We start from the raw sequence: 72089 nt of genomic DNA, 5'->3' as shown, positions 1-72089 counted from the left end.
TGACACATAAGTGTGATATTCTGGTTCAGTTGCTAGGAAAGAGGATAGTATGGGAACCAGAAGTCAGATGACCAGATGTATGGGATGTCATTCTGTAATCCAGGGCAAAAATGATATTTTAATACTAGATGAGACTGAAGTTTCAGAACACTCTGTTTTGGAACCTAGCAAAGAAGGACCCCTCACCTACTCCACCTTGCTTTGCTTTAGTAAGTGACCAGGGAATAGTAGTTCCTTTGAACAGTCAGCAAAATAAAGTGAGATTAGTTAAGTACTATTTTTCTACATCTGTGTGAATCTATTCATCTGTTTTTTTTTTTTTTTAATATTTCCTGTGAGTGTAACTCTAGCAATTATTAAATAGATATTTAGTATTTTCATTCTTTTATTATTTGTTATTAAATATATTTAAACTTTTCATTGTGGCTTTATCTATTTGGTGACTCTATGGCTACTCCTGAAAGCCTTACTGTGTTTGTCAAGCACTACCATTGGTACTGATATTAATTTCACTCAGTATAATTGGATACCCTTGTAAGATCCTTAGAGTAGCTGGCTTTGGAGTGTCTGGTGGCAGTAACTAACTCATAGTCTGGATAGAAGGGAGAATAACTAGTAAATCTGTGCCAGCCTTTTCCAGGTGTTTGTGTGTGTGTGTGTGTGTGTGTGTGTGTGTGTGTGTGTGTGTGTGTGTGTGTGTGTGCGTGCGTGTGTGTGTGTGTGTGTGTGTGTGCGTGCGTGTGTGTGTGTGTGTGTGTGTGTGCGTGTGTGTGTATCTGTGTCTGTGTGTGTGTCTCTGTCTGAAAATCAAATTTCAAGGTGTGTGTGTGTGTGTGTGTGTGTGTGTGTGTGTGTGTGTGTGAGATGCTTGGAGCAGAGACACACAGCACTGGTTTCACAGAGAGGGTGCTGGAGGACTTGACCTGGACACTCGGCTGAGGACTGAACTCTACACCTGTGCCAGTAGGAAGTCTTACTGGGAACCTGGAGAGAGAGAGATGGAGAGAGACAGAAACCCAGACCCTGGACTGAGTGTGTTCCCTGTATGTTCTTAAGGGAAATTATGCTTGATGTAGAGAGCTACATCTGGAAATACTGTGTGCATCTATTTTTATTTCAAGTGCATGTCCTTTTCCAGTGTCAGTGGCAAGGATTCAGAATCCTTGATTACTGGCCCAGAGAGGGGACATCACACTAACCACCATGCCAACTCAAGCCCCTACCCATCAACATTGGGGGCCCTCTATTGCAATACCATCTGGCAGTGGATGCATTTGAGGCTCTGTGGATTCCAGCTGGCACTTCCTCAGTCCTTCTTCCCTTACCCTTTCTCCTTCACCCTCTTCCCTATTTTCCACCCACACTACCCTCTTATAAAAAAGTGCAAAATGGAGCCGGGGGCGGGGGGGGGGGGTCTGTCCCACAACAAAAACATAGTGCCCATACTCTCCCACCTCCTCCAGCACAAATCTTTTTGATATTACCCTTGTGGGTTCCATTGTTTGTTTTGCCTCCCTTTTTCCAATTATTTCTATCACTCCCTTTCTATTTATTAATTAAACCATCAGGGCATCCACAAAAAGGATACCCCTATATGAAAATTATAAATCCCCTTTTCTTTTAAAAGAAAATCAATCTTCACTGCTGTGCTGTCCCCAGGTTTGCTAAACCCTTTGAACATGACTGCACTGAGCCATGCTTGCCCGCAATATGCAAAAAACAAAAAAAAAAAACAAACAATAAAAAAAAAATATTAACAAGACGTTATGATTTTGCAAAATCATTCACAAGTTCATAAAGCCAAACTTTATATAACTTACTCTTTTACAAAAAATGGGAGTGTTTTTATAAAATGCTTTGCTTTTCTCTATTCACCACAAATGCCATTAGCTGATCTTATTTGTGTATCTGTGTAGTGCCTATATTTGCATATAACTGTAATGCATTTGCAAAGCCCTGAACTATGAATACTGGCCATTGTGTTATGTCACTGGGACCAAGCAAAACTTTACAACTCAACTCAAACCCATATTTGCAATCAACAAGCCAACTCAAAAACAATTTTTTTTTCAAATCAGAAAATAGAGTGAGGCAACTGGTTTAATGAATATCGACAAACACCAACAAAACTGCATTTTTCTCATCTGATACAATTTCCCCAACATTCTCATTCTGGTTTTAAAAATCCTTGCTAAACATAACACCAAATATAAAAATTGTATCACAACTAAACTCTTAGATATTACAATTGACCATTTGGTCAGTTTTAGTCTCCACATAAAAACATCATCCTTAAGCAAACTCAGAATGCTATAGCAGGTGAAAACTTTCCTCACTGATAAGTCACACAGCATTAACTCTAGAACTCATTTACACCACAGCCTGTTTTACAGAGTAAGGATATTGGCTAACTTGTCATCCTATTTTCTCACCAAACTCAAAAAGACATACAATTCCAAGTTCAGAACTAACTTCCACAGTTCCACCAAGCACTGTGTATCCCTTTAGAACTTGTCTTAGCTTAAATTCCATTATCAGCTGACTTATTTTCAGTGTATAGCTGCCTATAATGTTCACTACAAAGTTGAGAGATTTCCTGCCTTACTATCAAGAATCAAATTATATCTATCGCTCTTACACTCTGTAGTGAAACACACAACATTTAGAGGATTCTGTGAGCTCAGCAAATGGATGAAACAAGTCTGCATTAAAAAGGAATGAAGACTGATACCATGTATCGAATCTCAGAATATACATTGGACTCAGCTTTAGAATTACTATGAAAAAATGAATGTGTACTGTTATGCATACTGTTTATTTTTTCAAAGATACTTAGAATGTTTCTATGCACTGTGAAATATTGAAAGTGCATGTGTCATGCAGTTGCTATATTAAAATGTAGAAGCTTTTCTCCAAGGAAAATGGGTTCTGCCCAGCCAGATTTTTTTCCAGTTATCGAAATGCAAGCAAACATACATATACAAACAAATACTTACACGTCTGACCTTCTGACCAATGCTACTAGTGCCACCACTTTTAAACCTTTGATTTATTACACTTCAGTACAGTAAAATTTCCTCATTTATGAACTTTGTCTCTGGACATTCAAAATTACATTTTAATCTAGCAAATTAATTAATAGGTCTAAGCTAAAAATATGGTATAAAGAACTTCACCTTTCACTCTGTAAAAAGTAAATCCACACACTGCTATATAAAGTGACTACCCATGTATGTAGATCATTTTGTGGTCAGTCTGTCTGAAAGGGAAATAAATGGATTTGAAGGTATACTTTTTATGTTAATTTCTACAAAATATATAACAAAATGCATTTATAAATAGGTTACCTGCTGTTTGACTACAGTTTGAAAAGAGCCTTTGACATTAATGTAAAATAGAGTTCACCTAATATCCCACTGGATTTCAGCTGACTGGGTATTTAATGTCCTTATCCTTATAAGAAATGGAGTTGTCTCCTTTCTTAATGAGTTGATATTTCATTCATAAAATTTAATGTATTCATTCAATGGTGGTTTTATTCAAGCTGTGAAGTCATGTTTTATTTATTACAATTTGTTTTAAGCTAATTCAACTGTAAAAGTCAAAAAAGGAACCGCAGAATAAATTAATCCTAGGCTATTAAATTTGAAGTGCTCAGTGTGTATAAGATGGATTTCTTTGCAAAATATTGACAATGGGCAATGTTGTTTGAGACATCTTTGAATTTTATCTAGGTTAATGAGATTATGTAGCCTATTTACTTTAAATTAAATAATCACAAATACCATAGAGTAGAGGCAGAAGAATTTTGTTCTCAGTTAATCAAGCAGAGGTTTTCTAATGAATCATTGGCTTAGCAGTGTAGTTTTTCCCAAAGACAGAGTATAATTAAGATCTGAGAATGTAACACCACATTAAGAGGCTGTTGAAAGATCCCTCATGAGAGACAAACTCATAAAAGTATAACTGATGCAACTTGATACAAAATGTTGATACTTACACAGCAGCAATCAATATTAAGTAGTGTGTTAACAAATACAAATTACCCAAATAAGTGTCTAGTAGCTGCAGGTGAATGCACTTCAATTGCTTCTAAGACAAGGACAGCAGAGATCCTAAATAACACAGCTCTTGATGGGGGGTGAACTAGGTAGTTTCCATGGATGAATCTGTCATTATATGGTTCCAGAAGCCAAGACAAAGCTAAAAGCATGGGAGTGTAGGAAATCGTCATCTTTGGCATTTTTTGAACTGTCAGTAGCTGTAAGCACACCTGTAGTTAATTCAGCATTTCGCCAGCCCTTCTTAGATATAATGCTAAAAATATATATAAAACTGAGGGACAAAAGGTGAATTCCAATTTCATACTCAGTGTCCTTTACTTAAAACAGCAGAAACTAACCCTCAAATCAGTCTGTGTAGAGAAGGAAAAAAGGTGAAGGGTAATGTATTGGAAATAACCACATTCACAGGTCTATGTATTTAGTCATCTAAGACAGAAAAAGAAAACACTTCATGGAAGCTAATGGTAATAAAAATCTGACAGATGTCCCATACAATATTTTAACACAGCAGCAACCTGAGACAAGTAATGTCTCTTTGGTACAGCAAAGAAACAGCTATTACAAACACGTGTATCATGCAAGAAAATAAGTGCTGTTAAGAAGACAAAGCAAGGTCAACAAGGGTAGGGTTATGTCATGTCTTAAGGAACTAAATGCATACTTTAGAAATAGCAGCTCAAAGTAATGACTTAAATTCCAGTCAGTATCATCCATTGTCTTCATTACTACAGTCCGAACTTAGCCAATATACTCCGGGCCAATGCATCCACACACATTAAGAAACAATTTACCAAAAAGCCATCACAGGACACTTTTGGCTCATTGTTTATTGGAAATTAAATATTGAAAACAGTGTTTTATATGACTTTCCTTTATTACCTTTTTGTTCTATTGCCATGGTAGTTTTTTTTTCTAGATGGTTATAAACTTTGTCTGCATCAATTCCAGTACATAATATATATTATCGGTAGGGTATTAGGGCTATAGGGATTAAAACCTGCTTGATTAATAAATAATTACCCATCTTATTCAGCTCTCACTTTTGGTAAAGGGAGGAGGGTAGGTGAATGGGATGGTTGGACAAGAAAGGACCAATATTCAGATTAAAAGATGAAAAAAAACTTAAGATAAACTGCTATATGTCAAAAATGCTAAAGCCATGGTGTTAGAAGAAAAAATATTTATCGGACATGCCACTTAAGGATTATTCTTGCTTTATACTAAGTTTTGTTGCTACCTCTTCAGCAAATAATCAGTTTACTAAGTGTTAGGAAAATGTATAGCTACAATGCAATATGTAGGCTTAGTGTATTAAAATATATAACTGCAATATGCAGGTTTAGTGTATTAAGGGTTAAAATGAGTTAATACATTTATTCTGCTTATTCTGTGTGAAAATATGCAGCTGCTAGAAGCTCTGAAAAGAGAACAATGGATGTCTGTAAATCCACCATGGTCAGCAGAAAGTGTATTGAGGCCAGGACTGTACCTTGAGTGTATCATATCAGAACTAGAGAAAGAATTGTGAGAAACTAAGGGAAGCTGAAACAAACTCAAGACCAGGTTGTTTTTCTCAAAAAACATGTTTTTGCAAGACAGCAATTATTTGACCATGTCAGCAGCAAATCTAATAGCATCTTTCTGTGAACTTGTAGAAAACTGTATAAAAACTGTAGGCTGAACTATGGAAAATCAGACAAACCTTGTACCTTCATGCTTTGTCTCCTTGCTGCAAGTAATAAAGGGTGCCTTGCTTGAACCTAACATGCATTGATCTTTGTGTTTTCCTTTACAGATTGGTCCTTCAGACCAGAAACCCTCTCTTCACCTTGGATCAGATGGCCAGGTGGCTGAAACCATATGGGGAAGAAACCAAATTGGTTCTTCTTATATGTAAAGTCCTCCGACTGAATTGTCGTCAAAAGAGGCCAGCCACTTTCTGATTTGTGACTGAAGGACGGGTTTTCCACGAATCGGTGATCAATCACGTGGGCTCAGGTAAGGTGAATCTACTTTTTTTCTGTTTTAGGATCAGGGACTAGATGTGTATTGCTTTTTGTCAGATTGTATGATGATGTTTTATGTACCCTTGAAGGTTGAATTTATGAACCATTATATATTTTTGAGTGTTATTAATTAAACATTTTTATGAGATATATTTATGGTTATTTATTTACTTGTAATTGTATATAATTTTAAAGAATTACATTAAAGAAAATTCCATTATTTAGTTTCGCACTATTTTAGTGTTCTATATATTTTTTAGATAGACCACTAGAGGGAGGTGTTGTATTAGTTTTGTAAATAGGTGCACAGTTACTTAATAGATTTATTTGAACTTTTTAACTTTTTAACGGTTTTAACACATTTGATATATATAAATTAAATTAATATATTTACTAATATATTTATTGGTTTCACATTGGCATATGCATTTCAAATACAAACATGGTTTTATATGTATTTTTGCTCCATTCTATATGTCATTGATAAATAATTCATGAACTGTTGATTTTTATTGGACCTTTTGAATGGGATTGTGTATAAATATTGTTATTGGTTAATTGTTTAATTGTTACAACCGATGTCTGAAGAAGTCTGAAGTTCAGACGAAAAACGCTGTATTTCAGTTGGCGTTTAACGCTTTTATCATTCATTTATTCTACAAATAAACGCTTGTGATTATTACTGGGCTGACCGGTGTTTCGTACTCCTCTACACAGTGCTTTTGATTGTTTATTGGCTTATATTTGCACTGGTTCTTCCTTATCTGGATTATTGGTATTGAACATGGAAGGCGAGGAGAGCTTTTCCCCGGTACACCAGGATATTCGTGAGTCGAAGGGGAATGAACTCAGTACACTTATTGGTCAGCTTAGTCAGCTGATAACAGTCTTGACTCCATTGTGCATGTCATTGACGCAAAGTAGTGGTAACACCACTATTCCTGGGAATCAGGAAGCGTTTGCTTCTCGGCAAGGTAGTGGAAATAGCAATGGCAACTTGCTTCAGCAGGCACATTCGAGCCCTAAAGAAATTTTAAATGCTGGGACTAATAGAAAGACGAATCCAGCTCGTGTTTCTACCCATGACGAGGGAACCAGGCTGGGAACGCAAAATGACCTACAGGCGATGGGTGAGACTGGATGCTCATCAGAGCAAGGTGACTGTATTTTTCAAAGGCAACCCCTTAATGACTGGCTTATTCAAAAAGTTGAACTGCGCAATCATGTAAAGAAAAATGAAGGACATGTGTATAGCTACGCAAATAATTTAAATAGACTGAATGATTTATTGTTTAAATATAAAGTTCTGAATATAGAGAATATTTATCTCAAGGAATGTTTGCATGTTAAAATTGTTCCTAAAGGTTTAAGGATACATAAGTTCCCTAATAATGTTAAAGAAGGGACATGGTTTTATGAATCTTTAATCAAAATGTTTGACAATTGGGGCTTTGATCTTTTAAGGGCTATGGTTCAAAATAATGAGGAAGAAATGGAGCAACTATTGAAACATATTGACACTGTTAATGACAAAATTATCAATGATTTGTTATTTACAGTGGATGAAGAAAAGAAGAAATATTTTGAAATGAGGAGAAATATTGACATGAAATGTGAAAAAATTTTAGAAAAAAAGAATAGGAAAATAGACAGAGATATCTTTGAATATGAAAATAATTTTCAATATCCAAAACCTAGATCTACCTTGAATTATTATAGAGAATCTACTCATTTTGGGAAACAAGTGGATAATAGAGGCAATTATGATGAAAATAGAAGCAATTCAGTTAACTTGGACCCTTTAAAATACCCCCCCCCCTCCGGAGGTCCGAGAGAATCAGGAACCAGAGGGAGGGAAACTTCCAGCAGAATGTATGGAGGGGGAGAGGCAGGAGATTTTAATGGACAACTTACATGTATCTGTTTGTCCTACCGCCTCTGCTAATCTAGGAATCTCAAGTTTTGGTGATGTAAACACTGTGGCTTATACTAATGATGATTCTAAAAATTTTTATATTTTTAATTATACCGATTTAATTATTAATAACACATATTTTAGCCTTTTTTCTAAAGGATTAAATTTTGTACCTAGGATTAGATGTGATATCAGTAAACTAATAATAGATTTGAAAATGTTTTTAAGAAAAATCAATTTGAACCTAATTTGTGGTGATACATTTGATTGTGGCAATCATGAATTATTGAAAAGGACGAGTGTATGCAACCCCCCCATTCATGCTCAACTCAAGAATTTAGAGAATATTATAGAGTGTGAGTTTAGAAAAACAGTTAAGAATAATAGAATTGTTCCTAATCTTGCAGTTACTGAACACAAACTTCTTCAAGATTTAAGAGGGAATGTAAACCTAAGAGTCATGAAACCCGATAAGGGTGGAGGTATCGTTCTAATGAATAACATTGATTATGAGGCTAAGATGTTACAAATGTTATTGGATGAGACTAAATATGCCAACCTTTCCAGGAATGAGATAAATATAGGTTACAGGAGAATATATAGTATGTTATATGATTTATTTTTGGAAGTATTTATAGATAAAGAACTTTTCGAATTTTTACATGTTAATAGACCTAAAATTCCGGGCATATTTGGCATTCCCAAAGTCCGCAAAGATTTAAATGATCCACCACTATGTCCAATTGTGGCCGCTGAAGGTTCAGTTATTTCTCCTTTGGCCAGATATATTGATGTAAAATTAAAACCACTAATGATGAGAGGTACATCTTTTTTAAAGGATTCTTGGGATTTTCTTTATAACGTCAAAAATTACATGTTTAATGATTTAATTTTTCTAACTATAGATGTGGTGGATCTTTTTGGTTCTATTCCACACACGATAGGACTTGAATGGTTTGAAGAGGCTATTACACATTTGGCAGAAAAAAATGACAATGAGATATATTTATGTAATGTATTAATGGAAATTGTATTGAAATACAATTACATCTACTTTCAAGGTGAATATTTCCAACAAACTAGCGGGGTGGAGATGGGTGCAAGATGCGCACCCATCTTTGCAAATTTAGTTTTAAACACCTGGGAAGTAAAATTCATTCACAACAGTATATACAAAGACTCTTGGTGCTTTTACAAAAGGTTCCTAGATGATATAGTTATTTTTTGGAAGGACAGTTATGAAAGATTGAATGAATTTATAAATTATATTAATAATACCACAGATTTTTTAAGATTCACACATGAGGTTAGTTCTGAAGAAATAAACTATTTAGATGTTAAATTAACAAAAGGAAAAGATTGTTTTAAGTCCAGGGTATTTTGAAAAAAAACTTTTTCCAGTAGTTATTTACATTTTAGTAGTGCCCACCCCTTTCATCAGAAAAAGAGTATTGTGAAGGGACAATTTGTCAGGATCTCTAGGATGACATCAGATGATTCTGATTTCATTGAAGAATGCAAATTTTTGACTCCGATGTTTGTCGAAAGGGGATACCCTTTAGATTTTTGTTCTAATATATATGAAGACGTGGTCAAACGAAGGGCGGATAGGTTTCAACCTATTTTAGGAAAAGACCCCAAAAGTTTTAACATAGTGGAAACCAATGATACAATAAGGCTGGAATATAAGAATGACAACACAAAATTTAATAACACTTTTATATTAGATTATAGTGGTGATGCAAAAATAATTCAGGATATCTTTTATAAAGAGTGGGACAAATTTGCCCAAATTACGGATTTAAGCTGTAAAGGGAATGAACCACCTAAGATCATTTTTAGGAGAGAAATAAATTTGAAAGATTGTTTATCAACAAATTATAGGCCAAAGAAAAAAGGAAATAAGATGCTTGGAACTTTTTCTTGCCATATGTGTTCCCAATGCCCTGCAATGGCAAATGTTTCACAGATTTATCTTGAATCTAGGTGTAGAAAATTAGCCAGTAAGACTTTTAACACCTGTGATTCTTTTGGGGTGATATATATCGCTATATGCAAGATCTGCCCTAGTTTTTATATAGGGAAAACAGAGAGAAAAATGAGGAGAAGGGTATACGAACATTTAAATGATATCAAAAATAAAAAAAATGACTAATGCTTTGTACAGACACACTACTCTTTGCCCTTTAGCCAAATATAAGTTCTTTGTGATAGAAGAAGTGGAAGTAGATGAGAGGGGTGGACCATGGGAAACTAGGATTGAATATAGGGAATTATATTGGCAAGTGGTTCTAGAAGCCAATAGATACCCAGGACTTAATGATTATATTTCCCTTGCACCTGTCCTTAAAATGAGAGCTGCTAGATTATAAATGATGTTTTATGTACCCTTGGAGGTTGAATTTATGAACCATTATATATTTTTGAGTGTTATTAATTAAACATTTTTATGAGATATATTTATGGTTATTTATTTACTTGTAATTGTATATAATTTTAAAGAATTACATTAAAGAAAATTCCATTATTTAGTTTCGCACTATTTTAGTGTTCTACATATTTTTTTAGATAGACCACTAGAGGGGGGTGTTGTATTAGTTTTGTAAATAGGTGCACAGTTATTTAACAGATTTATTTGAACTTTTTAACTTTTTAACAGTTTTAACACATTTGATATATATAAATTAAATTAATATATTTACTAATATATTTATTGGTTTCACATTGGTATATGCATTTCAAATACAAACATGGTTTTATATGTATTTTTGCTCCATTCTATATGTCATTGATAAATAATTCATGAACTGTTGGTTTTTATTGGACGTTTTGAATGGGATTGTGTATATATATTGTTATTGGTTAATTGTTTAATTGTTACAACCGATGTCTGAAGAAGTCTGAAGTTCAGACGAAAAACGCTGTTTCAGTTGGCGTTTAACGCTTTTATCATTCGTTTATTCTACAAATAAACGCTTGTGATTATTACTGGGCTGACCGGTGTTTTGTACTCCTCTACACAGTGCTTTTGATTGTTTATTGGCTTATATTTGCACTGGTTCTTCCTTATCTAGATTGTATTTTTCTTACAGTCAGGGATAAGAAAGGTACCGTCTTGTCTTAGATCAGGAGAAACAGAATAAGTAGATTTTAGGTAGTCATTCTGAAGAGACTATAACAAAAATCCGTGGTACACGTTAAAACTAGAAAATCAAGGTGAAGTTATGTAACAATCAAAGGTAAGGGAAAATGGGTAATAATTGTGCAAAAATACCCCGAGACCCACCGTTAACGGAAGATGCAAAATATATGCAGTCACAGAGCGCAGACAATGTTAGATACTTTTCAAAATGGGTTATTAAATACAAATTTGATGGAAAATTGGAAATATCCTCACTCATCAAACTTATTAAATAACTTAAAACTGATTCTAAAGGTCAGGTAAAAAAGCAATGACAGTTAGGAATTCCCCAGGTACACAGGTGGCTGGAGGAAGTAAACCGTAGGGACCAAAAGAACAAGGATTCAAAAACAATGTTTTTAGATAGGGAGGATAACAACCTAGCAATAGCAACAGCACCTCCACCTCCCCCTCCCTTACCAGAATATGGAGCGAGTAGACAGGTAGATCCACCTCTGCTATATCCTGTGGTCACTGAGGATAGGGATGCTATAAAACTAGCTAAAATAAGGGATCCCATTGAAACTAGATCCCGAACAAAAGCAGGTAATCGAGAGTCATGACAGAAATTTAAACACACACAACCTGCGGGAGAAGAAAAAAGGAAATATGTCCACTCATAGAAGTACCGAACCCTCAGGCTGGGCAGGATAATCAGGATCCAACCATCTTAGTATACAGATCCTGGACTCCGGAAGATATCCGGAAAGCTGCAGAAGGGATTCCCCATCCGAACATTAATTTTAGAAAATTCTCAGACGATTTACAAGGAATGAGGCTAAGTTATCATTTAAATGGGGAAGAAATAGGGTAGTTTGACAAATTGTAGGGTCAGACTGGTACATGATTGCTGGCAATTGGAATCCTCGTGATGCTGAACAAAAACCCCTTCCTCATAGCAGTGCAGATTTAGACGCTAGAGTAAAAGGACTTACAGACCGCATCTCTGAAAAATGGAAACCTAGGTCAGACTGGACGTGCATTAATCAATGCATCCAACAGGAGGGTGAGACAGTTGAACAATATTTCGCTAGGCTGCTGGAATGTTTTAATGACCACTGTGGGATGCAGAGCCCTGAAGACCAAAAACAAGATTCCCCATATGAATAGCAGTTGAAAAATGCATTTTTGAAAGGCAGTAGTGCACCTATAAGCAGTTTCATTACAAAACATATGGTTGATCATCGAACTAGCAGGCTACGATCACTACTTGAATATGCTAGGCATGTTGAAAGGCATTTCAATAGCAAAAAGAAAAAGAAGGCTCAAGTATTCTCTGTAGAGGACGGAGTGGAAGTTTATGTAGTACACCCCAGAATGAAGGGCAGGAAAAATGCACAGGGAGGTAGGCAGTCTGATCAATGATCAGAAGACTTTGAAGGATGCAAGAAAAGGGGTGAATGTTTCAAATGTGGTAAAAAGGGACATTTGGCAAGGGATTGCAAGAAAAATAGGAAAGCAACTACGGAAGACAAGGAGGGTGAACACTGACTATATGATAGTCAGGAATCTTTAGAAGGGGCTAGTGCAGAAAGGACAAATGAGAATGTGAAAAGGGAAATAGAGGAAGTGCAGGGAATTGATGATAGTGAAGGAGAAAATGAAGTACTAGACTTGGCGTTATTGAGCTTGGAGCTCTACTTAGCAGATACTAAACCAGAAGGCAGGGAAGTCAAATCTTTGTGCGACTCAGGTGCATCACAAACCCTGATACACCCCTCCAAATTGCCAGGAAACTCAGAATCATCTGACTATATATTAGTCAAAGCAGCTAATGGGCAGCTATATCGGGAGCCCCTCTCCCGCAATATTACAATAACTGATCCTGTTTCGGGATTAACACAGAAAAGTAAGATTGTAGTTTCTGCAAAGTGCCCAGTGAATCTCTTGGGCAGGGATCTCATGCAGTTATTTGGTATAGCAGTAGTCCCAACCATGCAGGGAATGGAAGCACAGTGACAAACTGACACCTTTGCGGTGCAATTGGGGGGGGGGTAAAATATTTTATTGGTATAGTCAGGACTTGGTCACAACTGGTCCGGGGACTGTGAGCAAGGAGCTGATGAACATAGCCATCAGTAAGTTTCCCTCCCTCGACATTGATAAACAACACCTGTTACATTGTACTCTATATTTTTGTAATACACTAGGACCCAATAAGGAATATGAAGAAAAATTATTTAAGAATCATACAAATAGATTGGTACTGCGTAACCTGTACTGGGACACAGAAGGGAATAGTGTAGTCAGCTGTTCGCTGCCTCAGGAATTTTTATCACTTTATAAATGTAATCAATTGCCACATGTTAGCCTGACCAAGAATAAAAATATACAGTGGGCAGACCTAGGGGAGAAAGCCACAAAATGGGAGAAACAAACAGAACTGGAACTGTCAGGACAGGGAATACAAGTACAAAAATTGAATTGGGTGACACAGACCAACCCAGCTGTGCACCTGCATTCTCTTGAAGACAGCTGATGAACACTCCTACTGAAAGAGGAAGAAAACGCCTTGCGAGATGTACCAGAGACTCTCTGGTCAACAGGGAAGTGTGACGTAGGACTTATCCGTACGGCAAGGCCAGTTAATATCACACCGAAATCAGCATTTAGACCACATAAAAGACAATACCCCTTAAGGAAAGATGCAAAGGCAGGGATAAAACCTATCATAGCAGCATTACTTAAGGGAGGGGTACTAGTGGAATCTCCCGATTCTCCATGTAATACACCTTTATTTCCAGTTAAAAAAAACAATGGAGAATGGCGTATGGTCCAGGATTTGCAAGCTGTGAATGATGCAGTAATACCAAGGGCACCCATAGTGCCAGATCCACACACTCTGTTAAATTACTTAAAACCTCAACAAAAGTATTTCTCTGTGGTGGATATTCGTAACGCATTCTTTTCAATACCGATACACCCAGATAGCCAGTATTGGTTTGCATTCACATTACAGGGAAAAAGATACACATATACGCGACTACCACAGGGATATTGTGAGAGCCCTATGATATTCTTACTGGAAATGTCAAGTAACTTGGCAAGGTTTAATCCGCCGAAGGGTAGTCAGATCTTACTTTATGTTGATGACATTTTGTTAGCGGCCCCCACCCTGCAGGATTGTAAGGAAGATACAGTAGCACTTCTACAATTTTTAGCCGCTGAGGGACATAAAGTAAACAAAGACAGACTGCAGCTCTGGAAAAAACAGGTGAAGTACCTAAGATATGTGATATCCAAGGAAGGTAGAACATTAGATGAGGACAGAAAAGTGGCAATCTTGCAGGCACCAAAGCCTACCACCAAGAAGGAAATGATGTCCTTCTTGGGAACAACTAATTTATGTTGAATCTGGATTCCAAGCTATGCCTTGGAATCTGCACCCTTAACTGACCTTATATATAACACACCCATGGCAGCGCAAGATTTGTTACAGTGGACATCAGAAGCAGAATCGGCTTTCTGTAAACTAAAACAGTTAATAGCATCCTCTCTAGTTCTGGGATTACCAAATTATCATAAACATTTTTTCCAGACTGTAGATTGCAAGCAGGGTTATATGACATCAGTACTAACACAACAACATGGGGATAAGCAACATCCCATTGTTTACTATTCATCACAGCTGGACCCAGTGGCACGGTCACTACCCCACTGTGTCCAGGCAGTTGTTGCAGCTGCAATGGTGGTACAGGCATTAGCTTCAGTAGTTTTGTTCCACCCCCTCACTTTGAGGGTACCCCATGCAGTTGCAATTATCTTGTTGCAAGAAAAGGTGGCATTTCTTTCCCCTGCTAGGCATCTCTCCTGCATGACTATATTATTGAGCCAACCTCATATGAGAATTGAATGATGCACGACTTTGAACCCTTCACCCAGAGACTCCCTACACTATGGAACAGAATCCCAGTCCATGTGAGGCAGAGCCCCTCACTGACTCTGTTCAAGAGAAATCTTGACGAGTGGATGGGAGATTGTAGGTTTAGAATCATCTCTGTATCACTGCTGGACAGAGGCACAGCAAACTAATGGGTATAGTATTCTCATCCTAAGGGGTGGTGAAAGCCACACACACTCTGGCTAGGCTTATAAATGCCCTAGGGCAGATAGCCTAGTATGAACCTATGAACCTATAAACCTATGAACCTACTCTGCTACCAACCCCTGCAGATGGCACACCGCACCGCTGCCTGCAGGTAATTGAGCAAAAGACACAACCTAGAAAAGATCTCACAGATGTCTCCTTGGATAATGCTGAGGTGACATACTACGTGGATGGCTCATTTAAAAGGGGCCCTGCAGGACAGAACCTAGTAGGATATGCAGTAGTCTCTGATACTAAAGTTATAGAAGCGAAATCTTTACCGCACCATTTATCTGCACAGGCAGCAGAATCGATTGCCCTGACATGGGCATGTACTTTAGCAAAGGGTAAATGTGTAAACATTTTTACTGATAGCCAGTATGCTTTCTCCACTGTGCATGTGTTTGCACAACAGTGGAAAAACTGGGGAATGATAACATCTACTGGCAAACCTATAAATCATGCGCAGTTTATTTTAGATCTTTTAGAATCTATTCAGTTACCTCAGAAGGTGGCCATTTGCAAATGTGCAGCTCACACCAAGCAACAAGATAGGATTTCAAAAGGTAATGCAAGAGCTGATACAGCTGCAAAACAAGCAGCTACAGAGGTATTTCTTTTAAATGAGGAATTACAACCCTCTGAAATTTTGAATCTGGATATGTTAAAAACAATGCAGACACTTACTACGCAAGCTGAAAAACAGCGATGGATAAAACGAGGAGCAGTCCTCGAAAATGGGCTATACATCTCTAAGGAAGGGAAACCAATACTACCCTCTAATTTGTTCCGTTATGCGGCATTGTTGAGCCATGGGCAGTGCCATGTCTCAACAGGGGGGATGATACAGCTGGTGAACCAAGTGTTCACAACGTACGGATTTACAAACTATTCTAAAAAATTTTGTTTAATGTATCAGATTTGTAACAAACACCATACACAGGGGGCGATAAAGCCCAAGCAAGGGAGTTTTCCCACACCACCATATCCGTTTCACACTATCTGTACGGATTTCATAGAATTGAACAAATGTGAGAATAAGAAGTATTGCCTTGTCATTATAGATATGTTTTCCAGATGGGTGGAAGCCTTTCCAACCAAAACCCCCAGATGCAGCTACAGTGGCAAAAGTACTTGTTAAGGAAATTATTCCTAGGTTGGGCATTCCGGAAAGAATCTATAGTGACAATGGTACGCACTTTGTAAATCAAACCATACAACAGCTGAGTAAGTTTTTTGGTATTTCTTTAAAAAATCATTGTGCATATCATCCGCAGTCTGTGGGGCTGATTGAAAGACATAATGGTATACTGAAAAGCAAACTGAGGAAATTGATAACTGAGACAGGGAAAACCTGGCTGTACTGTTTACCCATGGCACTGTTGAACATGAGAACTGTCCCTACAGCAAAAGGACTGACTCCTTTCGAGAAGCTGTATGGGAGGGCTTATTACACACCCCAGTGGAAACCTCTCATGTCATCAGACCAGGAAGCTGATTTTATGTTAGCTGAATATATGAAAAAGTTGTTGAGTTCTAAACATCTGTTGCAGTTTAATTCTGTTTCAGGTCAAAAACAAACCGAAACATCGGAAGTGGCAGTGACGCCAGGAGACTGGGTGTGGATTAAAATCGTGAAGAGAAAGAACTGGGTATCACCAAAGTGGGAAGGTCCTTACCAGGTACTTCTTTCAATGCCTACTGCAGTCAAAATAGCAGATCAAGCTTCGTGGATACATCTGACGCACTGCAAGTTGGTGAAGAACTTCAAGCTGGACAAAGACCTTACCTCTTCATCGGGACCCTAAGCACAAAAGTCTGCCTGAAAAGGGAGGTCAGATCAATAGGAACTGATCCATCTCAAACCCAGTGAAGCAATCATCGGTGCTAAGGTCCTATAGGGCAGAGAGTAAGATCACATGTCCTGGGCGAAGATGACGGAAGCAAGAAAGATCCAAATGCATCTGTTTGGAAGAGCAGGAGAAAACAGGAATGTAGAACAACCATTTCTGCAGAAATATCGCATCCTGTTGACTGTATTGGTAACAATAATCTTTTTATTGTGGCCATTTCTCTTCTCTGCCACACATGTAGAATGAAGTAAACGTGCAAAGTGGCACCCAAATTTCAATACTTATCAGGCTATTAAGCACGCTTATGCAGACACCCTCAATATCTCCAATTGCTGGGTCTGTGCAGCTATTCCTACTGCACATGGAGGAATACCCTTAATACAGATTCCCTTAAATATGAATCAAACCTGGCAAGCACTACTGAAGGATGCAGTGAATGTGATATCGACTAAAAGAGTGACCCTATTTTTACCCAAGGCAAAAAGAGGAACAGTATGCTTTCAAAACTACGGAAAAACAGAAGTTGGAAATAGCACCTGTAATATGACAGTGATACATCACTGTACTGGGAATTCCTGCACCATGACAAATGAAGGCCAGCAATTACAGGTTGGCAATAACAATGACTTTACTGAAAGGGAGAAAACGGTTGATGAAAATCAAATAGTGTATAGCAAAATGTTCTGGGCTATGACCCAACAAAAAGCCCGGTAACTATAAAATCGGCAACATCTCAGTCACAATTCCTGACTGCTACTTCGTGTATGGTGATAGAGCATATAAATGGCTACCAGGCAACTGGTCTGGAAGCTGTTTTCTGGCATATCTGATTCCAGCAATACGACATGTATCAACACTACCCCAGGGGAAAATTCGAAAAGTTCGAGAAATCAAGAAAGCCGCTAATCTGGTGGGACAAGTTGATGCATCCTGGATATATCACCATGATCTAGCCCATGTGAGTGACAAAGGACTGTCGCACATGGATCAGGGTGATGACATCATATCTTGGGCGGGCATAATGCCAGCATACGGAGCAGTGAAATCGATCTGGGAGCTGAGAAAACTATCCAAACTTCTTGAGACAATGAGTAATGTGACATTTTCCGCCCTAGAATTGGTGACTGATGAACTCACAGACATGAGGACAGTGGTGCTTCAAAATCACATGGCTCTCGACTTCACCCTAGCGGTGAAAGGAGGGTTGTGCGCTTTAATCCAGGAGAAGTGCTGTTCGTTTATTCCTGACAACAAACATGAAATAGACAGCCATCTCGAAATAATTCAGCAAGTGTCGGCCATGACCAAACCAGGATCGAATCCATTGACAGACTTTTTCCAAAAATGGTTTGGGGGTTGGGGCAGCATCTTGATGAACATTCTGATTGCCATCTGTGTAGGGGCAGCCTTACTGATGGTATGTGGATGCTGCTGCATCCCCTGTATAAAAGGACTGGTTGAAAATTTCATAGACGCTTCAATTTCAAAGACTTTATATCAGAATGTTGAGTTAGAGGTACTGATTAAAAGCTGAAGAAATACTTTCACAAGCTTCAACTGAATGACTCTCTAACTGCAAATCCTGAGTGGGAAATGGTTAAGGGAAGAAAAAACTGTTTATGCTTGTTTTGAAAGTTGAATAAAGTATTAAAAGGGGGGAAATGTTAGGAAAATGTATAATTGCAATGCAATATGTAGGCTTAGTGTATTAAACTATGTATTAAACATTAAGTTATGTAACAATCAAAGGTAAGGGAAAATGGGTAATAACTGTGCAAAAATACCCCGAGACCCACCATTAACGGAAGATGCAAAATATATGCAGTCACAGCGCGCAGACAATGTTAGATACTTTTCAAAATGGGTTATTAAATACAAATTTGATGGAAAATTGGAAAAATCCTCACTCATTGAACTTATTAAACAACTTAAAACTGATTCTAAAGGTCAGGTAAAAAAGCAACGACAGTTAGGAATTCCCCAGGCACACAGGTGGCTGGAGGAAGTAAACCGTAGGGACCAAAAGAACAAGGATTCAAAAACAATGTTTTTAGATAGGGAGGATAACAACCTAGTAATAGCAACAGCACCTCCACCTCCCCCTCCCTTATGAACTATGGAAAATCAGACAAACCTTGTACCTACATGCTTTGTCTCCTTGCTGCAAGTAATAATGGGTGCCTTGCTTGAACCTAACGTGCATTGATTTTTGTGTTTTCCTTTACACTGATAAAACAATATCTATCTCCATATAGTACATAAGTTATAGAATCTCTTTCTGAAAACCGTACGTCTTAAACATTTCTCATATGGCTGTATACATTTTATTTATTTTAATTTACTTTTCTTACACAGGTGACAGAGCTAGTCAGAGGATCCTTAGCAGCCATGATGCAGGCTACTGTGGCAGACAGACAGTTAATACATTACACAGACAACAATAACAGAAACAGAGAAGACCTATTAGTAAACATTATTTATTTTATTTATTTATTTCCAATTTGATGACCAGGGAGGTCTACTGGGCTTCAGTGGAGGCCCGGGGAGAAAAGCTCCAATAATACATAGTACAATCTCCATAATATGAAGTACAATACATAGTGGAAACAGAAACAAGCTAAGCAAATTTTACATAGAAAATAGCAAAAACTAAACAAAAGTTAAACAGCAGCTTGCAGAAGGATGTAAAGCATATTTACATGTTTAGTGGCTGAGAACAGTAGTACAAGAGTAAATTAACACAGAGGTTTAAATCATCTGAGAATAATATAGAAGTAACATTAGCATGGATGAGTTCTTTATGCATGAATATTAGCATGAGTTAAATTAATACAGAGGTTTAAATCCTCTGAGAGTGGTATAGAGGTAGCATTAGCATGAAGGCAGTACATAGGGTTAATCAATAGTATGTAAGGAAGAACAAACTTTGTGTGTTATAAAGTATTTATGTATTAAGCAGGTTAGGTAGGTGGAGTGCAATTGCATTTCTATTTTTGGGAGAGGTAAGAATGCAGCTGGGTTTTGAAGTGTTCAGAGTTCTCAGAAATTCTTAGAGATGGAGGGAGAGAATTCCATTTTTTGGCAACGGAAAAGGATAGGAGAGACTGACCAGCGGGACGGTTTGGTTTATAAACAGAGATTAGATTTTGGTGAGTAGATCTTCAGGTACAAACAGTTGCTGCTTTACACAGGTGACACTAATGTAAACAAATGCAAACATGATAAAGTACAGACCATGGGTTAAATGATGACAGATGACAAGAGCATGCAAATTTGCAGCAGTTTAATAAAATGAGTGGATTATATCCTACAAGTGGAAGCAAACATAAGAATGCATGGGGACTGAAATGCAAACGCAAACATTAGCAAAACCAAGTAATGTCAAATGAGTTCTAGCAATTATTTCATTGATATTTAAGACAAATCAATAAATAATGATATGGGGAATCTGATAAGCTTTCAATGGACATCAGTATACAACAAAAATGATGTCATTTATTAATAACCCTTGTATTATACAACAAAAATTATGTCATTTATTAATAACCCTTGTGTATAAGTTGGGAAGAATAATGATTTGTGCTTAGTTTAGCCTTTAGCCTGTATCTATAAAACTATTATAAATGGTCTCCTTAATCTGGTGAGTCTTTAGTTTTTATTATTATTATTTCAAAAGCTTTAATTATATTGCATAGCTATAAATTTCCTTCAATGTCAGTTTTCTGTATTTCTTCTCACATCATTGTTTTGATTACTTTAATGTCAGCCAAATTAGATAATTAATTATTCAATGAATAGCCACATCTTGACTTTCTTTCCCTTTATAAATATGTCCTTGTGCAGTCAATGTTATTCTCTCATTCTTTAACCAGCAGTATGCCATTAATTTAGCTGAAAGTTTCAAAGTCACCACCAGCTCAGTTTTTATAAACTTACCTTCTATTATATCCTCCATCTTTTGTTTTGCATTTATATTGTTTTTTTTTAATTTGTTAAGCAGATAAGTCCACTGAACACAAGTACCCCTTTTCAGGGGTGACAAAAGAGCACTTTCTGGTCAAGTGACTTGTTGATAGCCACACAGTAGGTAAATGAAGGTACAAGGAATCAGATTTTGTACCCTTGACTACTGGAAGCAGTTTGTTAACAGATCATAGCCTCATTTGTCTGCACTAACTGCCAGACTTTAATTTCTTCAACATTGTTAATTTCTGTATGATTTGTTCTTTTATCCTTTACATGTATGGTGTAATTTTGTACTGTATCTTGTATTTTATTATTTCATTTTGCCATCTCGGTCCTTTAAACAAGCCATTAATGATTTTCTCTTTACTATATTATTTAGCAATGATTTAATTTCCTCTTTCTGACGTTTCACATCTAACATCTTTCTCAATAATATAACCTTATTCATTTTTTTTTAATTTCTTTCCTACATCTCCCTTTCTAAATATAATTTTGAAGCATCATAATCATTATAATCAGTCAATTTCAATGAATAATGCTACATTTGTGTTTTTTTTTCTTTGATTACTATCTGTTTTTCTTGCATCTACTTTTTGAACTGCTGGTGTTGGATGATCTTGTGTGATCCAGACTTCATCATTATCAATAATGCTTTTTGATTCATGTTTCCAGTGCTACTCATCTAACATCTTCATTGAAGTTCTTGCACTATCCACAATGCAACAGTCTTGCTACATTATTGTGCCTTTCAGTATGCAGACCCTCAGACATGAGTGTATCATACCTGGCAATGAAATGAGTAACTGTTTCCAGTTGCTCTAGGGGTCTCCATATGTGCCACAATATTTATGGACTTTCCATCCATTTTCCTTCTTTTTCTTCTGGTCCTTTTCTTTATATTCTTTTGCTGGATTTTTAGCACTTTCAATTGCTGCCTGATTCATGTGTACTTCTGGTTTGATTTTCATTCTCTCACTATTCTAAAATGCTTCTGCTGAAAGTAAGCAAAGATGTCATCTTAGACTTCTCTTCATGCTTTAGAACTTTCATTATGTATGCATCTGATGAGGTCAGTAAATACATATGCAGTCCTACAGCTGCAGACCTAAACATGTGGTCAGTTTCTTAGAAACCCATACCTCCTTCAGAGTAAGGGATGTATAATTTTGGTATGTACTGATTTTTATGTATCATTTGATACGCATGAGGCATTTGTCTTGTTCTCTTCTACAGCTGATTCAGTGCTGTTTGGAGCCTGTCAGTCATGCTAAACCTATAAGTTAGAAAAGGAAGAACAAATAAATTTATAGCTTGGACTTTATTTATTATTTTTATTTGTTTCCCAGGGTAGAGTACTGATATCCATGGACCACTCAGCCTGGGAATTGTGTCAGGTTAGGTGACTTGATCAGAGTCACAAAGTTATGCAGCGGAGACTGAGGGGATTAAACCTTGTACCACTGGATCACTGGAAATAGCTCATTAACAGCTCCTTAACCCTGTAAACCAACTGCCAAACAACTCCTCTAAGCCAACTGCCAGACAAACATATTGTCTATTTCATTTTATCATTATTCCTAGATGTCAACGCTGTTTTCAATATTAGCTTTAGTCTTCTGAAGTATTCCTTACTGAGCTTTGCTCTCATTTGTCCATGTTTTATCTCCGACCCTTCTTCTATTCCCAAATATTTATATATTCCCTCCACCTCAAGTTCCTTTATATTGTATTCCTGTTCTAAGTTGAAATTATCTTGGTGCTGCAGCTTTCCATATATAAATATTGCTTTTATACATTTAACAAGAAAAATAAACTGCTGTGATGGCTTAGTGGTTAATTACTGTGACTATAGTGTATAGGGTCCTGGGTTCAAGACCTACAACGGCTGTTCATTTGGGGGAGGGAGGTTGGCATAATAGTTAAGGTGTTTGCCTTACAAACACAAGGTGCAGGGTTTGATTTTTACATGGGGTAATTGGCTAGGCTTAAAATGGCCCACAAGGGCAGTTAGACTAGTACTAATCTATGAACCTATGAACCTAAATGTCATTCTTAGATCATCTAAGAATGCTTTAATAATTTGTAGTTGTACTTTCAGATCCTTATCTGATGAACTCTACAGTTCTAAATCATTCACAAAAAGTAGATGGGATATCTTTGAACAAGAATGATCTCTGATAGTTAAGCTATAACCTTAGCCTAATCTACTAAACAGACAAATTAATGGTTTGAAGGCAAGACATAACAGCAGCAGTGACAAAGAATCACACTAGAATGAGCCGCTTTGAATTTTTATCCTTGAGATAATAAGTTGCCTTTTATTGTAGCTTAGCTGAAAAGTAATTTTCCACTGTTTCATAGTCACTGCAATATAATTGATCAATGGAGGGTGTATATACATCTGTAAGCATTCCATTATCCATGAAAGTGGGTTGCTGTTGAATACCTTTTTGTGATCTATTCATGCCATACTTAAATTTTTCTCCTTTTTACAACTCTCTGTTATGGCTTTGTTTAACAATACATAATCCTCTGTTTCATATGACTTTCTTTTATTACCTTTTGGCTCTATTGCCATGATTGATTTTTTTTCTAGATGGCTATAAACTTTGCCTGCATCAGTTCCAGTACATAATGTATATATTATCAGTAGGGACATTTTTGGTCTGTAGTTCTTAGGATGGCTCATTTTAAGGAGGTGTATATCTTTCCCATTGATAACCAGGTTGGTGTCTTAGATGTGCATATAATCAACTTTTACTCAAGGTTAAATCTTTGTGTAAAAATGATAAGGCTTTTAGCTATAAGTTAGATACTGCATCTGGGCCTGGGGTTTTCCATTTAGTTGCTGTTTCTTAATTTTGTAGTAATTTTTCTAGCTGTTACTTCATCCATAGCTCTCAAGTGTCCCTGACTATTTAAAAACTGTCTTTGATTTTCAGCCTTTGTCCTTCATTATTTATGGCTTTATTCCTGATTCTTGAGCAAGAAGTTGAGATGTGTGACTTCATCCAATTTCATATCCTTTGTATTAGAGCTTGTTACTGTCTCTTTTAAGTCTTTGGTTGATTTCTGGAGCATGGGCATCTATGTTCAACAGTGTTTTAAAAAATGCTTATCCAAAATGTACTTCTTTCTTTCTTTTTTTTTCTATTTTAATGGCTTTATGTTTCTATTCCTTGGGCTTTGTTTCCCTGTTCTGTATATGACCATTTTCTGTCATAAATGAACTGCTTATTTTATACTTTTCCTTTATATTTGTCTGCATAACATCTATCCTTTTCTGTTGTGCTGATATTTTAGTTTATTATTGGAAATAGTATATGATCAATCAATCTTAGTCTGTGTTGATACTGTGCATTGCTTTTACCTCATCTATATTTCTAAGAATTCTTGATGGTGTGTTCCCTTTCTTGCAATATTCAGTGATACTTCTTTTGAACTAGATGTATTTTAATTTTTTCTATCTGATGCTTCCTGAAAGTACTGTGACCACCATATGCAAGTGAATGACCTCTGACCTCACAATTTTCTTCTGCTTCTTTGCTGCTCCTAATACTTTACCTAATATGAGTTTGTGTTCTAGACATCTTTCAGCACACTGGCAATATATTTTTGTACTTAGATTCTGATATTCCCAATGAAAATTTATTATTTTTATGCTCTAATTGTCAGCCTCACTCCCATTTTAGATATTATGTTATTAGATGTGGCATTATTCCCACAGTGATTCCAGCATAAACTGCCAGCCATGCTGAGTATTGAACACTCCATTTCCACATAACCAGATTCACTCACCAGCTGCATCAGATCACTGCTGACTAATACAGCCTCCATACATGTGTCAGCCCAAAGCTAAGTTCGTACTTACTGTGTGCAATGTCTGAGCACATTCTACTTAAATGTCACCTGGCAGTTGGCAAGGAAGGTACAAAGATTGTTCTGAAATGTTCTGCTAATAGACTTGGGAAGTAACAGTAATACTGTGTATATATGGGGAGAATTAATTTAAAAGCTATGGAAAAGAGAGGGCTGCTATAATTTGCGTAACATTCTGGTGAACACTACAGGTTAGTATATTGCATTAATTGGGATGGAAATCTGGAATTCTGTGATAGCTCATTTAACTCTGTTTGCTAATGAATTTCATACCATATACTGTTTTTGACATTAGCTGCAATTGTATCTCTTAAGTATTTCATGACTATTGTTCTCCTATTTCCATAGTAGTCTTTGGGATGCCATGACTGTGAGATTTATATGTTTAACGCAGCCTTTTAATGTAGCCAACCTATTGTACTTGAGTGACTGGCCCACCTGTGCTGTGCAACACATCACTTATTCTAAGGTATGAAGTACTGGTACCTCATGCTTTTTAGGAGTGGTTTGAAGATGAATAGTGCCAGTTCTAGCCCTCTTTATTTCCTTACAGTATGCAGAGATACTAGCCTGGAAGGGCTCAACTGAAAAGGCTAGAATCACTCATAGGTTCATAGGTTCATACTAGGCTATCTGCCCTAGGGCATTTATTAGCCTAGCCAGAGTGTGTTTGGCTTTCGCCACCCATTTTAAATTAATTTGCTATGCCCTTTTTCGAGGTTAGTATACTGTGCCTCTGTCTAACAGTGACACAGAAGTGATACCCGGGGTAAACCTATGATCTCCCATCCACTCATCAAGATTCCTCTTGAAGAGAGTCAATGAGGGACTCTGCCTAACCCGGACTGGGATTTTATTCCAGAGTGAAGTGAGCCTCTGGGTTATGAATCTGTCCCTCCAGCATGTCCTATTTATTTCAGTGCTGAGTTTCAAGTCTCTCAAGCACGTAGCTCGATGGGATTTGAATTTTCTGAGATGCAGCATATGTCCAGTAATTCCGGGTTGGACATGGCTTTATACGTCAGGCACAGATTGCCTCTGAGCAGGTGGTATGCCACTGAGTAGAGCTGGAGTTTCTTTAACCGGGCAGCATATGGCATCTGTTTGAGCCCTATGATCCTCTTGGTGAGGTACTTTTGGGGTCTTTCCAGTTGCTGCAGGTGTCTGGTAAGGTACATCCCAAAAGGGGCATTATACTCAATTATGGGCCTGATGAGGGATGAGTAAAGAGGCACAATGCCCTCCCCTGATCTAGATGTGAATCCCTTCATGATTAGGTGGGCTATATAAAATGTTTTTCTAACCACTTTGGCCACGTGGTTGTCAAATGAGAGATTGCTATCAACTTGGGTCCCCAGGTCCCTAATTACTTCTTCTGTACTTAATGGATTACCACCTATGTGGTAATTTGTGAGCACTTTGTTTTTGCCAAAGGGGATGGCTATACACTTTTTGGCATTTAGCTTGAGGCCATGGCTCTGGCACCAGTTGTCTGTTTCTATGAGGCCCTTTTGGAGGATGCTTGTGTTGGCTGGAGAGTCGATTATGGTGCCCAGTTTGCAGTCATCTGCGAACTTAGTCAGCCACAGTCCTTCCGTGTTGGCCTGTACCTCCGAGAAATATATACCAAACAAGAGAGGTCCCAGGACTGAGCCTTGGGGGATGCCACTTGTAACTGGTTTGGAGTCTGACATGGCTCCAGCATTTCTAATCATGTGGGTTCTGTCCTTGAGCCAGTTTGCAGCCCATCTAGTGACATAGGGGTTTATATTTAAGCTAGTGAGCTTATCTATAATGCCCGAGTGGGGTATTGTATCAAAGGCTTTTGCGAGGTCCAGGTAGGCTGTGTGGACCACCTTCCCCTTGTCAATGGCCTTGGTGACTGTTTCAAAGAAATCAACCAGGTTTAAGAGGCAGGATCTGCCCTTAAAGCCAAACTGGGTAGGATCCAGTGTCTGTAGGTCCCCAATATCTTTATTTATGAGGTCCATGATGATCTTTTCCATAGCTTTGCAGACCAAGCTAGTCAGGCTTATGGGGCGATAGTTTCCAGGATCCGTTGAGGCACCACCTTTGTGGAGAGGGACCACTGTTGCTGTACGCCACTCTTTGGGTACATATCCTGTAGTAAGGCTGAGATTGAACAGTAGTTTTATGTTTGGGTTTATCTCTTCTTGGAGTTCATGTAGGACACAGCCCAGGACACCATCTGGTCCCATTGATGCTGTGTTTTTTGCTTTGGAGAGGGCAGCTCTTACCTGAGCATCTGAGATGTCAGGGGGGCAGCACTCTGCTGGGATAAATATTTGCCCTTTTGGTGGGGAGGGTGGGAGAAGTTTGCGCTGAACCTGTCAGCTAGGATGTTGGCAATGTCTGTGGGTTTGGTGTATTTTTTGTCATTTTGGACTAATTCTGAGCATATCTGGGAATTCCCACCCAGGTTCCTAACATAACTAAAGAAAGCCTTGTGATTATCCTTAGTGTCCTGTGCAATTTTTCTCTCGAAGCTGGCCTTAGACAATTTTATGAGTGCCCGTAGTTTTTTGCTAATACTGATCAGAGATGCCTTTCCTTTTTGGGATTTTGCTCTATCATGTAGTAGCTTCCTCCTTCTATTGTATAGTTTGTTTATGGCTGGGGTCCACCAGACAGGACGTCTGCCTTTGGAGGATTGCACCACGCCAGAATTTTTTAAACCTACAAAACTACTTATTATCCATAAGGCTAAAACTGGCAACATGTCACATGGTTTTCCATTTTCTTTTCTTGCTGTCATGTTAGTAAATAGATAAAAACATCCAGGTGGCTCTTCTGTCTGGCTTTATTCTAACACCTGTATAGTAGTTACAATAGTACCAGAAAAGAACTTAAACTAAGTTGAACGTATAGTACAATAGACTTGTGCAATCTACAATGATAACATATATATATATATATATATATATATATATATATATATATATATATATATATATATATATATATATATGTGTGTGTGTGTGTGTGTGTACACACACACACACACACACACACACACACACACACACACACACACACACACACACACACAGACACACACTGTATTAGTATATTGTATGGAATGTTGCTTCAAAAGAAATAAAGAGTTAGAAACAGCATTTAATAAAATAAGATAAATACATTCTACGTTTTATAGATTCAACCATACCTCTCAACTGTACAGATTTTTGCAGACTTTCCATATTTTTGCCTCATATTTTGAGTCTATTTCTCACACAGTTGTGGTATTCTGGCAAATAACTGGCAAATCTTTGAAGTTTGAAGTCAGATAATAATGACAGACATTTGAGTCTCAGACTTAATACCCTTCAGAAAATTCATGCTAATAAAAACCTATTGTTCTATCAATTTTCTAAGTTTGTAAGAACAATATTTAAAACGTGTCCCTATTTTTGCCATTTGTCCCCCCATTATTGATGGCTTTGTCCAGATTTCTTGCTATAAAAGATTGAGAGGTATGGAATGAACTACCTCAATCAAGCAATACTGAGATGATGGCATTAATGTACTATGTAGATAGATAAATAGATGGACAGCTGTATAGACAGACAGATAAACAGAGAGACAGACATACAGATAGATAAGCTAATTATACTTTATTCTATTGATATGCACATTATGCCTATAATTTTCTTTCCAATGAATCATTACATTAAAGTATTTCTTAGTTACCTCTATTTAAGTGATGACCAGAGAGCCGCACCATACATTTATAGCTAAAAATAAGTCATGATGGAGTGTACACATTTTTCCGAATAAGAATAAAAGTAAAATTCACGAAGAGCTGATAAAACCGCATTGCTCAGAAATTGTACTCTATAAGCCTGTAGTGTTGTCATAAGGACACTGGACCCTATACTGGCACTCATTAGATGGGACTATGAACTGTTCTTGCTGGACACATACATGCACTCATTCCTGTATGACATGCACCACTTTTGGCAGTCTGGTAAATGGCTATTAACCTGCAGTTTGTGTAAGGTGTATACATGTTATCCTTGTGTCCAAGTAGCATTTTTCTGGGTGGGATATTTTCCGTCCAAAAACAGATGGTGTATGTCTGTTCCATGATAGATTGGCATCCTACCCAAGATTAGATTTTCTTCTTTTGCTATACTTTTCATCAATGAGCGCTGCTGGGACATAATCTGGTTCTCCTGCAACCCTAAGCTGCAATAAGCAGGCAGTCATAGAATGAATGAATGAATGAATGAATGAATGAATGAATGAATGAATGAATGAATGAAAGATTGAACGAATGATAGTCTGCAGTAGGTGACCCATGAAATGTTAGGTTAAGATACACAAAAGAGTATCTATGCTTTTAGTGAAAGATGACAGCTACCAATATCATACAAAACCCCTAGTGCAGGTCAAGACAATGGTCTCCAACCATTGGTGGTCAGACCAGTGGGGGAAGTGTGCTCACACTTCATTGCATTGATAGGGTTGTCCCTACTAGGGCCAAATACACTGGAAAATTCAAAAACACCCCCAGTGGTTAGTAGATATAAATCAACTTTACAACAGAAAGAAAAAAAATATTTAGATTACCTTGTAAGAACAGAAACTCTCATCACAATGAGAGTACAAAATACCTGACTAATAATCCAAAGGTAGCTATTAAGACCAGCAAAGCCTTCCAGGTACAAAATTGTGCTTCTGAGGCTTTGGATAATCATAATTCCTTATTCAGCTATTTTAAAAAACTAAGAATATTTCAGAATATTGCTCAGAACATATCTATAATGTTACCTCCTATTCAAATTATACTGACATCTCCAACATATTGGCTATCACATTTGCTGCAAATTACTACCCTAAAACTATCATCTCCATGCCAACCATATCAGAGTCACTTCCTTTTCAATTGTTCCAAGGACTTTTATAGTAAAACTGCTCTCCAAGACCAAAAATACTTCTTCAATGGGTCCTGACAACATTCTGGCTTGTCTTATGGACAACATCAAGCAGGCCCTTGCTGATTCTCTCTTTAAGCTGTTCAGCCTAAGCCTTGCCTCAGGCTATATTGTTATCAGTGGTGCACTGCGGTGATGATGTCCCTTCATATGGGTGGCCTTACCAGTGATCAAAGCAACTAAAGACCCTTTTTAGCTTTACTAGTCTTGTCTACCATGGAACACATCCTCACTGATCTCATAAATCAAGACATTAAGAATTTAATTAGACTTGACCCACAACAGTTTACATTTGTAAATGGTAGTTTATGCCTCCTCAGTCTTGTGAACTTCTTTGAACAGGTCATGCAGGCTGTGAACAATGCTTGCACTCCTAATGCTTATTACCTGGATCTAGCAAAAGCATTTGGTACCATACAACGGGATTGTAAACAAGTTAATAACCTCAAACATAGATTCTTATGCAGTAAGATGAATTACAAACTGTTTCAAGGAAAGAATGCAGGTTCTCAGTGTCAGTTATGCCTCCTCAGTTAAAGAAATGGTGAGCAATGGAATTCCCCAGAGGGTCTGTATTGGGCCTCACATTTTAGGCATTTATTTCTCTGATTTCAACACTTGACAACAAGGATTTCTGGCTAACTAAGTTCACCGATGATTCCAAGTTGATAGAACAACAAATCATGCAAATTCCATTCAAGCAGGACTATCACAGGTTAGTACACTGTACAATGAGAAATGTATCAAAGTAAATACTAAGAAATGCTGTATTATCTCCTTTGGTAAACAAAAAAACTGCTACCATCTACATCATCAGTGACATCCCCCATTCCAATGTCTCCCTCTCTTTTAATCATCATGTGGTTAGTATTGTCAAGAAATACTTCTGAATATCACAAGTAATCACCATATGCATCTCTTCCAAAACCAGAGAAGTCATTGTTTCCCTGTACTCTGCCCTGGTTAGATCAATTATAGAATATAATGGCACCCTTTGACATGTGTCTCACTAGAGATATCAAAAACATTGAAAAGCCATAGGAATTCCTAACAAACAGTATTTTAGGCATCAAAAAATCTTAGCTATTAGGAAAGACTAGAATTTGTGGGGGAAATGTATATGGTTGGATGCACAAGACCGCTTGAGAGACAAACATTTCAATAATTTTGCAATAGGCAAAAGCTCACTTCTATCTCCCGACCTCTAAAAATCCTCAGTCATCTTAATAACCCTATTGAAAATGCCACTTCATTCAAATACTTAGGGATTTGGTTTGATCCCTTCCTAATTTTCCAATACCACCTGAACTACACACACACACACACACACACACACACACACACACACACACACACACACACACACACACACACGAATGCTTTCCTATTCTGCTCTAATAAGATCTCCCCTTTTCTAGTCAGACCTTCTTGAAGGGCCACATGTAAAGGTATCTTACAGGCTCAGCTGGAGTACTTTCTCTGGTAACTGTTGCAGCTTCTAAAAGCAATATATCCACCATTCAGTATATTTCAAATGCCATTTGTACATTCATCACTCTCTCCCCAAGAAATTAATACCACTGCTAAACCATTGAAAGAGCTGTCTGCATGTGAAACAATCTGATGACTTTTTACTTGCCTTTCAACTATCTGAACTTATCAAGAATGACACTTTCCACCCAGTAGCTTCCAGGCTATTAACAGACTGCACAAATATACAACTTAGACAGCTTAACCACTCATGCCCTTTCCACCAAACCACCCATACTGGGCTTCACTACACAGACTATACTTTCTCATTCCTTGGTCTCAAACTGTGGGAATCTCTCCCCTCTTTTCTTGTAGATAATCACAAATAAAAACACATTTCAACACTCTGTGAAAATGCAACTGCTTTCTCTCTGGTCATATATCTTAACATTTTCATTCCCTTCTTCTGTCTACATACCTTGCTCGGACTATTTGTAATTGTGATTCTTTCAGTGTGCCACATCTGATGCCACTCTGTAATATATAATGCATGCATATATTGTATGTTTTTTCAGTCACACTGTATATCAAGTCATTTATCTATTGTCTTTATACCCTCAGAACAACTATGATATTCACTTTGGATATAATGTATGTATATATTGCATTTTGTCATTCAGTCTGTATATAACGTCATGTAACTATTGTGCTTTGCTGAGACTGAAAAGGGTCCAGTGGGATCAGTGCTCTACCCCAGTTAATCAATTCAAAATAAAATAAAATGTTACACTTTTCTTTGCATAAACAAAAAGGGATTTTTGTTTTTTTTAAGCAGGGTAGAACACTGATCCATCTTCCACAAGGACCCTTTTCAGACTCAGCCTAGGAAGATTATATAATTAAGTGATTTGCTCAGTGTCACACAACAGGCAAATGGAAGCTGGGGGAATCAAACCCTGGACAAGTTAACAGCTTATAACCTTAACCTTCGGGGCTAAATATCAGACATTAAAGCCAGTATGTAGTTTTACCCCATTTTATTTCTTTGCTAGCTTGCTTTATAGTGCTAAAATATATGACAGCATAGAACAACAAAGTGTTTTGCAGTGGAACTAAAGTTACCTATAGTGACTGTTTCTTGCAGAACATGAACAGGGACAGAGGCAAACCATATTCACTGAGAAGAACGTACACACACACAAAAAAAGAAACCACATTTTCTAATAAAGTTGGTAAATGAACTTGATATTGAAGAAGCCACTGCAAGTTTTGCTTTGACCTAAACAATCTCTGAATGGCAAGCTTGTACTTTTAAATAATGTAAAAGATGCCTCAAGGGGAAGTCATCATATTTGTGATGAAACAGAATATAAATAAGATGATGCTGAACAAAACTAGAGACAAAATGTATTCAGCTACTAGAATTTTAATCCATTACATCTGATAGTACACTCAGCAGTGCTTGCATATAGAAAAGCAGTAGTGTCCTTGCAACTCATTTATATATGATAAAAAAGAAACAAACCAGAGGCAGCAGATGCCTCCCAGGTCTGTCCTTCTTATATATTTCTGATTATCTGGGGAGAACTAACATTTTCAGAATGATGTATTTTCACCATTTTAAATGTCACTGTATGAATCCTCTTAACTTTCAAAGTTGTGCGTATTGAATAAACACACACAAAGTATCTATCCGTGTATCTGTCTGCCTGACTGTCAGTCTATGTACCAGTTTATATAAGTTTTTAAATGATGGTAGGTGGGAAGGACGACTAAAAGCCAATGGTAATGTTTCCTGGAGTAGCAAATAATTAACTAAGGAAAATATTGATATATAAACTATACAACATGTGTATACCGCTAGAAAAATAGAGGTCAACAGATGTGTCATGATATTCAGAATCATGTTACTAAAGGCATTGGGATTATGCATTCAAGCATGTACTTACAATGATTAATATAACAAATATGTCCAGTAAGATTGAATACCTCACACTTATATGTAGAACAGTAATGGTAGACAAACTCACACCTAAGCAGGAGTACAAAGCTTTAATATTTTTTTCTGTTAATGATTATAATAGACAAAATGATACCAGAGTGACACTTTGACACTTTGAACTGGAGATGTGGTGGTGTAGCTTATCACCAAGAGAAAAAGTGGGCAATGTTAAGTAACATTTGTCGGAGAAGGTACTGCATTAGCTCATCTTTCAAACAAACCTATATTATGTATATTTTCATTGACAGCTCTGGGCCACCTTCACTGGCTGGATTATAATTCACTGCCAATGTATATGTTTTTAGTGAACTGGTTATGAAAGACTCGTCAAGTGGCCAGACCACCCCCCCCCCGGTTCCAAACACCCTATTGCTTCAGACAACATGTTCATTTTATATATTTATTTCTTAACCTTTTCAGGTAAACTGATCCAAATGGAGTATTTTCAGGCATTACCAGGGATAAAGGCACAGTTAGCAAATGCTGATTGTGAGACTTAGGAGGTTCAGACTTGTTCAATTTGTAGAAATTTATAGAGTGGATATTAAGCATTTACATTTAAAAAAACATAGAAAATAAGGTTTCAAACACTTAAATCAAGAAAAAGAACACAAATCAAGAAAAAGGAACTTAGATCATAGATGTTGAATATGACAGAGATGCAGGGATAGAAACTATAGGAACTTTTCATTTTTATTTCAGTCTTTACAAAACTGTTTTAAAAACAAATTCTCGCCAAGAATTCTAGTGCCACTGAAATCTGGCAAAGGAATGCACACAGTTAATATATTCAAAATAATCCTTTTTGCACTATTCAAGAGTAGCTAAATGGCATTGATTTTATATACTTAGTAAAATATGTAAACTTAGAATAAAAACAATAAACTGTAATAATCAAGAATAAAAATACAAGATGAGTACTTTTACCCTGTGAGTAAAAGCTTCTTTAGCTCTAAACTGATTTAATGTAAGTATTTGGAACACAGCCTGAAAAACAAAACACTTTCCTATACCATCAAAGTGGAGGGGGGCCTCCCAAAGGACTATGCTGAAGATCATAGGGAAGAAACAAATTTAAGCCAGTCCCCTGTGGTCTGTCCTTGCCAGTAAAGTATCATATGTGTGTATGCTTCAAACTGATTAACAATGTCTTTCAATCCTCTGTGGGGTAGTCCAATGAAAGTGCAGAGGACAACATAACAGATATCAAACAGTTTGATCAGATAATATCTGAGATTGGTAACAGACTGGAGAGTAACCTGCCCATCCTGCTGGATAGGTGAAAGTTGATCCAGAGGTCTCCAGGCTTTGAAACATGCAGAGCTAGTCTTTGGGAAACAAATATGCTGGCTCAAAAGTCAAGAATAATGTTATTTTCTTTTACATGCAAAACTGGTTTGTCTCTGAAGCTCTATCAAAGGTGAGAAACCCTAGCATGCTTGTCCTTCTTAGAAGTAAAACAGGAATGCATCAGACCAAATGTGAGGAGGGAAGTGGTTCATAGGTTCATAGGTTGGTACTAGGCTATCGGCTAGGGCCTGTACAAGCCTAGCCTAACAATTCCCTGGGTATTTCTTCCCACTCTATTTACTTCTCTGGACCACTGTCTAGCAGGGTGACTGACATGATCCCCAAGGTGAATTTCCTTTCTCCCATCCAATTGTCAAGTTTCCTTTTGAAGATGGCCAAAGAGGTGCTCTGCCTGACATGTATGGGCAGTCTATTCCAGAGTCTTGGGAGTCTCTGGGTCAGGAACCTATTCCTCCAGCATGTTTTATTTATTGTGATGACAAGGTTTAGATCCCTAGAGTGTGTGGCTCTGAGGAATTGGGATTTCTTTAAGTGTAGCATGTCCAACAGCTCTGGGTTTGACATGACCTTGTATGTTAAGCAGAGATCGCCTCTGAGTAGAAGATATCTGACAGAGTATAGCTGGAGTTTTTTAAGGCGGTCAGCGTAGGGCATCTGCTTTAGGCCTGTGATTCTTTTAGTGAGGTATTTCTGCGGCCTTTCCATTTGTTGCAGATGTCTTGAGAGGTACATACGAAATGGGGCATTGTATTCTATACTGGGTCTAATGAAGGATAAGTACAGTGGGACAATGGCCTCCTTTTTTCTGGATGAAAAGCTCTTAGTGATGAGGTGTGCCACATAGAAGGATTTCCTGACTGTTGTGGAGATGTAGTTATCGAAGGTGAGACCACTGTCTACCCGTGTCCCTAAGTCTCTTATCACACTTTCGGTGTTTAGTGTACTGCCACCTATGTGGTAATTCACGGGTACATGTTTTTCCCAAAGGGGATAACTATACATTTCTTGGCACTGAGCTTGAGCCCATGTATCTGGCACCAATCATCTGTTTCTGTAAGGCCCTTTTGTAGAGTATCCACATCATTTGGGGATTCAGTAATGGCTCCCAGTTTGCAGTCATCTGCAAACTTTGTTAGCCAGAGTCCCTTAGTGTTGGCCTGCACTTCAGAGAAATAGATGCCAAACAAGAGAGGTCCCAGGACTGAACCCTGAGGTACTCCACTTGTCTGAAGCTGGATTTGGAGTCAGCTACTTTTAAAGTGTGGGTTCTGTCAGTAAGCCAGTTGGCAACCCATCAAGTGATGTATGGATTAATGCCCAGCTTAGTAAGTCTATCTATGATTCTAGAATGGGGGATGGTGTCAAAGGCCTTGGTGAGGTCCAGATAGGCTGTGTGGACCACCTTACCATCGTCCATGGTTCTGGAGACTGATTCGAAGAAGTCAATCAGGTTCAGGAGACAAGATCGGCCCTTCACAAACCCAAACTGGGTGGGGTCCAGTGTTTGAAGGTTGCCAATGTCTTTGTTTATAAGTTCCATGATAATACATTCCATGGCCTTGTAGATCAGGCTCATCAGACTGATGGGGCTGTAGTTCCTGGGATCCAAGGTAGATCCCCCCTTGTGGAGTGGGATAACTGTAGCTGTGCACCACTCAGTGGGCACAAAGCCTGAGGTGAGGCTATGATTAAACATCACACTTAGGTGAGGTGCTAGTTAATTTTGTAGTTCATGTAGTACACAGCCCAGGATGTCATCTGGTCCCATGGATGCTGTATTCTTAGCTTTGGAGAGTGTGTTTTTACCTGTGTGGCCATTATTACTGGAATTGGGCAATCTTCCAGTATTGAGATGGTCCATTTAGGGAGTGAGAGGGGGGTGAAGTTGGCACTGAATTGATCTGCCAGTATATTGGCAATATCCTTGGGAATCAGTATATTTAATGCCATTCTGTTGTAGCTCAGAAGAGATCTGAGCATTCCCATTTAGATTCTTGACGTAGTTATAGAATGCCTTGTGGTTGTCTTTGGAATCTTTGGAAATTTTATTTTCATAACTAGCTTTGGAGGATTTTATGAGGGATCTCAGCTTCTTACTGAGGCTGGTAAGGGAGTTTTTTGCATCCTGGGATTTTCCTCTTTTCTGCAACAGTTTTGTCCTTTTGTTGTAAAGTTTGTTTATGGCAGGGGACCACCAGATTGGCTTCCTTTTTTTGGAGGAGAGCATCTTGGTTCTATTTGGGATGGCATGATTCATGCATGAGTGGATGTAGGATTCAGCAGTCAAACTTTCAGTTCCCGTCTGCATGGGTGTCATGAAGTTTGTCACTTCTGAGTTGTGTAGCATGAAGTTGGCTTTGGAGAAGTTTTTTATGGAGGTTTCCTTACAGGGGGGTGGGGCTGGGATGTGGATGTTAAGGGTGATTAGCTTATGGTCAGATCTGACCAACGAGGGGATGACCATAGGTGTGGAGAATCATTTCCCATGTTGGTAATGACCAGGTGTAGGATATTGGAGCCCCTGGTGGGACTATGGATTAGCTGATCCACTGCATTGGATTTTATGAATTCCAAGAACCGTTGGGCAAAGGTGTTGGTACACGAGTAGTTTTCCCAGTTAATGGCAAGGTAGTTAAAATCACCCAGTATTAGGGTGTTTGGTTGTATCTTAATATTTTCCAGTATGTTTAGAAAAGTGTAGTGAGAATCTTAGGGCATGGTGGGGGATCTGTAGCAAGCTACAATTTGGATTGCCGTCTTACTTAGTGTTAGTTGCACCTGGAGAATTTCAGACACATTGTGTTGGGCAACTAACCTGGTGGTGTGAATATCCTTGGTGAATATGGACACTCCTCCACCTTTAATGTTTTGGTCCTGGTTTGTTGGCCGAAACGTGTGGTAAAAGTTGTAGCCTGGTACTGCAGGAGTGCTCTCTGGAGCCTTGAACCAGGTCTCAGTTCTTGCACAGATATCGATGTTCTCCATTTTTACGAGTGCCTCTAGAGAGTGCATTTTGAGGTTTAGACTTCTAGCATTGAGTACCATTACCTTCAGAATTTGCATGCTTGTACCTGTTATGGTGGTGGTTTTGTCCTTTGAACTTTGCCTAAAAAAGCCACTATAGGGGTGGCAAGAGCCTTAGCCAGTAACCTGAATCCCAGGGGCGACAGGTGCAGATCATCTCTGGCAAAACATCGTGGTCTGTCGATCATGTTGTCCCAGGCAGACAGATACTGGATCCCCTTTGAATGACACCAGAAGCTTAGCCAATTGTTGAAGTCAATCATTTTGTCCTTATAGTGTGGTATCATTCTGGGCGAAGGCAGGATGCTACTCAGGGCTAGGATTATACCTAACTGGGCCACATGATCCCAGAGCTCTTCCATGTCTCTTTTCATGTAGTCCAGGGAGGTACATCTCAAGTCATTTACTCCAAGATGGACAATGACAGAGTCATATTTGTACTTGTTGTGGAGTGACTTGAGTGGATGCGTTATGTGGTGTATCCTGGCACCCGACAGGCAGCTGACTGTAATTTTCTCCTTGTTCAGCCTGGTGAGTTGGACATCAGTGTGCCTGACTATAGAGTCACCTATCACTAAAGTGTTAGGTATGTTGTCTTGCCTTAGGGGCTGTTGCTGGGTGGCACACTGGTGTTGTGAGCTATGTGACACTTTGGTTGTCATTGGTGTTTGTTTGCGTTTAAGCTTCGGAGGTCCTTGTTGCTTGGGCAGGTTACAGTTAAGGACCTCCACATATGTGGATTTAATGTTGCTTTGTGTGGGTGTTGGTGGTGTAGGTTTAGAAGGGCTATGTGTTGCTTGAGGTGTAGTGCGGGTGTTAATCTTCTCCTCTTGACTGTCTAGCACAATCTTGGGTGGAGAGAGCTTTGCTTCCAGTTTGGCTATGTAAGTGCATCTCTCACAGGTTGTAGTGTTGGGTGGTATCAGGAGAGGGTTGCCTGTGTACATGAGGAAATTGCTGCATTGCCCCAGTATGCCCAGATTCACCAGGTGGACAGAAAAAATCACCGGAAGCTGATCCTTGGACATGCCTGGTTTGGTGCTTTTTTTGTAAAGTACAGGAGCTGTTTTCCCTTCCCTTAGCAAGGTACTTTGCAATTATAGGCTGTTTAGTGCCTATGGTTAATTATTCCTTATTAACAAGGAGAGTTGAGTGTTTGTATCAGTTTAAGGCTTCCTAGTGCTTTCCAGCAGGTATTAGAGCAAGTGCTAGTCACAGAGATCCTTAAAGGTAGGATGAAAAAAAATGGTTTATCCTAAACACTGCAGTGTGCACTAGATAAGTTAGATGTGAAAGTAGGTAACTTAAGTTTTACCTGTCTAAAAAGTTAAGTTTTAGTGGAGAGTCACTAGGGATGTATAAGATTTATAACAAAAAGGGTATCACCCTCTCAGTGGTAATAAATTATTCTTGATCACATCAGTGGTGGGCCCATGGCCATCAAGTGAAACATTATGGTGAATCTATTATGTGCTAAAAGTGAATAGTGAGCAACTGGTTGTGAGACAACCTGTTTGGAGTATCAGATGTAGGAAAAATGCCTTCCTGGCTAAAGAATGCTTCTCTTATACTTGTCTATAAGTGAGTTATCTGGTATCCAGATAGGTATAATGTGACAATTCCTTCAGATCCAACTGCTAGGATGCCTATTAAATATAAGGAACAGGATATGGTGCAATAATTAGTAGAGTATTTCAAAAACCTACCTGGCAGATAGGATCATAGGTTCATATTAGATTACTAGGTTAATAGCACTAGAAAGCCTTTTTAAGCCTAGCCATGTTTCCCCATTTGTAAATGACAGGCTTAATTACCCATAGCCATCTAACTGAGTTTATGTGACAGAGCATTTGAAAGTCTCTCTGTCCAACAAGGTCATAAGTGCCAGTCCAGGGGTAAATTTCCAATTCCCTATCCATATGTCCAGGTTGCATCTGAATAGTGATGGGGATGAACTCTGTTTCACATAAATAGGAAGCTTGTTCCAGAGTATGGTTAGTCCTTATGACATGTTTCTGTCCTTCCAACATGTTGTATTTATGTTGCAAATGAGGTTTAGGTCCTTTGATGGGGTATATCTAGTATTGTTAGACTTATGGATGTACAGCAAGTCCATCAGTACTGGATCAGATGAAGTCTTGTAAGCCAGACACAGATCACCTCTCAGTACTATGTAGGAGACTGAGTGTAAAGATAAGGCTTTGAGGCAGACTGCATATTCTATGTGGGTAACACCTTGCACTCTTTTTGTAAGGAACTTCTGCGGGTGTTCCAGTTTTTGCATATCATTGGTCAGGTACATACTGAGGAGAGCATTGTACTCAGTGTTTGGCCAAATGAGGACTGAGTACAGCAGGATGATGACATTCTTGTACCTGGATGCCATACGCTGCTCATAAGTTGTGCAGTATAGAATGACTTCCTTATAACAGTCGACAAGTGATGGTCAAAGGAAAAGTGACTATCCCCATATGTTCCCAAATACATTACCACTTCAAATACTCTTAGGGGTGTATTTCCTATGTGGTAATTCCCAGGGCTGGCTGACTTTCCAAAGGATACTATTATACATTTTTTATCATTCAGTTTTATATCATGGCTCTTGCATCAATTATTAGTTTGCAACAAGCTCTCTTTGCAGATTAGTGACTTTGGGTTTATAGGTAAGTACTTGGCTAACTGTCCTTGTTTACCATTTTAAGTTTAGCCAATTTCTTTCAAAGGTGAGTATCAAACCTTGTTTGCCATTTTAAGTTTAGACAATTTGCTTCAAAGGTGGGAATCAAACTATGTACCTTTTTTCTGTGAGATAAACACCTTAATGATTATGCTAACCTCCATCCCCTGCATATGTGGGATTTGAACCCATGCCTCCATCTGGAGACCAGAATGTCCATCAAACATGGAAGGATTTAATCTTTGAGTCTGGCAGTTAGACCACTTGGCCATCTCAAGGGATTCTATGATTTTACTGAGCTTGCAGTCATCCACAGACTTGGTCAACCAGAGGCCTTTGATGTTAGCTTTGAATTCCAAAAAGCAGATGCCTAAAAAGAACAACTCTAGCTCTAAACTCTGAGGGACTGTACTAGTGATTAACTTTTTTGTGGCAGTAGAGTCCACTGTGTCCTAACTGTGAACCAGTTGACTTTCTAGTGGGGAATATAGGAGTATAATCCTAGTTTTTTTAGTTTCCTGGTGACACCCAAATGGGAAACAGTGCCAAATGCTTTGGCAAGGTCAAGATAGGCAGTGTGTACCGTTTTGCCCTTCGATTCTTGAAAAAGTCCACCAGGCTGAGTAGGCTCTATCTGCCTTTGATGAAATCAAGCTGTGTTGAATCCAGGGTCTGAAAGTTTCCTATGTCTTTATTTATAATATCCATAATAATTTTTTCTATGGCATTACATATGAGACTAGTCAAACATATGTGTCTTTAGTTACCTGGGTCAGTAGATGGCATGCCCGTGTGCAGAGGGATAACTGTTACAGTCCTCCATTTGCTAGACACAAAGCCAGTTAGGAGGCTATTGTTGAGCAGTGAAAGTTTGATAAGTCATGTTTCATGCTATTCAGGAGGCATCCCAAGCTATTATCTGCTGCCATATGTGTAACATTCTTTGATTTAGAGAGCACACTGGGGATTTGTTTGTTAGTGATAGCTGGGGGGAGTGTTATGGTCGATGGTATCTCCTGACAGGTGTTGGTGGGGGACAGTGGGTGAAATTAGAGCTTAATTTATCAGCCAGTAGATTTGCTATTTCCTCCAGCTCCATATAGCTGGCTCCATTTACAATTATTTTAACAAACTGTTTTGTATTACCTTTGAGGTAATGGATATAGTTGAAGAAGACCTTGTGATTGTCCTTTGCCTGCAGGGCTATCTTTACCTCAGATTCAACCTTGGTAGACTTACTAAGACTCCTGATTTGCTTATTTAGTTTGTTAATTTTTTTTTGCCCTTGCTAGGCATTGAACTTCCTAGTTTTGGCCATGGTTTTCTTCCTTTTGTTGCACAACTTGTTGATGTTAGGATTCCACCAGGGTGGCTTGTTTTTTGCATTAGTCCTGTGTCATTTACACCCACATCTACAACTGAGATGTACTGGTACTTGTGGTTCAATGACCTATGTATATGCATGATCTGGCAGATCCTAGCCTCTTTGAGACAACAGACTGCAACCCTCTCCTTGCTCAGCTTAGTGAATGGAACATCTGTGTGTGTCTCATGATGTAATCATCTGTGACTAGGACATTTGTTTTTGTGGAGGTTTGCCTTATGGACTTATGAGTAGAGACACCATCAGATAAAGCTATGTGTGTCATGGTGGGTTTGGTAGAATAATGTTATTGGTCAACAATTTGGAATATATCTATTATTGGTCTACCGACAATTTGGAATATATCTGTTATTGGTCTCATTCCCTTATTTGGATCTCCAAAGTGAACTTCTGTTGTGGTTTTGGGTTTGGTAGAATGCTTGTGTGGTTGCTGAAGTTTCTTTTTGGTATAGCTACATCTAGGGGGCCTTTGAGGTCTGAATATATTACTTTTAAGAAACATCATATGTGAGTCTATGTGCTTAGTCTTTAGTGTGAGCTATAGGTATAATGTAGTGTTGTGTGTTTCTGACAATCTGCTTGGTAACTATAGCGGCTGTATGTGAGAGCCTTGTCTACAGTGATTATGTATAATTACATTAGGGGGAAGGCATGCCTGAAGGCAGGTAAAGGCTAGGACTGTGATAGTGAGGGTTGGAACTTGGAATGTTGGCAGTATGACTGGTATAAGGAGAGAGCTAGCTGATATGATGGACCGAAGGAAGGTTGGTATATTGTGTGTGCAAGAGACCAGATGGAAGGGGAGCAAGGCTAGGTGTATCGGAGGTGGGTTCAAATTGCTTTATCATGGTGTGGATGGGAGGAGAAATGGCATAGGGGTTATCCTGAAGGAACAGTATGCTAAGAGTGTTTTGGAGGTGAAAAGACTGTCGGATAGAGTGATGTTTATGAAGCTGGAGATTGATGGTGTAATGATGAATGTTGTTAGTGCATATGCTCTACAAGTTGGGTGTGCGATGGATGAGAAAAAAAATTTTGGAGTGAGGTGGATGAAGTGGTGATGGCTGTACCCAAGGATGAGAGACTGGTGATTGGAGCAGATATCAATGGGCATGTTGGTGAAGGGAACAGAGGGGATGAGGAAGTGATGGGTAGGTATGGTGTTAAGCAAAGGAATGCAGGTCAGATGGTAGTGGATTTTGCAAAAAGGATGGACATGGCTGTGATGAATACATATTTTAACAAGAGGGAGGAGCACAGGGTGACATACAAGAGTGGAGGAAGATGCACACAGGTGGATTATATCTTATGTAGAAGGGCCAGTCTGAAGGAGATTGGAGACTGTAAAGTGGTGGCAGGGGAAAGTGTAGTTAGGCAGCATAGGATGGTGGTTTGTAGGATGACGCGGGTGATCAAGAAGAGGAGGAGGAGTGTGAGGGCAGCACCAAAGAGAAAATGGTGGAAATTGAAAAAGGGTAATTGTGAGGTGGAGTTCAGGGAAGAGTTAAGACAGGCACTGGTTGGGAGTGAAGAGTTACCAAATAGCTGGGTAACTACAGCAGAGCTAGTAAGAGAGATGGCTAGAAAGGTGCTTGGTGTGACATCTGGAAAGAGGAAGGAGGATAAGGAGACCTGGTGGTGGAATGAGGAAGTACAGGAGAGTATACAGAGAAAGAGGTTGGCGAAGTAGAAGTGGGATTGTCAGAGAGATGAAGAAAGTAGACAGGAGTATAAGGAGATGAGGTGCATGGCAAAGAGAGAGATGGCGAAGGCTAAGGATAAGGTGTATGAAGAGTTGTATGAAACGTTGGACACTAAGGAGAGAGAAAAGGACCTTTACTGATTGGCCAGACAGGGGGACTGAGCTAGTAAAAATATGCAGCAGGTAAGGGTGATAAAGGATAATGAGGGAAATGTACTCACAAGCGAGGAGAGTGTGTTGACCAGATGGAAAGAGTACTTTGAGGAATTGATGAATGAAGAGAATGAGAGGGAGAGAAGGATGGATGATGTGTGGATAGTGAATCATGAAGAGCAGTGGATTAGCAAGGAGGAAGTAAGGATAGCTATGAAGAGGATGAAGAATGGAAGTCTGTTGGTCCAGATGACATACCTGTGAAAGCATGGAGGTGTTTAGGTGAAATGGCAATGGATTTTTTAACTAGATTGTTTAATGAAATTTTGGAAAGTGAGAGGATGCCTGAGGAATGGAGAAAAAGTGTTTTGGTACCGATTTTTAAGAATAAGGGTGATGTGCAGAGCTGTAGTAACTACAGAGGGATTAAACTGATCAGTCACAGCATGAAGTTATGGGAAAGAGTAGTGGAAGCTAGGTTAAGAAGGGAGGTGATGATTAGTGATCAGCAGTATGGTTTCATGCCAGGAAAGAGCACTACAAATGCAATGTTTGCTCTGGGAGTGTTAATGGAGAAGTACAGAGAAAGTCAGAAGGAGTTGCATTGTGTCTTTGTGGACTTAGAGAAAGCATATGACAGGGTGCCTAGAGAGGAGTTGTGGTATTGTATGTGGAAGTCGGGAGTGTCAGAGAAGTATGTAAGAGTGGTATAGGATATGTACGAGAGTAGTGTGACAGCGGTGAGGTCTGCGGTGGGAGTGACGGATGCATTTAAGGTGGAGGTGGGATTGCATCAAGGATCAGCTCTGAGCCCTTTCTTATTTGCAATGGTGATGGACAGGTTGACAGACGAGATCAGACAGGAGTCCCCATGTACTATGATATTTACAGATGACATTGTGAACTGTAGTGAGAGTAGGGAGCAGGTGGAGATGACCCTGGAGAGATGGAGATATGCTCTAGAGAGAAGAGGAATGAAGGTCAGCAGGACTAAGACAGAATACACGTGTGTGAATGAGAGGGAGGATAGAGGAATGGTGAGGATGCAGGGAGTAGAAGTGGCAAAGGTGGATGAGTTTAAGTACTTGGGATAATAATGGTGAGTGTAGAATAGAGGTGAAGAAGAGAGTACAGGCAGGATGGAGTGGGTGAAGAAGAGTGTCAGGAGTGATTTTTGACAGACGAGTACCAGTAAGAGGGAAAGGGAAGGTCTACAAGAGGGTAGTGAGACCAGCTATGTTATATGGGTCGAAGACAGTGGCATTGACAAAAAGGCAGGAGTCAGAGCTTAACGTGGCAGATTTGAAGATATTAAGATTTGCACTGGGTGTGATGAGGATGGACAGGATTAGGAATAAGTATATTAGAGGGTCAGCCCAGGTTGGAAGGTTTGGAGACAATGCCAGAGAGGCAAGATTACGTTGGTTTGGACATGTGCCGAGGAGGGATGCAGAGTATATTGGGAAAAAGATGCTAAGGATGAAGCTGCCAGGTAACAGGAAAAGAGGAAGGCCTAAGATAATGTTTATGGATGTGGTGAGAGAGGACATGCAGGTGGTTGGTGTGACAGAGCAAGATGCAAAGGACAGGAAGAAATGGAAACAGTTGATCTGCTGTGGCGATCCCTAACATGAGTAGCCAAAAGAAGAAGAAGAAGACATTATCAACACATTGTATCTGACTTAAGAATTAGGTGGTTGCCAATAAACATGATTAAGTTGTTAAATTGTAGGTGGCCATGGTAGTGCAGTGGTTAGTGTTGTCACCTCACAGTAAGAGGTTCTCTGGTTTGATACTTGGGTGGATTGCCTTCTGTATGTCCTCTTTGTGGGTTTCCTCTGGTTTCCTCCCACATTCCAAAGACATGCAGTATGTGGACTGGACACTCTAAATTAGCTGTTGATGAGAATGAGTGAGTGGTATAAATGAACTACTGCTGCAAGGCTAGCCACCCACTGGTGTAAACCTTGGCTTGAGATGATTGTCACTACTGATGTGCCACCCTGATCCCATGTGCATAAGTCATAGCAATCTTATTAAATTGCATTTGAATGCAAATTGGAAATTAAAGTGAAACAGTAAACAGTTCGGAAAACGTACCTCATAAATTCTTTAGCTCTCAGAAAAATTCAAATACTTTTCAAGTACTTACAATACCTGGATTTCCTGACAGACAACCTGATTTCAGGATTTCAAGATATTTTGACAGCGACCCTGATTTCCTGACTGCCAGGAAAAATTCCTGACAGGTAGAAATCCTGCTTAGAAGTTTGGTGTACCACTTTTGTTATAAAGTGAACCTCTGATGAATAAACCAATTTTGTTTTGCTCTGAGAAGGACTTTTAGACCCCTACTCATAAGTTTGTTTAGCTTGATGACTGTTTTGTTCTTTACTTGTTTATTACCTCAACTGTTGCTGTTATTACTACACATTTACTAGGCAACAAAAGTATACATCATTATAATATTCTTTAAACATGTTTTTGTATGTTTGGTTCCTCTAGGATTGGTACTGCTCAAGGTGTACTAAACTTCTGTGGTCAAACCTAGACAGGTTTTTTTCCTACATTGTTAGTTATTGTTAGAATTAGTATCAATTATCACAGCTGTTTATCTGAACTTACAGTTTTATTTCTTACTGAGAAGGCCTCAAGTGATTTTTATGCACCATGGGCAGATTCTGGCATGAAAGCTTTTACCAGTGTCATTAAAATATTTGTTTTATTTTACACTGTGTTGGTTGTTTAATCTGATTGTTCTGTGGGTTACTTATTTCTGCTTTGATCAACCTTATCCATACATTTGTTTTGTTTTTTTTCCTGTGACTATTAATACCTTAGTTTTTTTATGCACACCAATACACGTGGATGGATGTTTACTAGATATTATTAGACAGGCGTGGTGATGGACAGGTTGACAGACGAGATCAAACAGGAGTCCCCATAGACTATGATGTTTGCAGATAACATTGTAATCTGAAGTGATAGTAGGGAACAGGTAGAGGAGACCCTGGAGAGGTGGAGATATGCTCTAGAGAGAAGAGGAATGAAGGTCAGCAGGACTAAGACAGAATATATGTGTGTGAATGAGAGGGAGGATAGAGGAATGGTGAGGATGTAGAGAGTAGAGGTGGCGAAGGTGGATGAGTTTAAGTACTTGGGATCAACAGTTCAGAGTAATGGTGAGTGTGGAAGAGAGGTGAAGAAGAGAGTACAGGCAGGATGGAGTTTGTGGAGAAGAGTGTCAGGAGTGATTTGTGACAGACGAGTACCAGTAAAAGTGAAAGGGAAGGTCTACAAGAGGGTACTGAGACCAGCTATGTTATATGGGTTGGAGACAGTGGCATTGACAAAAAGGCAGGAGTTAGAGCTTGATGTGGCAGAGTTGAAGATGTTAAGATTTGCACTGGGTGTGATGAGGATGGACAGGATTAGGAATAAGTATATTAGAGGGTCAGCCCAGGTTGGAAGGTTTGGAGACAAAGACAGAGAGGCAAGATTACATTAGTTTGGACATGTACTGAGGAGGGATGCAGAGTATATTGGGAAAAAGATGCTAAGGATGAAGCTGCCAGGTAAAAGGAAAAGAGGAAGGCCTAAGATAAGGTTTATGGATGTGGTGAGAGAGGACATGCAGGTGGTTGTTGTAACAGAGCAAGATGCAGAGGACAGGAAGAAATGGAAACAGTTGATCCGCTGTGGCGACCTCTAAAGGGAGCTGCCGAAAGAAGATTTTTATATTTACAGTATTTTAGTTTGATTATGTTTATGAGTAGATATCTATGTGTTTTTCCTGATTTTAGTTCTTGTCACAGACCTGATGATGGCTTTATTGCATTAGTTAATGGAAAGTGATTTTAGTTGAAAGTCTTTTTATGTATATCTTTTTATGCATATGTTTTGCATTTCTTAATACCTGATCTTGGAATGTGGGGTGCAAATACATAGGTAGTGTTTTCCTTAACTAGAATTTAGTTTGATCTAATCAGTAGCAGTGTGTGGGGGTGGGCACTTGTTCGAAAATCACTTTTACAGCCCTGTTTATATTTTCCATAAATAGGCTGGCTTAAAATTAAATAATATGTATATTTTCCACACCTACTTCTAAGTATATAAAAGCTGATATGTTTAATATTGTTAAGATATTTCTGATTTTTTGTTACTGAGCATAGCTTGTCTGTGACAAATAAAGGCTTGTTGCTCTGGAACACTACCTGGGTTTCACAATTTTTGGAAGTTATTGTGACTGAGCTCATCAGTGAAGTTTTAAGACCACTAGTTTCTCTGATTTTTATTTTTTCCTCAACACTCATGGTGATATTTATTTTTTTATTTATTTATTTGCAGTTGGTTTACCAGGATAGTCCATTGGGCCAAAAGAACCCATTTTCAATGGAGTCCTGGGGAGTAAAGCTCCAATACAGACAAACAATGGGTACATACAAAACAACTACAATAAAATTATACAGGTTGAGAGATAAAACATTTAAACATTTAAAACATTTAAAACATATAAGCACACAGTTCAAAAACATTTAAAAAAGTATTTAAAGTATTACACTCTGATGAGGAAATATGTCAGGTAAATAAGTTGAAAACAGTAAGAGATATGTATTTGGAGAAGTTGTTCAGAAAAGAATATAAAATTGCATTATAAAGTAAATATTCTGAGGGAACATAAGCTTTGATAGGAAGAGTTATGTATCATAAGTAAGAGGGAGGGTGGGGTGTCGTAGGTTTATGAGGGGAGCAAGAACAATCCCATTGGGACCTTAGATATGTATGAAGAGATTTTTTGAACATGTACTGGTTAGTGGTGGTACGAATAGATGGTGGAAGTGAGTTCCAGAGACGGGCAAGGTTAAAAGATAGTAAGTGTTTGCCTGGGGGATGACATGGTTTATGTACTACTAATAGGTTTTGATTGTTGGACCTTAGGATTCTATTTGGTAGGTGCATTTTGAAGGCAGAAGACAGGGAGGGACAAAGAGAAGGGCTAAGAATGAGCTTGTGAGCAAAAGTCAGCTGTATATATATGAGTTGATTTGGTAATAGTATTTGAAGTAAAATTAGGATAAGAATGATCAGAATAAAGTTATGATATGGTTGGAACTTGACGGATTGCTGTTCTTATTCATTTTTTAAATTTCTGTTACTTTCCATTATAGTCAAACATCAGCACTGCACACAACAAGTGGCTGTATTTGATGGTCTAGGCAGGATGTGTGTGAAAGTAATACCTTATTGGTATAGAGGCACAGTGCATAGTGTTTTCATCTTATAGTACTTGTCTGTCTGAGTTCTTGGCAGTAGCTTTCCTATATTGGGTCTGCATTTCCTCCCTGTCTCTTTGTTGGTTATATTCATGTGTTCTGGTTTCCTCCAACACCACAAACACATGCCATAAACAAACTGATGTTCTTCCAATTTGCCTTAAATAACCATGCTTGCTTTGTGTGTGTGTGTGTGTGTGTGTGTGTGTGTGTGTGTGTGTGTGTGTGTGTGTGTATATATATATATATTATATATATATATATATATATATATATATAATATATATATATATATAATATATATATATATATATAATATATATATATATATATATATATATATATATATATATATATATATATATATATGTGTGTGTGTGTGTGTGTGTGTGTGTATGTATCTGTGTTGTGATAGACCTGGCTTGTCAGGAGCAGTGTGCATGCCACTGAAAAAATACTATTGGCAGGTGCATATATAAATATCCTGGGTAGTGAGAAGGAATGGCATAAAATGTATCATGGAACATCTACTCTCTCAGAACTTCTAAAGGCCTTCATCCTTACTTATATACGTTGGCTTAGTTGGGTTATCTGCCATGGGTCCATCCAAGTCTAAAACCGAGCCCAGTCAGAGGTGGGCACAGAAATTACTAAAGTTTGTGTGTGAGCTGCAGATTCTGTGGTCATTACTTCTTTCATTTTCCTCACATCCAAGGTGTGCTCAAAAGGCCACTATAGTTTATATGTTGGTCGGGTAAAGTGTGGTCATTATTTCTTTAATTTTCTTCAAAAATAAAACCTTTGAGGTGTGCACAGACAATGGGTTGTCTATCGTCAGTATACTGTGTTGGAGCAACAAGTTGAAATTTATTACTGTGAAGGTTGTTTACCTTTTTCACATGTTTAATGCAATGTATATACAGATGGCTATATTCTAGGGGTAGGTGGAAAGGAAGCATACTGCATACATACAGCTGACAACAATAGCTTGAAATATGTTGCTGTGTTCTGTGTTCTTTATTCTTACATTCTTATCCTAATTTTACTTCAAAGAGGTACAAGGAAGATTCCTGTCTCTTGGGTCAGTGCTGAGGAGGCATGCTGTGTATATGTATGACAGCAGACACTTGAAATATATGACTATGACCATTTGTCATTTCGTTTTCATCCCAATTTAACACTAAAGGGTATACATAAAGCAACTGTCTTTTTTGGGGGAGAGTCAGGAGGAAGGCAGTCATCCCAGATATGATTTATATTCCCCTCACAAGCATTTTCATCTCAATTTATGGGTAACTGGTACTACTCAATTTATTGTTACTGTTTAAATCAGAACCCTACCACTAAGCTGAACAGCAGTGGAAAATTACCACCATTATCAGTATATACCCACCCTTTTCAAACCTGTCACATGTCCTGATGACAGATGCTGCTGCAATAGGTTAAAAAGTTGACCTAGGGTTTTCCCTTTTCAGGAATGCTGAAGCTACCAGGAAAAGGAAGCTTGAAATAAAACATATGGATCAAACTATTTTATTATTTACTCCAAAAGTTCTGGAAGGAGATTTAAGCCATGAAGGATCTAGCTGTGGTCCTACAACCAGACTGCACTGTGATACACTGACAATCAAGGTAGTATGCATCTTATCATGGTGCAGAGAGGTATTGTGGGTCTGACAGTAGGTTGTAGAGGGTGCATAATTCTGACATCCGTTCACATTCCAAAGAAAGTAAATGTGCTAGCAGACTGCCTTGGTTACACTGCCAGTCTTCTACTGCAACCGAGAGTAAGGGAATTGTTTGTTTTCTGTATTTTCCATGAATGGGGCTCACCAGATAGCACATTGCTCACCACCTGTAAAACTATGACCCTCTCCATGTTGCTTTTTTTTCAGTTCAGCAAGTCAGGGAGAGAAGATGGAGGATTCATTGTCTCTCATTTGTACCAGGGAAATCATCATATGCTCGTCCACTCTTCCCTCTGATTAGATGTTTTACTATAAAATTTGGGGAAGAAAAATCAAAGTTTATCCTTGATACCCCATGGTAGCTGAGAGAAGGTATTTGTTTCAGGTTCACAGATCCCTGGTAGTACAAGAAACAGTCTTAGTATAAGAAAAAGAAGTCTCCCACAATCAGTGTGATATTAAATTAAATATCAAGGCAAAGAGTCCCCCACAGTCAGTGTTACACTATGTTACATATCAAGGCAAGGAGTCTCCCCCAATCAGAGTGACTAGAAATTACATATCAAGGCAAGGAGTCCCCCACAATCAGAGTGACAATAAATTACATAACAGAACAAGGTGTCCCCCCCACATTCAGAGTGACAGTAACTTGCATATCAAAGCAAGAAGTCCCCCACAATCAGAGTGACAATAAGTTAAATATCAAGGCAAGGAGTCCTCCACAATCAGAGTGACCATAAGTTACATAGTAAGGGAAGTAGTCCCCCACAGAATGACAGTAAGTTACATATCAAGGGAAGGAGTCCTCCACAATCAGAGTGACACTAAGTTACATATCAAGGCTTAGTGACTCCTTTAGACCCCCTACTCTTGACAGATCATCTTGTAGGACACGTAAAGTTGAATAAACCTGCAAAGAAGTCTTCAAGTAATTTAATGTAATCAGTTTGTGAAAGAAATTTTCTATAAGAGTAGAGAAGTATCATATGTTTTCAAAACTGGTTAGTTTACACACATTTCTGACCTATTTTACATAACCATGTGACTAGTATTCAAATTCTTTTGTTTAGTAATTAAAACTTTTGCCTCCACACTGTCAGCCGATCAACTTCAGCTGAAAATACTTAAAAGGCAGCTGAAGCGATACGCCTCTGTGTCAATACTCATTAACCGCACCCTCCAGGGCCAAAATCCCTGACATCTGGAAGGTATCCTATATTATTCCTCTCCATAAAGGTACCAATCACCTACTGGCTGATACTCAACATGGTTCAGACCTCTTCATAGTACCACCCTCTGCTTCTTGCCCTCTCCAAATACATCAATACCCACCCACCCAATAACAATATTATCTCCTCAGCATTCAATATGCAGATGATTCTACGCTGATTGCTTTGCTCGGTACCTACAGCTTTCAGTAAAATAGAAAACTGGCTCTCTAGTGTCGCTTGATACTTAATCCAAAAAAAAAAAAAATTGCTGTTTTCACCGACACAAGGTCCAGCCCCCTTTAAATTCTGATCAAACAAAGGCGGGACAATTATCTCATCTCTCTAGACAAAATTATTACCCCAAGCTAAATCCGCATAGCCCAAACCCATCTTCTCTCCACACTCCTGTACTCATCCCCCTTATTTCCAAATATTAAAAAAAACTCATGAACAAACTCACTATCTGCTATAATCACTTCGCTAGGTTTGTTGGAGGATTACCATATAGAACCCATCACTGCACCAATTTAACCCAAACTGGCAGAGCTGCAAAACATATCTCATATAACCTTCTAGTCCTTGCCCATAAAATAATTTACAACCCTGACTACTCCTCCCTCAAAAAACTTATCTCCCTGCGACACTGGAGATCATCCAGCCGTACACTGATCATCCACGCCTCCTTATTCATGAATATATTGTAATCCACACTTTAATAATCCCAGGATCAGGGGTTCATTCCTCGCTTTTGGTTACCATGATTAAGTTTGCACATTCTCTCTTGTGTCTGAATGGGTATTCTATACATCTCAAAACCAAAACCATACTATTTAAATTGACTTCCTTAGAGTTTTCATATATGTGTGTCTGTCTCCCTCTCTCTCCCACCCCCTATCTCTGTATCTCTCTCTCTCTCTCTCTCTCTCTATATATATATATATATATATATATATATATATATATATCTAAAACTGCGGTGGCGGTGCTGCGGTAGCGTTGTCGCCTCACAGTAAGACATTGTCCTGTTTGATTCTCAGCTAATGTGTCTTCTGTGTGGAGACATGTGTGAATGGGCATACCTTCGTTGAAGATTGTGCGTCAGGGCTGGCAACTCGGTACGTAAAAAATCTACTGCCAATCATTAGCGGACCAAAGTTCTGCTGTGGTGACCCCTAACCGGGAAAAGCCGAAAGATACAACAACATATATATATATATATATATATAAATATATATATATATATATATATATATATATGTGTGTGTGTGTGTGTGTGTGTGTGTGTGTGTGTGTGTATATATGGGTCTACTTTACATGGTCGACTTTTCAGAAAATCAACTTTCATATGGCCGAGACCATATGATCGACTTTTGAAAAGCCAGCCACGTAAAATAAACATATAAAACACAACAAACACTTACCTTAAGCTGTTAGCAGGGGGTCTATGCCCCCTGCACCCCCCCCGTAACTTAAATATACCAACTCCGAGATCGCACTACAGTGCAGAAGAGGGAAATTTTCCCATTCCGCACTCTACGGAGATAGCGGTTCCCCATAGTCAGCTTTTCGAAAATCGATCATATGGTCTTGGCCATATGAAAGTCGACTTTCTGAAGAGTCGACCATGTGAAGGGAACCCATATATATATATATATATATATATATATATATATATATATATATATATATATATATATACTTACACAGAGTGAGAGAGAATGAACAAGTGCTCTTACTTTTGCCCTTAAAGCTTGGTCTATAGCAGAAGGTGTGAAATAGAATAGTTTAATTATGAGCATAACAAATAAATAAATTAAAAGCTAATTAAATTCCATTATCAAGATGCATGTGCTGGGCATCTCTATGCATTGGGATGTAATTAAGGGCAGCAATGTGAGAAAATGGTTATATGCAGTTCCTAATTATGAGTTCAACATCTTCATCATTCTTTGAAGAACTTTCCCCAAATGAGTTTTAAACTTCACGACTTGCAGGTTTGCCTATCCTACATTGAACTTTCTGTTCTGCAGGATACAAGTTCTTCCCTTAGAATGATGATTGTCTTGGTAGACATCACCTTTGCAGGCATGAATTTGGAGCTACAAATCCTAATCCATGTGGAGCCCTATTTTTAATTTTACAAGGATCATATTTCACTTCAGAGACATTTCTTTCCAAAGGTAGAATCAAAACAGTTCAAACTATTGACTTATCTACATGACTTCTTTATGAGGTAAAATAGAGGGGAGACAGAATATTACATACCTTGCCTGTGGTCTACCAACGCATGCTTTACCTGTACATGGTACATGAGATGAATAGGGCAGAAATGTTTTGTCTATTTCTGTTTGCAAAGATGGGATTGTAGTGATGAAAGAAACGCTTTCCACATGACATGCTAATTATGTTGCATTTTTCTAACAGGTAACTAACCTCCAAGTAAAAATGCTGATTGAAGGGCTACTCTGCAAGGAGAGTACATACTAGCACTGCTTGTTTCAAAAATGTCTCTATTTCAGGCATTTGTGCTATGGCCCCTTGGTCATCTCTTCACCATTACTGAACATTATTCATGGGACCATGGCTCAAGGACTCAGTACTTTGATAACTCAGCACTTCATGACTTGACCCAATGAGCCCTTGCTATTTAGACTCTTTCAAGCATTAACCTTTCAAAAAGGTTTACATTTTTATTGCTTTGGATGCTTCTCAACAGATATCCACCACGTGTTGCCTTAAAAGCCACATATAGTGGAAGAAGACATACCATATGACTCTAACTGTGAGAAGACCTTTTGCAGTGCATGCTTATTGCCCCCTCATTTCCTTCTGTTTTCAATGTATTTACATTTGTCAGAATGGCCTGATTGGAAATGGCTATTCAGATGACTGCATACTGCAGAACAAGCAGGTCCCTGTGATTACGTATTAGCATATTCAAAGCTATATACCCCATTCCACATCACATACTAGATATCCCTTTTAATTCTTATAATCTATCAATCTGTTTATATATGAGAGTTTATTTATTTATCAAAACTTTTGAAACAGGTGATCGATGCCAGCAATTCAAAAATCAACATACCAAAAAATGTGTGGCTGGAGAGGTAAAATTGTTATTATTATTATTATTATTATTATTAATGAGCTCAATGCATTTTTGGACATTATTTCTTAATTTCTTGACATAAATAAAGAAATATTCATAGTTTCCTTTGTTATATATAGTGACCTTCATTTCATACTCTGCTTTATTTTTTCTAATACAGATTGTATGTTCATTGCTAACATGTGTCAGTATGTGCATTGCTGTCATGTGTCAGTGCAGTCTCATGGAAAAATGATGGGGATTTCCTACAGCTTTTCATTATTTTCCTTCTTGTGTGATATAGTTTATTAATACAGGAGTTCATTTAGACAGATTTATTAATGGCATGTAGGGATTACTTTTCTATGCAGCTGTTTGGGTTCTGGAAAAAATAAAGGAGAATATATCAGTTTTCTCAGCTGTGTCTACTTCTGGGGAATTGTTGGAAATTTCAGGTCTTCTATAGGCTGAGGTAGGATTGTGCTGAAGAATTCCAAAACGATGGTTTAATTTGCTTGTGGGGTGGTACCTCTACAACTAATGGAAAAGATTGACCCCCGGATTCATGAACGGATATTTTCCATGCAGGAACAGTGTAGGAGCTCCTGCATGGAAAATGGCTGCTGAGTGATCCAGGAAAGTGCCGTTTTCACATGCATGAGCGACCATGCACTGTTAGGATGCAAATCACCTCATTTGCTGGTAAAAACCATGCAAATTAGGTGATTCTGCAATCCACAAAGCTGGCCGGACTCTGTGCAGGAAGAGTATCAGAGCAGAAATGTATTCATTTAGTAACTGAATACATTTCTGCAACTGAACAAATGCAGGCAGGACAGCTCATGGAAAGCATGTATTCCAGTCAAACACACATGCCAATGGCCAAATATAAGGCCATTAGCATTAATAAATGTTTATTTATTTATTTTTAAATTAAACTTTTTTTTGGTAGATCAAAGTCATTTAAGCTTAGGGCAGCGGTGTGCAAATGGGATCGTGCCAAAAAAAAAAAAAAAAATGAGAAAACTAAAGTTTAAGAAAATTCTGCATTTTGTCATTATAGTCAATGGCATGCATAAACAATACCAGGGAGCACTGGTTGTCAAGGGGAAAGGGTCCATCTAAATGCAGTAAATAAGGACTTACACACTTGTGCATGCAAATAAAGGGAGTCATACTGAATCACAGGTTTCCTCAAAGTGTCAGCTTGTACCTAACTGTGTAGCAATATAACAGTGCAAGTATAAGAGCTAAATGACTTCATAAGGGGGTGTGTCATGCTTGCTGTGAGCTCACTGGAGCTCTGTGGCTCGTGTTTGCCCGTAGCTAAGCACAGCTAAGGAAGGGGGTGTGTCTGAGGCTGTATTGTCTTATTCCATGAGATGCAGAGTGTGTTCGCATCCAGGGAAAGCCAGTTCTGCTTAAAAGTGCTTACATTAGCTAAACGGGTGTGCACAGCGAGCAGTGCACCTAAAAAAAAAAAACCACAGGAAATAGCAGAACTATTTACATTTGAGCACCGGGTATGTGCGGCATGCCTCGGGGCTTAAATGGGAAGGAAGTGGGAAGTGGAAACAGCAGTAGAAAGGCAATCAAGGAGAACTAGCATAGCTGGCAGGTAGAATGTATCAGAATCAGCCAAATACACATTCAGCAGCCCAGCGCAGTAATATAAACTATGCAAACACCCTACAGACTGTTTTTTCTCACAAACTCTAGACCACCACTGTACACAGACAGGGGATTTTTAACTGGCAAAAATAACTAAATATGTTGGAGGCTGCTGCTGCTTTACTCCATCAATATGTGCTAGAGACTGAGGGTGGTGAGGAGGAGAATGCTGACAACCGACTCACAGTGAGAAGAGTGTACAGACCCAGGGTAACCTGCTAGGGCCTACATGAGCTGGAGATAGTAGAGCTCTATAGTGTGGACAGAGACATTCTAGAGTAAATCGTTGAACTGTGCCGGCCACTCCTTACACACATAACTAATAGAGGGGAACCCATCCCAGTGGATACCAAGGTATGTCTAGGCTTAAGAATACTAGCCACAGGTACCTTCCAAAGACCAACGTGGGATATTACGAGGGTCTCACAGGCATCAGTATCCAGGGTACTCCACCAATTCCTGGATGCCATGACACAACAGGCCAATGAGCACATATATTTCCCCACTGCCCATGAGGCGCTGGCCACATGTATGCCTCTCTTCCACCGTATAGCAGAATACCCTGAAGTAGTTGGTGCTATAGACTGCATGCCCATCCACATCAAAGCACTACCCAGTGTGCAGGGCAGGGTCTACATAAATCGCAAAGGCTTCCCCTCCATCAACTGCCAGGTTGTGTGCGATACCCAGGGCATTATCATGAATGTGTGTGCTGGCAGCCCTGGAAGCTATCATGACTCCCACATCTGGCATTGCTCACAGCTGTATCAGGTGTTTGCCAGGGGGGACATCCCATATGGCCATTTAGTGGGGGATGCTGGCTATGCACTGGAGCCGTGGCTGATGACATCCATCAGAAATGCACACACACCCACAAAAGAACACCATAATGAGGCACGCACACAAACCAGGATCATTGTAGAGCATGTATTTGGGATGCTCAAGTCACGGTTCAGCTGTCTTGACATATCTGGTGGAGCCTTGCAGTACTCTCCAGCTACATGTACACAAATGTTCATAGTATGTGCCATGCTACACAATATGATCCTGTGAAAACAGCTGCAGCAGGAACAGCACGGGGCAGGGTCACACAGCACCCCACCTTTGCCAAGGCCAGCACAGGCACAGAGGGACTCTGAGGAGGAACATCTTGATCCTGCCCCTGTAGGCAGAAGAAGGTGTGCACAGTATGCCCAGGCCTTGACAAAGAAGCAATACATAGCAGACACACTGACACTGTAAGGACCCAAGGACTGATACCTCTCTCTGGCTCACACAGACAGTAAAAGGGATGCCAAACATGACACTACCTGAGCTTTATCATGTACAAGGAGTGTACAATGTGCATCCAACATAGTCAGCCCTCCAGCACTGTCCTCAATACTGGTCCAGCAACAAGGTAAGTCACTCTTCCTATCAATTACTGAATGAAATAGTATGTTCTCATACTTGTATGTATGATATGGATGCAAGCATGCAAGTGAATTGGGTGGCTGAAAGGGATAGCAGCAGACAGCTACATGGGACAGCAGGAAATTCATAACAAATACTGGTGTCAACATATTAGGCAGCAATACATAAGGTGACATCCCCCACTGCAGTACATGTGATGGCCCAAAGAATTGTGGGTCTCAACAAGTCACACACATGGATGTCAATGAGGGTCACATATCCACCACCAGCCTCACCCAGAATGACAGGTGTAGATGACCATGAAGAAAGGCTGGCCTAAGGCCCCCAAATGATGGCATTGGTGAACAGCCCCCCACCAGACCTACACAGACATATTCCAACAGGTCTGGCAGTTGCATTCCACTTTTGAAGGGTAAGAAGTCTGAAACTGAAATATATGCTATTAAGATCTAACATGTGTACTCTACTGATATGCCTCCTGTCTGCATGATAGGTCACAATACAATATGAAATGGAAGTCAACAGAGTAACTGAAATACCAGTGCAGTCATTTCTGCAGGTGGGCACCCCCATCACAATGCTATGTAGAAATGCAGTAACAGATGGCCTGCAACACTCTTAAATGGCCTACAGTCCTCTGGCAAAGGCCCATGCCTCACCCATAGAGTGAATGTATGGAATGTCAGGGGGTCCCAGCTAACAACCTAACAGTAAACAGAAAACAAATGCAAGGCCTTGTTGACAAATGCCAGTAGCATGCCTCCCCATGTCCTACTGCAAGGACTGTGGATCAGGCCATAAATACTACTGGGATAAAGACCCAACTATAGGGATACCCCTGAGATATTGCTTACATAATGTTAGGTGGAGGAGAGAATAAGAGAGGGAGGTGTAAAAGCATGGATGTTATGGAGTGTGTGAAGTCTGAATCTCTAATGTCTGCCCATACTACTCCCAACTGCAAACCCATGAATGAATATCCACAAAACCACTTGTAAACCACAATGTGAAGGTAAACTGACCAGATATATGAGTCCTGCCTCTGGATAACCTGGGTGTATCTATAGAGCTGAGAGGTATGGCCCTAGCAGGATATGGCCATTCCTTGAAGTTGAGAAAAGCACAAGGAGGGGAACCCCAACCAGCATACTAACAAGGTGCTGCACCATTTACACAGAACCAGCAGTCTATTGTCTGTAGCTACCCCTCCACAATGGCAGGTGTGTGCCAGAATATGTAGTGTATATGCCTCAGAATATGGTCTGCTTCATTCATCTTGTATTTCCTGGTAAATAACTGTGAGCAAAGAATGACAACTGTCAGTAGTTGATGACATGACACATCACAGTGTAAAACAGTACATATGTCAGAATATCTATGCTACAACCAAACATGTCACACAAGCAGCAGAGACAGCAATAGTTATAGTATCCCCTGTATGTTAATCCCATTGAGTCACCATATTGGCAACCTATCAATAGATATCCTGCAGAAACAGTTTGCTAGGTGTAGCTGTAAGACACAAAACCATGAACTGGAGTCCAACCCTCCCTGGAATGGATGCACACACTCAATATAGAAGGTCATACTGGGCATGCTCTGCACACACTCAATATAGAAGTTCATACTGGGCATGCTCCTACACTTAAAATGAAGCCCATGTCTCACAACACAGTGGACTACAGTTATTGATTATTTGCAGTTGTCTGTGCATGCACACCAAATTGTACACCATTGCTACTTCACACACAGACATTGGATAGGAATACACACACATATCTAAGGCCAACATAATATAATATGTCAAACATACACACACAGAGACGTGGGGAAGAGAAAGACAGACAGCTATAGAGAGAATCCCATTATGAGGCCTGTCCCACACACTACACATCCCTTTGGCCTATATCACATGATGTGATGATGTCATTCACTGTAGAAATACCTTTTTGTCAGCCCTCAGCCCTATAGTGTCAGTGATGTTTGTGATAACTGTGTAACACTACAGTACAAATAGGTGTCCATGTAGCAGTTGTAATCTCAGTCCTGTCAAATGTAAAGTTGTGTGTGAGTGTGTGTGTTTCTAGATGAATGTGGTTGAGGCCATTCACACTCACTAAATCTCCCTTAACCCTCCTGATGTGACTCACCTTCAAAGATACCTTTGGACAGCTCTCCAACATATAAGCTCTGTGGTACTTATGATAACTGCATAACAGTATAGTGCAGCAAGCTAGTTAGATAGGTGTTCTGATCCTGGCACCTGTGTAAATGTGAGTGTTTGTGTGAGAGAGTGGGTGTATCCTTGTCGAGTCCTGATTTTGTGGTCAATCACACTTACAACACTTCCCTTACCCCTCCTTTAGCACAGCTGCTGATGTCACTCACCTTCAAACATACCTTTGCACAGCTTTGTACCATGTAAGCTCCATGGCGTATGCGATAAATGCAGAACAATGTAGTAGAAATAACTACATAGGTATGGGTTTGAATCTCATCCCTGACAAGTCTTTTTGTGTGTATGTATGTCTGCACATCAAAGATTTTGGCCCCATTTACACTCAGTAGAGGTCTGAGTGCCTGACCTTAGCAGTCCTGTAGGTATCATCCACCTTAGAAGTACCTGTTGGCAACCCTAAACCATGTAAGGTCAGTGATGCATGTGGTAAAGTGTAACATAATGGTCCGAAAAGGTAGTTAAAGGTTTGAACCTCACCCCTGGCAAATGTAAATGTGTGTGTAGGGTGAAATATTTTATGAAATCTTTCACCCACTACATCACCCAATGCCAGTATTTACAAGGACTGGTGATGTTCCCCACCTTAGATGTACCTTGGAACAGCATCCATTCTATAACCTCTATGGTGTGCACAATGAATGTGGTACACTGTAGTAGTAATAACTACATAGGTATGGGTTTGAATCTCATCCCTGGTGAGTGTTTGTGTGTACATATGTCTATATATATATATATATATATATATATATATATATATATATATATATATATATATATATATACCCGTACCTCAAAGATTTTGGCCCCATTTACACTCAGTACACATCTCAGTGCCTGACTTTAGCAGTCCTGCAGATATCATCCACCTTAGGAGTACCGATTGGCAACCCTAAACCATGTAAGGTCAGTGGTACATGTGGTAAATGTGTAACATAATGCTCTGGAAAGATAGTTAGATGGAGGTTTGAACCTCACTCCTGACAAATGTAAATATGTGTGTAGGGTAAAATATTTTTTAGAATCTCTTACCCACTATATCACCCAGTGCCAGTATTTATAAGGGCTAGTGATGTTCCTCACCTTAGAAGTACCTTGGGACAACATCCATCACATAAGCTCTGTAGCGTGTGTGATAAATGTAGTATACTGTAGTAGCAGTACATAGCTAGGTAGGAGTTTGAAGCTCAGTACTGGTAAGTATGTGTGTATCATCAGTATCCTGTGTGGGGGGCAGTGTGATTATGTAAGAATAGGATCCATTGGGGGTGGGTTTTGCTAAATTATTATGTTGAGGACCTAGTATATGTCACAATGTCCACATTACAAGGCCAACAGTTGTCAAACACCAGAGAGGTTGGTGTACACAATCCACAGCCCTAAATGTATCAGTATGGATTAGTGAGCAATATAGAGAACCCTTATATTTCTTAGAGACCACTCTCCACCCATGTATCATACACAAACACACTTGGCTGGGCAACAACCACTATATTGGTAGTTCCCATGTATATTGCCTCACAGATAGTACCCACAGTGTGATTGCAGTGGACTACATGCCTGTTGACCACAACAGTGTTACTGACATCAGAAATTACTTTGATGTGTTACATCTCCTGACTGAGTGTGTGTTACCAGCAAGTAAAAGGACATGGCACCCTGTTTTATCCCCTCAGGAGCCCAATCAATGTGTACATTGGCCCTTTTACCATGTTCCCCAATAGATGCCGGCAACAACTGTAGAGTCTGCAAATGTACCCCACAAAGGGAATACCATGCCTTATACACATGCCCTGTATGGACAGACGCCACTAACTCCACTAAATACCCATATCATACTGTCAATGTAGGTGCAATCACTACCTCAATTACATAGGTCTCACCAAATGAGGTCAGGAATGCTACATCAGAAGATACCAATCTGTCCACACAACATGCCCCAGAGACGTCAAGCACACTTCCACACATCAAAGAACATGCATGTGGAACATGTGCACAAGCCAGACACTATCCATGTTATGGGATATAGATCACATACATGGGAAGCAGTGCATATCACTGGCCACCCACAATAGAAACCTGGATGAGTAGATGGGGAATACAATACCCACCCCTGGGGACCACAGCAGTGACTATACTCCTGAGCCACACTGGGGACTATTGTCATGTGACCTGATGGCAAGGTATTCCCTTGGGTTAGCCTTGTAGAGCCTTCAGGCCCATTCACCTACTACACACCTATGATGCAATGAACCCATGGATCTCAGTACTGGGAAGTGTGTGTGTGTGTGTGTGTGTGTGTGTGTGTGTGTGTGTGTGTGTGTGTGTGTGTGTGTGTGTATAGTAATCCCAGTGTGCTTGGTTGATGAATACCCCCTGTGGATTAGCAATCAGAGGTGTGTTCAAACCAGAACATGTACCATTCTCCATTCTACAACAGATGTACATCAACATGTACCTATGTACAACCATCAGCCCTATAATCTGTGAGGCATATGCAATCACTGTGTTACAGACCGAGAATTATTGTGCACATACTGTACCCTGCCTATGACATGGTGAATCTGTCACCACACTGCCATACCCTGTGGCCTTGCTGCAGGGCCACATCCTGGTGACACACAGATGCCTAGAACAGAAATGGGTTACAGCATGTGAGAACACATTCACTCAGCACTTCACCTATGGGGGTAGAGAGGGGTAAAACTGGCACTGAATGTGTTGCCAAGACTGTGGCCAATATTTGTTGTCTCAGGATAGGTATTAGCTTTGTGCAATATCTCACAACACTTGTGTTTAATGCTGTGGAGGTTCTTAATGTAACTTTCAAGACTGTTGTGACTGTTGTCAGTGTCTGCTGCATCTCTGCTGCCATAGATGCCTGTCGGAAACTCCATGATGGATCCAAAGTTGTATTTGATGCTAATAAGGGAGTTCAACAGTCATGGGACACCACCTTTCCCTGCAACAATGTCCTCATTCTGATGTACACTTCTGTAATGGTAGGGACCATCACATTGTCTCCCAGTGTTTGCAGGACAGTGTCTGGGTTCTGCTGGCTCTGGCTAGTACCATGCATTCATGTACCTGTTTGTACAGTGCCTATGTGTATTATTCCACAGTCATGCAGCTAAATCCCATTGCCATGGGTGTAGTGAAGACATCAATCCCTGTTTTCATGGCTGCAAAGTCAGCTTTGGAGTGTTTTTGCTAGGTGGTTATCTTTGTGTGTGGGGTGTGTGGCTGACATGTTGAGTTCCATGCTGATTACAGCCTGTGTGAATCTCACCATGCAAGGATTGACATCTGGGGATGTGCAATGGTCCCATATGTACATGGTCAACACAGGTCAAGGTTTTTGCATCCTCTACCAGGGGTCAGTATGAGCTGGATTAGGGCAATGGAAATGATGAATCCCAGAAGTGTTGAGCCACTGTACTGGTGATTGGCTACATTTCCAAGTGATGGAGGAGTAGTTGAAGACTTGTACTATGTCAGTGTAGCATTGGACCATCAGAGATGGCAGGGTGTTGAGGAATGTGCATTGAAAGTCTAGGGACATAAATGTGTACCCATAGCAGGCTATGGTCTGGATAGCACCATTACCCTAAGGCAGTTGTACCGGAAGTATCTCCAATGCATTATGATGGGATACTAGTCTGGAGGTGTTCCTATCCATAATGAATATGGAGACAACACCACCTGTGGAGGTGTGGTGTGGTCCATATTTGGAGGCTGATAGCTGTGGAATGTGTCATAGCCTGATACTGCATGCTGTCTGCTGCTGTGAACCACCTCTCCATTACAGCAGACATGTGTCCTCCACTCCAACTGCTATGAATGACTGCATCCTGACAGTTTGATGTCCACTGTTGAGCAGCATGACCCTCAGACTGCATACATGTGTAGCTTTTATGGTGGTAATAACATTAGAAACACTGTATAATAAGGCACCATAGGGGTGGCAAGACATGTAACCAGTACCTGGCAACCCAGCAGTGACAGATGTGGGACATCTTTGGCAAGTCATTGGGTTCTGGCAATTGTGCCATCCCAAGCAGAGAGGTCCTGGATCCCCTGAGAATGACATATAACACGTAAGCCAGTGCTGCAGTCAACCATCTGTTGATAGTACCACAGCATCATTTTGGGTGACAGTGGTACACTGCCTGGGGCTATTGTCACACCTACCTGAACTGCATAAGAGAGTTCAACCATGCCTCCTGTCATGTAGTCCAGGGAGGTGTGTCCCAATTCATTCACATCCACATGGATATGAAGTGATACTCATAGTTGTTGTGGAGTGACATGACTGGCTGTATCATGTGTTAGATGCTAGCATGTGATTGATATTTGGCTGTTACCTGCTCCATATTCAACCTAATGAGTGGGATGTGTGTGCGTCAGTACTGAGTGACCCATGACCACTGTATTGTGGAAGGTGGTTAGCCTTAGGGGCTTAGGTTGGGGGCACACTGTGTAGGTTAAATATGTGTCCCTTGGCATGTGCCATGTCTCAGTGTCTGAGTGGGTGTCTGTCTTGCTGGTCTGTGCTGTTTGGGTAGATGTCCATTGAGTGCCTCCAGGAAGGTGGGTCTGTGGCTTTTCACTGTATGTCATGGCTGTCAAAGTGACTGTCATGGTGAGCTACGTGTTCCACATGGTGTGGTGCAGGCATTGATCTTATCCTCTTGACCTGATAGTCTATTCTTTGCTGGAAAGTGCATATGTCCACACTGGGTGATATATGGGCAACCCTCAGAGGTCTGAGTGTTTTTGTCTGTGTACATATGGCAGTTGTAACAGTGTCCCAGAATGGACATGTGCACCAGGTCAGTGGGTGAAAGCACAGATAACCACCCTTCAGACATGCCAGGAGGGGTGCACATATCTAGTAAGTACTGGGGTGACATCTGTAATGAATGAGTATTGCTGATGGCTCACAGGTGTGCCACACTTCATGATACAATAACCTGGTGAAGTGCAAAGCCATAATGCTAGTTGAAGTGCAAGACAGAAAACACTAGCATGATGTACGGGTGGAACAGAAGGCAGGCTGTTTGCCACCTGTAATACTTTACCACAGCTGTGCAGTTATCAGCAGCTTTGACCATGGGAAAATTCAGTAAGCTTTGTAATGCATGTGGTAACTGCATAACACTATAGTAAACATACCTAGATAGGCAGGAGTTCTAATCCCAATACTGGCAAGTGTGTGTGAATCATGTACTGTTTGGCTTATACCATTTTGACCTGTATACTACCCTTTACACTTCCCTTCACTCCAATTTAGTAGACCTGTTGATGTAATTCACCTCAGAAGTACCTTTGGTGAAGTTGGAAATGTATAAGCTCTGTGGAGTGTCTCATAACTGCATAGTACTGTAGTAGGAGTACCTAAAGTAGGTAGGAGTTCTAATCCCAATACTGGCAAGTATGTGTATGTGTGTGTGAATCATGTACTGTCTACCACATACCATTTTTGACCTGTGTACTACCCTTTACACTTCCCTTCACTCCAATTTAGTAGACCTGTTGACTTCATACACCTTAGAAGTACCTGTGGAAGAGGTGGGAATATATAAGCTCTGCGGTGCATCTGATAACTGTCCAGCACTATAGTAGGAATACCTAGATAGGCAGGATCTGTAATCCTAATGCTGGCAATGGTTTGTGTGTGTGAGGATCATATCATGTGTGGTGCATACCATTTTGATGTGTATACCATGCATGGCTGGTGACCATGTCCCACTACCATTACTTTATATAGTGTGGTGACAGCATCTGCCTCACATGCAGCAGGTTAAACAATTGTACAGTCCTCTGTACAGATGTGTCTGGAATATCCATATGTTTGAAACCTATACATGATCAGAAGTGGTCTGGGTGCCTTAACAATGCCCACATATGTGATATTATGGTGAAACAGGCCACAGTGAGTGTGCTGACACATATGGCAGCATGAGGTATCATACCTGACTGAAACATCATGCTGATAGGAAGTCTGCCACCCTCACAGGTGTCCTGTCTTGTAGGTGCAGTACATGAGTACAGATGCTTGGTTTTACAAGTGCATGCACCTGATGAAGCTATGTGTGAAAGCGCTTGTGCTTGAATAAAGGCAGTACTGTGGAGAGCTTTTATATACTTCATTTTCTTTGACTCTGGAGCCATACCCCAGTAGCACTTTTTGGACTTGTTTGTCATTTGCTTTTTTCTGTTGGGGTGTCTGCAGTTTCGTGGGTTTTGTTTTTGAACCAATAAGAATGTGTTTTTGAGTAATATTCATTGCAAAAGTACATTCCGTAGCAGCTATGTCCATTTCAAGAGTTGCCACCCTTATTTCATGAGAAAAAAATATTCCTAGAGGACAGTTCATTCAAGCATCTTGAATGATAGTGGAAGATTCTGTTTTTTTTAAGGAAATTAACCTCATAAAAGAGTTGAAAATATGGCTCAAGAGGTTTTTCATAGGAGACAGACAGATTTTCCTCCTATTCTGCTAAAAGGTTTTGTTAAAAAAGTCCAGAATGTTGTACCTAGTGGCACACATATAAAAGAGAGAGGGACAGAAGGTCCCAGATTCTGTTTGGACATGAATGTAGACAGTAATTTTATCCGTCAGATTATTAGTGAGAATTGGAAAGTTGTTATGGGTAATGCAGATTTATCTAAAGTTCTTGGGGAAGGCCCCCTTTTGTTTACAAGAAAAATCAAAATTTTAAACATTTGTTAGAAAGTAATAACTTCGGACCATCCCTTACTTCTGGTGAAAATGGGGGTATGTTTAAATGTTCAGGGTGCAGGGCATGCAGATTTATTTCTGAGGGTCCCTTTTTGTTTTTGGAACATCTACAGTTTACTATACCCATCCTTGGAAAATTGAGTTGTGGTACAACAGGGATAGTGTATCTTGCGATGTGTTCAACATGCCCAAGTTTTTATGTTGGCATGTCTACCAGAAGTTTAAGGAAATGGTAATTAGAGCATTTGTATGCTATAAAAACAAAAAAATATTAATAATGCACTTTTTAAGCATCCTTTGTCATGTTCAAACTGGAAGAAATTTACTTTTTCAATTTTGGAAGTTGATAAATGTGATTTTAGGGGAGGGGATTTTAGAAATTATGTTGAACAAAGAGAGGCAGAATGGCAGATTAAACTTGCTTCTTAATTATTCCCTGGTCTGAATGTTATGGTGAACATAACATGTTTCTTAAAAAATAGGAAAATTACTATAGTGAATATACAGGGGTGAATGCCTTTGTGTTTTAAGCTGTGTTAACTGTGTAGACACATTAAAATGTGCATTTTTTTGTAGTACGTCTTTAAATGTTTTTATGCATTTAATTGATTTATTAATCAGACAATGTGATTGGTTAAATGTTTTTTGAATGGTTTAAAAGTGATTTGGAAGTGTAATTCTATCATTTCTGATGAAGTCTTTGGGAAGAATAGCGAACATTAAATTAAAAAAATAATTGTTTCAGCTTCTCCAGTGCTTTTCTTGGTGGATTTTGTGGTCAGTTGAAAACATAGCAATCTGGTCTGTGAAAACATATGTTAATAATACTCAGTACAAAATGCCAGTTGAATGAGTGTGCACACCCTTAAACTTGTGTATGCACCTCGTGAGATGGTTACAGCATTCATCCGTATTGGTCTGGACTCTAACATCATGGCAAATCTTCACGTGGCAATAGTTTCTCACCTTTCTAGAAACACTTTTGATTGTATTGCAATGGAAATGGACAAGTTAGGGGTCACATTAAAGATGAGAAACATTATGAAATTACCTTCTGTGGTCTGATTGTCATACAGCACCAACATTTGGCATTCCAACAAGGGTGTGTGCACTTGTGATATCCACTGCATATAGGTGTTGATATAGCTGGTAGTAGTAGGCATGGACTGAGGGTCATAACACAGGTGGACACTTCTCTGAGTAATACCTGATAATCATGCCTACTCCAGTACCTACATCAGTGTCAGGACAATGCAACCACCAGTAGCTGTACACATATATGTCTGTTGTATGCACTAACACTGATATAACATACATGTGCAACATGCACAACCTATTTACCTGACTGCTTGAAACTCATGTGATTAGTTTTGTGCCTTCCAGCTGAACATATGCATACATACATGTGTTCAGGGGATACCTGGTATACATTTCTGTTGAATGTAAATATGGCACACTGTATTTACATTCTTGCTGCTCAGTCAAACTTCTTAACTTGTTACAGCAGTACGGCTGGACAATGGCACACATAAATGGGTGTCAAAAGGGACATCACTACAGATACTGTATTAATATAGCTGCACCATACATTAGTACGTTGATTGCACAGTAAGGTTTGACATCACTGTGATAACCTGGAAGACATCCAACAGTCATAAGTAGGCTACTATGTTACAATGGCATTGCTCACAGACCTGCCAATGGTTTGGCTGACATAACACAGGTATATGTGTTTGTGACTACAGATATCAGTCACAAATGTGCTTATTGTCCAGGAGAACACTGTACAGTTGAATGTTATTAAGTCAATATACCACATGCAGTTCAACACACATGTCTGCAACAGTACTCTACTATCCACATGCCCTCTATAGGTGTCTTAGCTTTACAAGGCAAAAGGGTCATACTCATAATCACAGGTAACATGGATATGGAAAACATCCCATTAACTGGCCTAGCAGTGGCACAGTCACAACTGTTTGACAGATACTCCTGTGGTTGTCATATATGAGCTGTCCTTTCCCAGGTGAATCAGGCTCCTGAGCTGTGATCCCACCTCACAAACTCTCAGAGCATCACATCTGGACAATGTCTAAAATGATGAGAGGATAAATAGGGACAGACTTTAAATATACCTGTTACAAACATAGGAAGTTCGTAGAATTATACATTTAGCATTACAGTGAATATTCTTAAGGATGTGGAGTCTTAAAATCAAGTGTTTGTCATTACCTGATGACTTATCCTCAGCTATTTGCCAGTAAAGTACAGATCTCAGGAGGAACAGACAAAAATACATGATTGTAAAATGTGGACATTCTGTGAAGATCTGTACAGTTGACAGGTATGTCTGTGATATCTCCCATTGCAGACAGGGCCAGATGCTATGGCCATAGCAACCGTTTAGCAGGACATTAGTACAGCATGTCTTGTTGGGACATATATTCCACCAAATCATATTTCCCATTATTACAGACCAAGTACTACATTCAATTACTTGCTTACATGTTCCACTTACCTTTTTTTCTTTCTTCTCTTTTCCACTTTATGTTATTTTTCTCTCTCTCTCTCTGTGCACTACAGGAACAGAGCTGGTCTGAATAGGTGGCAGCATGGCTTTTGTAGGTGATGCTTATGACCAGGTGATGACCTGTGCACCTACTGGGGTTCCCCACTTGCTAACTGCATGCAGAGCAGCTGTGTAGTTCTTTCAATAGCCAATGTCATGGCAACACACTCCTATAAATGAGTACTCCATGTGGGCATTGGCGCTTTCCCTTACTTGTGAGGAAGACATCCTGGAGTTGTGTGAGCTACTACCTCTTACAACAAGACTTGTGGAGACAAGCCAACTAAATGGGGAAGGTTCAAAACTTAGGGGCAGAATGCGAGTATTACTATTATATGTTTGGAATATTGCTAGTTTAACAGGGTTTGTCTGCACATGCTACTTCTGCATGGGTTTCAGTCTGACAAAGTTCTGTCTCTGCATTGCTCTCAACTGTTGGGCTATCCACATAATGGACGCAGGTTAGCTTGTTATATATGGGCTGTTCCCCAGACAGGTGTTGTCCTTGGCAAATCAGTAGCATACTCTGCTGATTGCATTATGTAGATAGTAACATCCATTTGTTTTTCTGACTTTGTATCCCTCAGAAAAGATATGTTACAACAAATCCTGTAACACCAGCAGCTTTCTCAGTGTATAACAGCAATATTTCATGTATGGCGTGTATTTGGGCTTCTGTCCACCAATCATGTCAGGCTTTGTCCAGAAGTCATACAGCAGTAGGTGGACAGGTATACTAGTCTATCATTATTTACTGCTGTAATTCCTGCTGAGGGAAATGACTGGAAACCATATCGAAGTCTGTGCCTTCAAGAGGTAGGTGTATAGGGAATGCTCTTGGATGGCCTTGTAACATATTTTATGTGGGGGACAGTAACATGTTTTAAAACTAGGCTTTTAAAACATGTCAGACATATTACTAATAAAAAATATACCAGTTCTATAGCTGTACATTTGAATAAATCACATCATAAGGACAGTAGTGGGTCTCAAGGTTCTGTTTCTGAAAATGTCTGTTCCTCAGTGTGATGAAGCATTCATAAAAGGACAACTATGTACAGACTTCAATATATTAATATTAACTCTGGAACAGAGTGCCCATACATGTCAAACAGAGCACCTCTTTGGTCCTCTTCAAAAGGAACCTTGACGATTAGATGGGAGATTGTAAATTCACCCCAGGAATCATGTCAGTCGCCCTGCTAGACAGGGGTCCAGGGAAGTAAATATTGTGGGAAGAAATAGCCAGGGAATTGTTATGGCTAGGCTTGTATAGGCCCTAGGGCTGATAGCCTAGTACCAACCTATGAACCTATGAAACTATGGTATGTTGATATTAACTATAGACTACTATGTTCTTTGGACATGTCATTGAGGACTGCTGTCATGTAGTAATGGCATAACTTTCAGTTTCAGATGTGTATCTTTCAATACATTAATCCTAATGCATAACCTGTTGGCTATCTACTTTCTGTCTGTCCTCTGTACAGATGTGTAGTTGCCAGGTATTGCTACGGCCATACCACTATGTAGGTGCCCACATTGTATTGTGCTGTGGACCTGGACACTGCTGCTAGTTCCAACATATGTGACATTCCTTAATGTGGGCCTTGCCCCATTTCCTTGCCTGTGTGAGGGGCATTACAGAGGTGGTGGCCTACAGATTCACATACAGTGGGTGGCAATACATCACAGGACAGGACATGTGGTGACAGCCAACCAACATGAGGGAGATATCCCCAGATTTGTCAACAGATTCTATGTCATCAGTACTGTTATACACATGGTGGATTGATCGATTGACAGGGTTTGTGCAGACATGCATTTAGTGAGTGAAATCACAACTCACAGTGATATGTCTCTGACATACATCTCCACTGGCACTCTGTCCACAGACTGGCCACATGTCTGCCTGTCATGTATTGTGTGTTCACCAGACAGTTGGTGTCCATGGTAAATCAGTTGTGGACTATAGGGAATGCAGTCAATAAATACTCACATCTATTGATATTACCAACATCAGATTCCTCATACAGGATGTTACAACAAACCCAGTGACATCTGCAACTGTCTCAGTGTATGAGAGCAGTATGTCCAATCTATCCCTGTGTTTGTGCCTCTGTTCCCACCTAGTGATATAGGGGTTGATGCTGAGCTTAGTGAGTGAGGAATGTTATCGAAGGCTTTGACCAGATCACTGTAAGCTATATGTGTCACCTTGCCTTCATCCAGAGCTCAGGTGACTGATGGCAAGAGGTTGACCAGGTTGAATGAGCAAGTATGACCTACCCTTCACAAAGGTAAACTGTGTGGGATCCTGAGTCTGCATATTCCCATATCCCTGTTTATTAGGCACACGATGATGCATTCCATAGTTTTCCATAACAGACTTGTCAGGCAGTTAGGGCGGTATTTCCCAGAGTCTGTAGTTACACCTCATTTGTGGGGAGTGACTGTAGCAGTGCACAATGCAGTAGGGACAAAGCCGGAGGTGAAGCTGTTTTTGAACAGGGCACACAGTTAAGGTGGCAGATCACTATGTATTTCATGTATAACACAGCTA

This window comes from Protopterus annectens, chromosome 7.part1, assembly GCF_019279795.1.
Source record: "Protopterus annectens isolate FY-2018-M chromosome 7.part1, PAN1.0, whole genome shotgun sequence".
NCBI lineage: Eukaryota > Metazoa > Chordata > Ceratodontiformes > Protopteridae > Protopterus > Protopterus annectens.
This window is presented reverse-complemented; position numbering follows the sequence as displayed.